The sequence below is a fragment of the Colias eurytheme genome, chromosome 26 (assembly GCF_061535395.1).
Source record: "Colias eurytheme isolate Ceu_HAF_F1 chromosome 26, ilColEury1 Martin Lab GWU primary, whole genome shotgun sequence".
Classification (NCBI taxonomy): Eukaryota; Metazoa; Arthropoda; class Insecta; order Lepidoptera; family Pieridae; genus Colias; species Colias eurytheme.
In genome coordinates this window covers 1648067-1720155 of record NC_143005.1, presented here as the reverse complement: position 1 = coordinate 1720155, position 72089 = coordinate 1648067, and the positions used below count along the sequence as shown (strand labels likewise).

The 72089-nt window shown below is 33.2% G+C and overlaps 1 protein-coding gene across 1 annotated transcript; it reads right to left on the bottom strand.

Moving 5' to 3' along the window:
* Positions 1 to 36304: 36304 nt before the first annotated feature.
* On the bottom strand, positions 36305 to 62032 carry LOC149897029 (leucine-rich repeat, immunoglobulin-like domain and transmembrane domain-containing protein 2). Its single transcript, XM_090116914.1, has 2 exons — positions 61911 to 62032; positions 36305 to 38311 (listed from the first exon to the last, which is right to left on the bottom strand). Exon 2 carries the CDS (start codon positions 38282 to 38284, stop codon positions 36545 to 36547), a length of 1740 nt encoding a protein of 579 aa, XP_089973040.1. The 5' UTR covers positions 38285 to 38311; positions 61911 to 62032; the 3' UTR covers positions 36305 to 36544.
* Positions 62033 to 72089: the final 10057 nt, after the last annotated feature.

Here is a 72089-nt window from a genome sequence, read left to right as displayed (position 1 = left end):
AAGGATTTTGCAATACCTGCAGTAAGGACAAGGAATATTGGACACGTTCCCCTGACTAAATGGATAAAAATAAAAAAAAAATATTGGAAAAGATGAATAATATAAATTGCATTTACTGCGGAATATCAACAAAAATAAAATTTTGTTTTCTTCAACTGCAAACACGGAACAAATTCGCTAAAACCTCATTTCGTATTCGCTTTTAAAATAAGAAATTAAAAACATAAATTCATTCATCTCCCCTCATAAACAGAAGCGATTTAATAAGATTTGCCGCCCGTGCACTTAATTAGGGGTAATTCTACATAATTTGTTCGCTAAGGCAAAATAATTATAAGGAAATTATGTAAAAACTGTATTGGTAATCTTATTAAACGCCTTTGAGTTTTCAATTCAAATATTCTGGTGCATTTCAGGCGATTTCATTTGAATTCGTTTGATGTTTTGCTGCTGATAGAGCGCTTGGATTCCTTTTAGTAGGTAATTCTGTATTTTATGATAAAATTGCTGATAGATTTAAAATTATAATATTAAACAAATAACTTATTTTACGAGTATTTGCTTGAGTTATTAATAATTATTATAAAACTAATGAGCTACTATAATGTGCTTTATAAATTTCAGGATTAAATTTTACAATAGTGTAAGTAGGTATTATTATATTACTGGTTATTATTATATTATTATATTATATTATATTACTGGTTTATTCGAATGGTATAAACAAGACTTTGAGTTGAATTTTGTCACAACTTTCATGACGTGCCCGAGGCTAAAATAGAGGGAATACAAGCATGCATGCAACTTATAATATTCTTCTATTACTTAATTAATATTATAAATTTGAAGAGTTTGTAGGTTTGAACGCTAATCTCAGGAGCTACTGGTCCGATTTGAAAAATTCTTTCGGCGTTAGATAGCTCATTTATCCAGGAAGGCTTTATATCATCACGATAAGACCAACAAGAGCGGCGCCACGTGGGTGAAACCGCGGAGTGCAGCTAGTATTTTATAAACCAGTAGTGCGCGTTGACCCCCAGAGTTAGCTCGACTGGAACTTTTTATTACAATCACTCTATCTACCTTGGCAAATGTATTCATTAAAGTTAACTATGCAGCCTTATCTAAGGGCTTGATTGCACACGTGTTTATTTGTTATTTTACGTGTAAATGGTTTTTTCTCTATCTGTGTACATTATATTATTGAAAATGTTAAGTTGGTTTGCGTAAGCTTAAAAATACTCTTACATTGATTTATAAAATATCAGAAGAAATAGCTTAATTCAATCATTTTCCAAGATAATACCGTGTTTGAATTTGTAAAGGACATAAAGGGATAATTTAGGGTATCATACTCGTTATTCCATAATTTTCTTTTAGTATTTAGTATTTACTCTAAAGAAAGTACCAGGAACTTACGTTATATTTATTTAATACGTGGTTGAAATACTTATTTTAACGAAGAAAGAAAGAAAATAAATTTATTGCAAAAAACACAGCCAACAACATTACAAAATTTATCTTAAGATTAGGCAAACGGATACAGCAAAATGCTGCACAAGAACAGCGCTGATTTTCAGGCTGCACCGGCGCGGCGGATAAGGTCCGTCTTAATATTATCATTATTTAAAATTATCAAATTCAATATTACTTCCACATAATATTAGATTAAACCCAATTATTTTGAAAATAAAGACATGATTTATACAAAATTCATATTCATATTATTAACTATTATTGAAACATTCCAACTTTATTGCAATGAATACAGCAGTACAGTTATAATGATAGTCGGATGGATAAATCGTGTATTTCATAATATATTTACTGGAGTGAAATTCATTAAAAGATAAATACTGATGTAACTAGATAAAATAAATGAGGTCTCCCACACCCTCACACACACACAAAAAATCGAGTCCTCCTTTTTTATAGAGATATCGCTATTTTATATATTATAAACTTTTTTTACTTACCAGTGGTTATGTCCTGGTCAAGGTTTCCAACATGAATCGAACGTGGCTTCGAGACAAGAACGTGCCAAAATGTTTAAATGTAGCAGCATTTTTCACATCGTTATCAAAAAACCTTTCTAGGAAATCGGAATTTAATAAGACACACTTGACCGACGATGTCTCTTTACCTATGTCACTCAACCTGTGAACCAAAATAGGTTGATGTTTATTGTAAACTACATTTCCGCCAGCGGCTTCTCCCGCATTTTCAAAGAAAACCCCGCGTTTCTCGTTCCTGTGGGATTTCCGGGATTAAAAGTAGCCTTTGTCTTATTTTGGGCCTTCAGCTACCTACATACCAAATTTCGTTGTAATCGGTTTAGCAGTATTTGCGTGACAGAGTAACAAACATAGGATGCCATATTTTCATTAAAGTTAAAATTGAAGAAAACATCTAGTTCATTTCTGCATTGCACTCTAGGAGACATTTAAATTGTAATTTATTATAATGTTCCGTCTCTTCTAATTAAATTATAAATATACTAATGTTTATTATAGCAGAGTGCATTTAGTTCGTGCTTTTCATACTAAATGAATGAGTCTCACAGCTCGTAAGTTGGGGGTGAAAATAACAAGTCAACTCGAACTGGATTCGCAAACGTATCAAGTTTAAATGGTTTTTGAAGTGTAATTAGTTAAACGACAGTCGCAGAGGTGAGCGACCTTGATTATTGCTCTAGAGGGAGCATATTTACACGTAGAAGAAATTTTATCAGGAAAAAGATGTTTTAATGCAGTAAAAAGTAGCCTATGTCACTCTATAGCCTCCTGCGTATCTCCAAAAAATATATATCTTGAAATTGATCCGTTGTGATGATAAAGAAAGACAAAAACAAACACACTTTTACATTTATTTAATATTTGTAATTATTTAATGGCTGGTCAACGCATAAGGTATCTCAAAAGAGGTATAGGGACCTACCTATTAGGGTTTTTTCCCCCAATTAAAGGGCATATTATACCCGGAAATATGTTTAAAAATCCTGTCTTCTTTCACCTAATATTAATGACGTTTATGTAAAATTGAATACCATCATGGCCTAAAAACGGTATACCTACAGTAGAAGATTCAGTTAAGTTTATATGATACAGCTCTCTTTAGCTCCAAAAATACAAATTCAGCCCACATTCCTTCAACCGCAGAGTTGCAAAAACCAATTACTCCAATGTATAGACCAAACTCAATAACAAACCAAAGACCAAACAATCCATAGCATCTCAGAACAAGCAAGTTTCATGCATCGCTTGTTCTCTTATAAGTTAACCTTAGCGACGAGCGGAGCGATAAGCGGATTTATTTATTTTAATACACAATGTTCTATTGATAGTCTGCCAATATATCTGTTTAGTTTTTCACCTTATATTGATTTCTTCTCTCTCTCTTCCTCTTTGATTTCTTGAGACAATACTATCACGATCATGATCAAAAATTGGTTCATAAATTCATGTCGTCGATCATCTTGTTCTTTTTATTATATCGATGAAACGACCCTTTGTTTAATCAACATTGTAATACAAAAATCCTCGAAAATCTATGCGACATTTTACAAAAATTTCAGTAGAAACAAATGCAAAGAAATTATTTAATTTACACATTGCATCTTTCTCTATCGTTCCCGCTTCGCTTATCATCCTAAACTCAGCCGTAAACTTAGTTAAAACTGAGATATTTCACGCTCAACTTACTTGAATAGTTTAGTTGCGGTGTTTTAGTGAGTTAGGTAGGTACGTTATATGCACCTATATTATGCTATTATTTATACATTGTTGGAGGTAGTTATTACAAAGGTTATGCAGTCGCATTTCTGAACTAGAATCTTGTATATTAATATTGATATAGATGACGTTATTATAATAAATCGCGTTTAAAATCCGTTATAATTTTTAATTTCTAACTGGATTCATCTTCAATTCGTAATTTACGATAGTAAAAATCAATATATGAGCAAACGACGTATAAAATCAATTACGATTATCAAATAGGCAAATAAAAAAGCAGCCTATAAGCTTCCAAGCAACTCTACAATACAATACAACCAATAAACCTCTGTTTAAAAATAAACTAACAATTTTAAAACACTCATAAATCAAGACGTAACAAAACAATATAGGTTCACAAAAACAATTTCTTTGCACAAAGTCCTATTGAAGTTGGTAACAAATTATTATCATTATTGGGCGCAAGGCGATGGCCACGGGACAAGAATGAGGAAAGTTTTGCGAGAAACGAGCGCACCTGTATCATTATAAATGTTATAACTTGACCGAAATGAGAACGCCGAACTATCTGAACTACCCTTAAATGACCTTTATTTTGGCGGTATTAACACTTTAAGGTACGCTGGAGCTTCGTAATACTTCAATGATAACTTGCAAATGTAAGAAGTCTAATTCCACAAAAAATCACTAGGTACATAGTATAAAACAAAGTCGCTTTCTCTGTCCCTATGTCCCTTTATATGCTTAAATCTTTAAAACTACGCAACTGATTTTGATGCGGTTTTTTTAAATAGATAGAGTGATTCAAGAGGAAGGTTTTAGTATATAATTTATTAGATTTAAGACAAAGCGGGCGAAGCCGCGGTTGGTAAGCTAGTTAGATATATAACCAAGCTGGGGAGAGGAAAAGTAGCGGTAAGGCATAAATTATATCTTCTTAATTGCTTCAATGATTCCGGATTTCTGTAATACGATGGCGTTCAAAAATATTCTTCTTATTTCATTTATTTGCATAATACCTCTAATATGATTAAATAATTTATACAGTACATTACCAACTATGAGGACTGTTGAGTTTAAGTTTCAATCGCACCAACAATAAACGTAGCCTTTTATGAGCTTGCAAACGACCCATAAAATAATATTTATATTGAGTCAGATTGACCATCCAGATCCCTACAAACAATATTATGAATAATTCATAACTGTCGTAACCTTCGCTATTTCATCTTATTTTAGCTCATATTGAAACAACAATCACGTACAAAATTAAGGTTCCATTTTAATATTTCAATTGCATTACGAAACAAAATCTGCAGCGCGGCCACAAAGAAACTTTTCTATTTGCTGAACGAAAAACCGCATCTGACAATAGTTCATACAAAAAAGCTAACAAAATATTCATAAAGAAAGCCAGCGGATACAACGAGTGCCAAGAGCGGTCTTCAAGGAAATTCCTTTCATTAGTAAAACACAAAAGACTGTGTAAAGCTGTATTTTTTCCGCAAATTGCCTATAAATTTTTATTACGACCACTCCCATTTGAGGTACTGAGGTTTTCTGAAAAATAAGCTCTTTTATTATGTAATTGTTTATGATTTGTCGAGATTATCTGTTTGAGTAGGCGGGTTTTCGTGTAAGTAGGTTTTGAAAGAACTACTTTTTCTTAATTAACATAATGTGATCGTTTGCAGGCAGTACAGAATTAGATTTGTGTGTATTCTGTTCCAGTGAAATAACATAATCTATATACATATATAAAAGAAAGTCGTGTTAGTTACTCCACTTATAAGTCAAGAACGGCTGAACCGATTCAGCTGAAAATTGGCAGGAAGGTAGGTTTAGAGCCAGGAGAAGGACATAGGATACTAAATATGTATCACGGGAGAAGCCGGGGTGGACCACTAGTATTATCATAAATTATGATTACGACACTTCAGAAAAAGACAGTCGAACAAACAAATTTTAAAACTTTAATACACAAGATAAGCTGTGATAACTGGTGACAACTCTCGAGTATATTATTTTTCTCTTTTTCTTTTGTTAATTCGGGTTTAATCCAATTTATACGACGGTTTCATTAAAATTAATGTATTTATTCATTCTGATTCAACAAAGGCAATGCAGAGAGAGCTCGTTCAATCAACTAGTTAAGTTTAATTAACGGCAGAATCACGAACGACATACTCAAACAAGCTGTGTTTTTTTCTTTATTGGCTGGATCCTGTATGGATACAAAAAGGCATATTGTTTCCTTGCACGGTAATTATGGCTTTGCCAGATAGCACACTTTTAAGCGCGCGTCAGAGCGCTTACATGACTCCGTGCTATGACGAGAGCTGTATAATTATTCATAATATTAACTGTGATTGTACTAAGCGATCTTGGCTTTGACAAATAGAACAATAGAATGCGTACCTAGCGCGCGTCAGATCGCTAATCTGACGCGTGCGTCATATCGTTAGCACTCAGTACGGTACCGCGTTAGAACACAATTCGGCGTCATAGCGCGGCGTAAGGTAAGTTCTCGGACGCGCGCTTATTTCGCTTTCTATCTGGTAAAGCCTTTACAAATAAAAAGCGACGCAGACAAATTGTTTGGTCTCTACTGCTGCGAAAGAGGTCTTTTGTCGCCTCAAGTTGACGTCACGTGGTAATGAGAAATTGCGGACCTTGTTTTGTAACTAGTTTATGTGTGATAATAGTAGTTAAACAATTGAGAAAAAATAAACAGTTTTGTTGGAAGTTATTTTGTGACTTAGACTCTTAATAATGTCTGATTACGCATATCTATATTTTAGAACATTCGTTGAGACGAATTTTGGAAATCCAATTGTCAATTCACGATGTCCTAAAACTCATAGGTAATTAATTAATCAAACATAAAACAAAGCAAAGTTAATTAAAATGATCGTTTACAAGACCGCAGTGCGTCATGCGTTCCTTAAAACTCTACTCTTTTATTATATCCCCAAATCGAGAACTATTTACAAAAACCTATATTATTAACTAAAACAATCTTGATTGCAATAGAAATATTTCAAGCCTCTACGGAAGCTACATTTTAACCCCAACATATCTACTGTACTTTGTATGGCCGATAAATCGTGTGATTTTTACGATTCCACGTAACCCATTGTGACGTTCGGAAGGGGATTTTATTGGTCCATTATGACGGTATTTGTGTTGAATGACCCATTACGTGTAATAAGAATGGGTCAGTATTGTATACAGTGTCGTTGGACAGTTTTGAAATGCCTCCAAGTGGGTTACCGTGATAAAGCAATATTAATTCCAGTGTGGAAGTGACAGAGCTGTATACATAATATTATATAGGTCGTCTAGCGCCATCCCTTTCCCACTCTGGAATGATAACTGCTTAAAGACATCATGATAACTCTCCTGTTATGAAATACTAAATAGCGCTGCGTTTAACAGTTTAAATGAAGTAGACTTGGCAAGGTCTACGTAGATAAGGGTTTCCGTACTTTTATGTTTTTTGAAATAAACATTATTTGTCTAAATATTTGTGGTTTAAATAACCATTCAAACGGTTATCGGATATTCTTCATTTCATTATTTTCATTTTGTTATTACATCGGGCACAGGGCTTGTTCTAAGAATAAAAAATCCTGTCGCATGATAAAATATGATATGCAGCGACGCGATATAAAAAAATGAGTAGCCACAAAATCTTTTACAAGTCAAGCAATCTAGGAAACACAGGCTTCGCAATATGTTACAAGATTGATATTAGATCAGCGCTTTTATTACTTAAACAACTATAATTTGACTCAGATTATTTTCATAAATGCTTACAGGCGAGTTCACACAGAGCAGGCAGCCTCGCGCAGAATTTCCCCTGCGTGTGCTGCCGTTTTCCTCGACCGAGGAATATAGAGATGGCTTAGTCACATAGATAGTTAGCCATAAGGCTACTTGTGTATTTAATGTATATCTATTTTTACGTTTTCATTCATTCCTTCATCCATAGACGTGCCATATAGACTCAGCAGCTTCGTGCGGCAATTGCTTCGCGAGGCTAGTCGCTCTGTGTGGACCCGCCTTAAGTCGTAAAAATGTCCTTTAACATATTTTAGAAATTTGATCATCTCCGTAAGTAAATTTCTACAGGAGTCGTCTGCAAGCTACAAAGGAGAGGTCACTTAAAATATATAATACATAAACAATAATATTACGCTTAAATCTTCACTATACGGCTCCATTAAGTGCATTTGCATATGCGACCTCATGCAATATTCATGAATAACTTTCTGGATGAGTTGATATTGCTCTTAGGTCGCAAATTATTGCCTTAATTACGTGGATAGTAATTAATAACAGTGGCTTAATATTGTGATAACGTTAAAACAAAGACGCAAGGCGAGTGGCTTGTTTAGTTCATGCTGTGGCTTGAGTGGTGAGCTTTATTTTTTAATGTAATTCGTGGGATTGTATAAAGATTTTTGGGAATAAGGTTTTGCAGATGGTAATTAGGGAGTGGACTACGTATGGTTTCATTTTACATTTTTACTCATCTTTTAAGTAAGCTCTTTCATACATTTGCTCTCTCTTGGAATATTTAAAACTATACTAAGTGTGTATATGCATTAAGTCTTCCACATCTAACTTTGTTATGTTTTTTTGGCAAATAAATTAATTTGAATTTGAATTTTGAATTTTTGAGATTTGTAACGATATGTGCGTAGATAGTTTGGTCATAAGTTTGTTGATAAAATATTAATGTAAATAAATAAAAAATATTGTCTGATAACCTAGAGAAGACTAAGATCAGCTTTTAAAAATGGATATTAAAAAGATAAAAGAATATACTAGGTACCTATATGACATACTTATATACTCCATCGTAATTAAAGTATATTTTATTTATTTTGTATAAAACATTATTAAAACATAAACCACAACGAATCATTGTCCTCTCGTGTATGCAGAATATGATTCACAAATATTTGACTTTTATACCGTGACCAAATTATAGTGACCACTCTATGTTATTTAGTATTCAATTATTCATAATTTTGAGTTTGTTTCATAAAATGTGTCTAATAATTATTACTTGAATTATCGTTGCTTTAAAAAATATCCTTTACACGCAGATAAATTACGTAACAGTACGTTTGTCATTTAAATTATGAATTTACAAATAACTTCTCATAAGCCATAAAAACGCTATACTATATCATATTATTTACATTTATACTATATTATTTTAATATTATAAATCTGAAGAGTTTGTATGTTTATTTGTTTGATCGCGCTAATTTCAGGAACTACTATTATTTGGTCCGATTTGAAAAATTATTCCCGTGTTAGATAGCTAATTTATCGAGGAAGGCTATACTATTATATATGTCAATATAAATGTAAGACAAACAGGAGCGGAGTTAAGCGGGTGAAGCCGTGAGGCGCAGCTAGTCTACACTTCTACACTAATATTATAAAGAGGAAAACTTTGTTTGTTTGTTTGATTGTAATGAATAGGCTCATAAACTACTGGACCGATTTTAAAAATTCTTTCACCATTCGAAAGCTACATTATCCACGAGTAATATAGGCTAGGTTTTATCCCGGAAATCCCACGGGAACGGGAACTATGCGGGTTTTTCTTTGAAAACGCGGGCGAAGCTGCAGGCGGAAAGCTAGTCAAAGATATGCATAAAACTGTCTCATTTCTTTACAAACGTGGACACAAGCGAATAAAGCTAACATGCGCCAGACAATTTTCATGTAAGTGGCACTACACATGGCAGAAACAAATGTTATCTAAATATGAAATGCATAAAATAAATCCTGGAGCAAAGTAGCAATTTTTAGGTGTCTCGCCTTGTATTTGAAAGGGACAATATACAAGAGATATTTAATATCGAAACAAATGAGTATTGGAATACTTTGTTTATGATCATCTTAAATTAAAATTTAATAGGTAGCAGGTAGCAGTTTAATAGTAGCAGGCAGTACATTACATCACATGTCACTTTCCAAGATATTATGTACTATTTATTGTATCATTGTTTTTGGGTGGGTATCGGACATCGGTATGTTTTCATGTGTTTAATTTCCTTATTAATGATTTTGCTTGTGTAATGAAACAATAAAATGATATTTCGTTTCATTTCGCTGAAACTTCAAATTTTAATAAATATAAAAAAAATCGATTCAAGAATGATTCGAAACTATATTTACTTACAGTTAAGAATTAAATTTAATCTGTATGTTAATCACTAAATAGTGTAAAACAAAATCGCTTTCTCTGTCCCTATGTCTCTATGTCCCTATGTATGCTTAAATCTAACTACGCAACGGATTTTGATGCGGTTTTTTTAATAGATAGAGTGATTCAAGAGGAAGGTTTTAGTATATAATTTATTATGTTTTAGACAAAGCGGGGAAAGCTAGTATTGTAATAAGAAGGCTTAAAAATACGCTTTCTATTCCAAATTGCCTAGAACTCATAATACAGAGCATAATTTTCCAATACCTACAAATTATCACACATATGCGTATAAAAACCATTCCCAATCAAACGAATAAACAATTTTTATCGAAAAAAATAGAATCCGCATTACAATAAACGATGGAATTATGCAAAAATATCTCAACTCAAATAAAACAAAGCGAAGTATAGAATTGTTTTTAATTCGGCCCATTACCAGCGCAGTACAAAGGGGTGTATTTTACAAAATGGACTAAAGTTACAATTTTTTATAGCGGCAACACTGGCCAAATGTACATGTATTGCGTTTAAAATATACGTTTTAAATGCACTAGTTTAAGGATGTTTTGCAAATCCTTTTTGCTGAGATTTGCATTTGTATCTTATTAATATTGTTCTTTGTTTTATCGAATTTTGAGTCTTGTAAATATTGTTCTTTTTTTTTTGTGACGAACTTCTGTTGTTGTATGCTTAAAATAATGGGATAGGAATTAAAGATATGTATTGTTTTAGAATTTAAATAAGCTGGTGTGAAATTTAATCAACCGAATACCTACATTCCATCACCTTCATAATTGAGTTCATAAACGTATAAATTGAAGCAATTATTGTGGTGTGTTTTGGTTTGAAATATGAATATAATTATTAATTATAATATAGTAAATCTATTTAAATTACCTATGTGTTTAATAATATTATCTATGTATGTACATACCTATTTAGAATATAGTGTGTAATAATACAGTTATAGGTATCTACATAACTACTATCTTATATATAAAAATGAATCGCAAAATGTGTTGGTAAGCGCATAACTCGAGAACGGCTGAACCGATTTCGATAATTCTTTTTTTAATATATTCCTTGAAGTACGAGGATGGTTTTTATGTAGAGAAAACGTAAGTACCACGGGCGAAGCCGGGGCGGACCGCTAGTTTACAATAAAGATTAAACTATATAGTTATACAGAATATAAACAAATAAAATATACCTTTATTAAAACCAACAATGGCAGACATAAAGTTTTTACAGTTATGCCGAATCAATAATATTCCTTCTGCAAACCGCGGAGGAAGTTTTCGCCGCTGTTAGTTTTGAAAGTCGTTTTTATTGTTTCACTCATTATGAGTTGGAGCTGTGGTTTTGATTAATATATATTTAAATAACTATTTATGCAAACGACTATATTAATATTTATTTTAGTTCAAAATATAGAGAGAAAAGTTTATAAATATATGACAATGGTGAATGGACGATCGGTTTCAAATAGATAGTTTAAATTACTGTAAAATGAATAATATGTTAGCAACTTTAGTTCATTCAATTATAATAATTAATTAAATCAGATACCTATACACGTTGTTCTTTATATAACAACTAGCTTTCCGCCCGCGGCTTCGCCCGCGTTTTCAAAGAAAAACCCGTTCCCGTAGGATTTCCGGGATAAAACCTATCCTATATCCTTTCTCGGGTATCAAAATATCTCTATACCGAATTTCATGCAAATTGGTTCAGTTGTTAAGGCGTGATTGAGTAACAGACAGACAGAGTTACTTTCGCATTTATAATATTAGTATGGAAATAGCCTTTGTTACTAATTGGTAAGCATATAGCTTTTTAATAGCAAAGTATTTTTAGAATATAAATGCAACAACCAAAAATAAAACAAAATTTTCCTTCTTTAAAATAATTTACATAGTCGCGGCAGGCTTTGTTCTTTACTTAGAAGGACTTGCGTCAGAAATCTAAAATACAATCCTAAATATATCCGAACTCGAGTATCAAAATAAGCCAATAGTTCAATTATTTAATATCAACATATCAACATTTTGCGTCATCAATAAACTAACTGGATGCAGGAAATATTTCCATGACAACAAACATCAAATTATGGATCCGAATGGGCTGCAAATTAATACGAATGTACTAACATAATTTATAATGCTAATACGAAATACGATATCATCTAGTTCAAAGATTGATATAGTTAATCAGACAAAACTAATTTATTTATACCTATGTGCACAATTATTTATTCATCATAATAAAATATTACATCATTTACACAATTCAATATTACAACATTCATTTAATTTAAATTTATTAATATGTTTATCGGAATTACGAAGGTATCTCTAGGTACTTCATATTATGTTATTGTATATGAAACTAAAAAAATAAATATGACCTCCGTATTGACTTTTGAGTTGAAAAAAATGCATTTGTCCCATAATGTTCAAAACTCTTACAAATCACATAAACGATATGTACGCTTCTAAAAATAGTTGCCTCACGTGAAAACTTAGCGAAACCTATTGATACATATTGGAGAATATTCATAACGACATATAAAATTGAACCCGGCAAGAGTAGCTTTGTTGAAAAACTCATATCGAAAGTGAAAATGGATTAGGCAAGTATCGATTGCATGAAGAAATTGCCTTTGACGTAATATATTGTAACTCCATTCGTATAAGTCAATGTTTTCGATGAAATGTATTTTTATGAATAAATTTAATAGAATATCGAAAATTCTCTAAAATATTATTAATTAGAATTGCCTTTGTAGACTGGGGCCTTTGAAAATAATGAAAAGATAAAAAAAATCGCAGTCGGATGAAACCCATTAGAAAAGGAGGGGAATATGATAAAAATGTAAGGAAAAATAAATTACGGTCAATCCGATTTCGGGAAGCGGGAGGGGGGAGCTTTAAAGAGAAAAAAATGGTTTCTCTTGATTTCCAACAAAACTACAAGTCCTATAGAAAAAAGTTCAATGGCAAAGTTGTAAGTAATTAAAAGTTCTACAACTTTTGTATTCACAATTTTTTCACATAACCTAAAAATTTAGGAGAAAAATTCAAAAAAACCAAGTTTTTGGTCTTTTATTTCTATCTACTTCAAAATTTATTTTTTTTCTACGAAATTTGGTGGAAACTTACTTTATTATGTCCCAAATACACTGTAATTTATTTGATTGAAAATATTTATTTTTTCGCCTTATTTTGAATTAATACCAAAAAAACAACCTAATTTTCAATCGAAAAGTCACCCGTCAAAATATCAGCTTTTTTCAAAAACTTGGGGTGCCTTTTATTTATTGAAATCTCTACTTTCATATGGTGTAAAAAAATAAACACCACCATAGTAAATGTTCTCAGGAAATGCATACAAACAGTCTGAAAATTAGCTTTTGCTAAATCAGGCACACTTCTTGAACTCTATATCTTCTCTTGTATCGGCTTTTCGGTAATATTTCAAAAGAAAAATAATTATCTGTTCTAAGTTTAATATTTTACAGCATATTCAAAAGCAAAATGATGTCGATAAAAACATTTCAGGTAGCTCCTTTTCTAATGGGTTTCATCCGACTGCGATTTTTTTTTGTTTCAAAAATTATCTACTCTAGTCTATTGGTGAATATGCAAAATACATATCTAAACATTTTTGATGGACTTTTAGGAACTGTCCTTTTATGAGGTACTGAGAAGATTTTTATATGCGTAAAGTATATGAAGATGGATAATGTTTATTATTATTTCATGAGATTATATTTCTGGATTAGTAGATAAACATAGGTGGGTAAAGACGTGGGTGTGTTAAGTGTTTATTATTATTCTTAAAATAACTTAGTTTAGTCTTAGAAAGTCATATTTTCTGATACTGTACCTATGTGCAGAGTATAGAGAAAGCATAGAGTTTAGAGCCTAATGTATATTAGCAAGCTAGTATAGAGTCATTAGACTCATAAAATGTATCAATAAAATTTGTGTTTCTTAAACATAGTTGAAGTTTAGTAGTAACATCAAGTGTAGGTAATTTTAATCATGAGTTAATGGTATTTATTAAACGACGCCATTCAACTTACGGCCAAAATGATTTCTAGAAGAATAACAATTTAAAAGGCGGGCAACATCGTGAAGCAGCTCGATCAGCGTGGACGTGCCTTTGCCGCAGAAAGTTTGCCGCGTCTGCCATAATTTTCCATCCTATTTTCATATGACACAATTAAATAAGCCCACGTATCAAATCGAACAAAAGAACAATGGTCTCTCAACCTGACACATTTCCTGACAATGGAATTGAAACAGCATCCTTGTGTGATCTATTTTCACTTGTAGGTCTAGATAAGTTCTATTATTTATGCTTTTTATTAGCGTGTACCTATATCTTAACACAATTACGTATATGAATCAAACTAAAACTCAAATTCAAACATTTATTTATTCAATTAGACTTCTTCTTCTAGAAGTACTTTTGAATCGTAACAATATATTTGTAACATTTACCACCGATTCCGGAAAGCAGTGTCTTTGGAGAAGAACCGGCAAGAAAGTCCATAGTTGTTTTTTAAAAATCATGTCAATATTACAATTTAATTTTACAAAATATGTAAGTACATATTATATCAAGACTAGCTTTCCGCCCGCGGCTTCGCCCGCTTTGTCTAAAACACAATAAATTATATACTAAAACTTTCCTCTTGAATTACTCTATCTATAAAACCGCATCAAAATCCGTTGCGTAGTTTTAAAGATAAGCATACATAGGGAAAGCGTCTTTGTTTTATACTAAGTATATGTACTGCTTGTACTGATAATAATTTACTAACATAAAATACTATTCAGCGGTGTAATTATATTCCTCTATCCTATTAGATGAGGCTGCCAATCAGCTATTCTTACTGATCATTATTCTTTTGTGCTCTTTTTGAGGGAAATAGCGTCTATAGAAAAATATATTGAAGCGATAATAAGCCGAATAATGCGGTAATTGGGACCATGTTCGCTTGGATGTTTTGTGAATTCTTTTTCATATTTTCTACAGTTTTGCGAACTTGAATGTAGTCTTTGTAGATTCAGGTTAATTAGAAAATATGAGGATTTTTTATGGCAATAGTTCTCTATAAAATATAAGAACAAGTACTTTGTTTTTTTTTTCTGTAAAGAAACTGCCAATTCGTGCAATTTTAGCCTGTATTTAGATAATATACGTCACATAAATGCAAAGCAAATAATATTTCGCTGTTACATAGAAATATCGAAACGCCAAATTCTATTTCTTTCTCGACTCATACCATAGAGAATTGCAATGCTGAAATATGACATAGTGCGGCCTTATTTCAGGCTTCACTCTAAATCAACGAAAACCAGTAAATTTCAGATGCTGTCACGTTGTGTGTATTCTAATACTATGAATAATGTCTAAGGATGTGTATATTATTATCAAAAAAGTTACTCTAATGAATCTAACACAAAAGGTATTTATCTCATTTTTCGGAGTTAATTATTATAGTGTTGCTCAATTATTGTTTTGCGATTAGCTAGTTGTTTTCAAGCCTTGAATAAACTTTGTTTTACATTCGTTTTAATAACATTTAGCCTAAGAATTTAGCAAATTTAATCAGTGTATAAGAAACAGGGTTTTAGTTATTTAAATTATATGTCATTTTAGAACAAATGAATGATTGTAACCATTCGGAAGCGTCCAAAAGAAACCTTGTTAAATGATAAAGGTCTGCGCTTGAGTACCAAGCTTGCCAAGCGCTATTATTGCAAAAACGATTTTATGATATTAAGTCGTAGCCGATAAAATTCGAGATTTTCAAACAAAACCCCTAAAACCCGCCAAACAATGTCATGAAAATTTTACGCGACGTAAGATTTAGTTTATTTGTCCCGTAACCGAATTTAAAGGTCCTATCTGCTTTACGAGGAAACTTTAAGGTTTATGGCCTTAATTGGGTGAATCTTTTTTGTTTCATATTGTGTCATTTCGATTTTATTACCTGCGTTAAGGTGCGACACATGTGCTTTTTATAGATTACTAGCGGTCCGCCCTGGTTTCGCCCGTGGTACATATTTACGTTTTCTCTACATAAAAACCATCCTCGTACTTCAAGGAATATAATAAAAAAAGAATTATCGAAATTGGTTCAGCCGTTCTCGAGTTATGCGCTTACCAACACATTTTGCGATTCATTTTTATATATAAGAAGATATCTTTGCTGCATTTTTTACTAAATTGAAATTTCTTAAAATTCTAGTTGGTTTATATCACAGTTTACTTACAGAGCTCTAAAACAAATCGAAGTTATTACCTACTACTAGCTTTCCACCCGCGGCATCGCCCGCGCAGTTAAAGAAAAACCCGCATAGTTCCCGTTCCCGTGGGATTTCCGGGATAAACCTATCCTATGTCCTTTCTCGGGTATCAAAATATCTTTATACCAAATTTCATGCAAATTGGTTCAGTAGTTAAGGCGTGATTGAGTAACAGACAGACAGAGTTACTTTCGCATTTATAATATTAGTATGGATAGTATGGATTTTTAGGTTTCCGCTCGCACCTAACCTTATAGCGCGAGTTACTATATTATTACTTATAGCCAATCCAAATTTCAATTATTTATTCTACACATATAATATATTTAAAAAAAATCGTATCCGTTCTGCCCCCCTAATCAAGTGGCTTTCTGTTAGCGTAGCGTTCAATAGAATCGTCTATTCTATTGAACGCTACGCTAACAGAAAGCCACTTGACTAGGGGGGCAGCAGTTTAAATATGAAAACTTACACTTACACAGACGTCATTCTCGAATTTCTAGCTCTAGTACCTATTTATTTTGACACCTTGCGTTGTAAAATGCTTTCAAGACTTAAAAACATTACCATAACACCATAGTAGGTTAAAAATAGAATCTTCAGTGCATAATAAGGAAGTGACTGCATTTGCGGAAGCAGTTGAAAGTTAAATTGGTTTTGTTACTTCTTGTTTTAGACTCGATATTCTAAGCAATGTGCTTTGAATATGTAATTGTGCTGATAAATATGATGATTTAAAGTTTATTTTGTTATCGATTGAACTATGGATAGAGTTAGTTTTGATTAAGAACTTATTGATGGTAGTAATACGCGATGTATGAATTTAAAATGATTTGAACTATTTATTTTTGTGATACAGCAAGCAAATTAGCTGTTGAGTCGTCCCGTGAGCGAACTTTACAGTAACTTAGCCACTGAAAATGACTTGCCAGCTTTTTTAAAGAAATAAATAAAAAATAATGGATTGATGAGAAAATAAGGGGAAAGAATTGGAATGCGTAACAAAATACGAGCCTCCTTGTAGGGTATATTTTATGTAATACATATACAGATAGTTCTTATATTGTAATGATATGTCTACCTCATACATATTACATGTGTATGTATGACGCTGTCCACGCATAACTACAGAACAGATTTGGTAGAAATTTGGTATGCAGATAGAATATGAACTTAATTAACATAGATACTATTTATTTCAAACTCAAACTCAAACTCAAACATTTATTTATTCAATTAGACTTCTTCTAGAAGCACTTTTGAAACGTCATTAGGTACATATTTTTAACATTTACCACCGATTCGGAAAGCAGTATCTACGGAGAAGAATCGGCAAGAAACTCCATAGTTGCTCTTTTTAATCATATCAGTTTTACAATTTTACAAATTACATATGTAACATCATAATAATTATATTAACATAATATGCCAAAGAACTGTCCTGTGGTTTTTACGCGACAACCCTCCATGGGTTTTTATCGTCCATATATTCCTTGATACTGTAATAGGCTCTCTGAACTAGTACATTTTTTATATAAGTTTTAAATTTAGAACAACTAAACTCTTTAATATTATGAGGAATTCTGTTGTAAAAGCGTATACCTTGACCCATAAATGAATTTTTAACTTTAGCTAGCCGGAAAAATGGCATTTCAATTTTATTTCTGTTTCTTGTGTCATAACAATGTCTATCTCCGACTTTTGTGTGTAAGTAAGCGTTATTGTGTACATATAAAATATTATTAAATATATACTGCGACGGTACAGTAAGGATACCAGTATTCTTAAAGAGATCTCTTAGTGAGTCTCGAGCACGCAAATTATATATAGAGCGTATGGCTCTTTTCTGTAATATAAATATAGTTTCTATATCTGCAGCCCTGCCCCATAGCAGAATTCCATAGGACATTATGCTATGAAAGTAGCTAAAGTAAACCAATCTAGCCGTTTCTTCATCGGTGAGATGCCTTATTCTTCTAACTGCATATGCAGCTGAGCTGAGCTTAGCAGCGGTGGTGGTAACATGGGCCCCCCATTGAAGCTTCTCATCTAATGTCAAACCAAGAAAAACAGTCGATTCCACAGGGTATAATACCTCCCCGTTTAAAATAATATTCCTTTTCACCTTTTTTACATTTGGGAGGATAAATTCTACACAATTTGTTTTTTTTGTATTTAATAGTAAATTATTAGTATTTTTTAAACCAATTGGATATGCGTAAAAGAGCAGAGTTTACTTCGTCAACATTTGTGTCATGTCTATCCACATTAAAAATTAATGAGGTGTCATCTGCAAACAGTACTATTTCACACATATCCTCCAAATAATAAGGTAGGTCATTAATATACACTAAGAACAAAAACGGTCCTAAGATAGATCCCTGCGGAACACCTATGTTAATCGGCGCACCGCGAGATTTCTCTCCATTAACGACAACGGTTTGTACCCTGTTCTGAAGATATGAAGCTATGAGATCCTGAGCTAAACCTTTGATACCATAAAAATTTAGTTTCCGTAATAGAGTGGAATGTTCTACACAGTCAAAAGCCTTAGAAAGGTCACAGAATATCCCCAAAGCATTCTTTGAATTTTCCCATGCTTTGTATATATGTGACAAAAGAGCTACTCCGGCATCAGTGGTAGAGCGCCCCTTTGTGAAACCATACTGTTTGGCGTGCAGTAAACCATTTGATGCAAAATGACTACTTAATTGGTTTAAAATTAGTTTCTCGAAGACTTTGCTCAAAGTTGGTAATATGGAAATTGGCCTATAGTTATTACTGTCTTCTTGGTCACCACTTTTAAATAAAGGAATAACTTTGCTAAATTTTAGTAAATCAGGGAATATACCACAGTCACAACACTGATTAAATATAAACGCCAGTTGATTGGCAATGTTTTCTATGATATTATTTACTAAATTTACAGACATACCCCAGAGATCACATGTTTTTTTTAAATTTAATGTTTTAAAAGTTTTAACAATTTCATCAGCAGTCACGTGTCGCAATTCAAATAATTTGTTACACTCAGCAACATGATCCCTCAATAAAGACTCTGCAAGCGCTGAAGACGAATTTAAATTCTTAGTTATACTAGCAGGGATATTACTAAAGAAATCTTCAAAAGCAAGCGCAACATCAGCACTTTTGTCAATGACCCTACCAGAATTGACAAGTTTTATGGTACTATCATTCGATTGGCTTTTGCCCAATTCACCATTAATAATTGTCCAAACCGTTTTAACTTTATTGTCAGAGTTGCGTATTTTATCTCTGACATACAAACTCTTGGCAGTGAGACAAACTTTTTTAAATGTTTTTGAATAATTTCTTTTTTGTGTTTTTGAATAATTTGAATTCAACGTAAGCGAACCTGACGGTATAAACTCGAATGAGCTTTTAGAAGTAAAATAGAGTATATTCTAAATAATAATATGTATAAGAAAAAATAAATAGTACGAGAAATTAATAGACGATTGTATTATTGGTTCGATGTAAAGAAATCAATTATAAAATTATTAGGTAGGTATTGAAAAGTACTTGTAGTACCTATATAGAGGCAGGCGATAGGCAAAATATTGTTTAATTTTACCTACACAATGCTCTTTCTAAATCTACAAAGATAATAAAAACATGATAAATTTAATGCATAGGTAAAATATAGTAGGTACATTTCGTAAACAAAATAAAAAAAATGCACATGATAAAATACCTTAGGCGGCTTTATTTAGAAGCAATAAGCAGAAGGATATAGAAACAAGAGACGTAACATAAATAATTTAAATTATCGTTATAACAAACATAAAATTGATGAAATACAACACAATACATGTATCAAAAACAAAAAAATCAAATACAAATTCAAATAAAAGTTCGTTTATTATATAATCAAATGATTAACCGTAGAGCTAAATACATTGTTGGTAATCAACACAACAGTATTAACTGTGATATATTTATTAGTTACATACAGTTGAAGCGGCTTTCTAACATAATTTCTTTAATTTTAATTTCTCATTTCAATCTGCTAGTTGCATAATCTGGTACACAAATTCACTAGTGCAGTCTACACCGTACATCATCTTAAGCGTTCCTACTGGTACCGTTCCCGACTTATGATAAAATGGCTCTTTGAAACCGTTTCAAAGTTCATCCCCCAAGGAGGGATATTTTTACAAGGATGAAATAGCAAAGGTAAATTCAAAACGGGGTTACGTTCAAAATTATGCAAGCGTAGGGTTGTCGAAAATGAAATTACTTTATTTTTTTTTGTATATTTTATATCACATTAATACAATACAAAAAATGTTATTTTAAAGAGATGCGAGTTAACTTTTTTATTTCATCGTTTCTTCTGTACACACTACACAACAGGTAGCATTGATAAAATTATATGATAAACTTCTAATTCTTCTTCTTGCTTGAACTTTGAAGTCATTTGGATCGCGCTATTTTTATGTATTTGTATACTGCAAGAATAGATATCTATATATATAATAAAACTAAGTCGATAAAATGTGCGTGCCGATAAAACTTAAAAAGGAGTCCCGACACGATAAAGGGACTTATGTGGTGTGATAGCCCTTTATCCCCCCTCGAACAAGAAAGTTCCCGTTTTAATCTAAAGGGCATGTTTTTAAAGATATAAGGGACTTTCCGACCCTTCAACTTGGAAATTAAGTGCAGTGGCGCCATCTGTTATCGAATATTTGAACTTCGGAGACTATATTACACTCCAATAGACATAGTGTGTAGTCTCCATAGTTGTGAGCCATTGCAGCATGTGTAGTAGTGGCGCGAAATTTAAAATTCCAATTTCAATAAAATCTTAAATTTAAATTTTGTGTATTTATACGTCATTATTTAACGTATATTTTGGAGTTAAAGCGACATAATTTTAGTTATCCAAATTAATTCTCAAAATATTAAAAAATTTAGGTTTTTAAATTTCGCGCCTTTACTACATACGCTACCGCTACAGAAGCTAGAAAGTTCCCGTTTTAATCTAAGGGCGTGTTTCTAAAGATATAAGGAACTTTCCAACCCTACATAGTGGCGCCATCTGTTATCGAATATTTGAACTTCATTCAGGACAACGATTGTTTGGGTTGCATTTCCAAAAGCGTTGCGAGCAAATTTCAATAAAGTCTTAAATTTAATTTGTTGCTATAATAAAGTTATTAAATTTTGTGTATTTGTACGTCATTAGCTAACTTATATTTTGGAGTTAAAGCGACATAATTTTAGTTATCCAAATTAGTTCTCAAAACCTTAAAAAATTTAGGTTTTAAAATTTCGCGCTTTTAGTACAAATGCTACCGCTATAGAACCTTTTCTTATGGCGGACGATAGTGACCAGAATACTCTAGAAGGTGTGAGAGAGAAAATATTTTCAAATTTTCTCGAATATTCTAGAGCCTAGCTCTCTGAATATATAAGAGCCCGGTGTCGCTCACCAGAGTTAGTTTAATTTGAACAGCGAAACGAGCGATTTCAAAACGAAAATAAGAGAAGTTATCTGTGAGCCTTTATTTAGAAGTATCACGTGTGAGTATTTTTAATAGTGTGTTTAATTAACTCTCGATTTTGAAACGAAATAGAAATAAGTTATTTGTGGGTTTTTTTCGTGAAATTTCCCTATAATATTAACAACATGTAACCCATCAAACCCAAAACAGCTATGGGACTCTTTCAAAAGGAGTATGAGTGATGATATACTGTACCAAGTCCGACAAGCTAATCCTGAACTGACTATAGAATTCAATGACGAGATCTTCAATGAAACACGCATTCGCTTAGAAGATAAATGTTTAGCAATAAATAATCAAGCCTAAGTAGAACTTGGAATGCCAGCACCACAAAGAAATGCTTTTAGTGTGCTAAACTACGAAATTATGAAGGAAAAAAGTTACAACATCAATCAACTACTTGAATACAATGCTCACAACTCTCAATGACAATAAAAAAAAAGTTTACGACGTTATAATGAGCCGGATAAATAACGATATTGGTGGAATTATTTACTTGGACGCACCAGGAGGCACCGGTAAAACGTTTCTCATAAATCTAATACTGGCGGAAATACGTGCTAAAAAACTCATCGCACTGGCACTAGCATCATCTGGCATTGCAGCCACACTTATGGAAGGAGGACGATCTGCCCATTCTGCCTTACAACTACCATTGAATATAGCCGAACAACAATTCCCGGTATGTAAAATTTCAGGAAAATCTGGACGTGGTAAATTCTAAACCAAGCTAAAATTTTCATCTGGGATGAATGCACCATGGCCCATAAAAAATTTATAGAAGCCATGGACAGAACATTACAAGAATTGCGAAAAAACTCTGAAATAATGGGAGGAGCTCTACTCATACTCTCAGGAGATTTTCGACAAACACTTCCAGTTATTCCCAAGAAAACATCAGAAGACGATATCAATGCATGCTTGAAAAAATCACATCTCTGGCTACAAGTCCAAATACTGCAATTAACAAAAAACATGAGAGTTGAATTATCAAGAGATGAAACAACAGCACAATTTGCTAAAATACTTTTACAAATCGGCGAAGGTACATATCCTACTGACCAAACGACCGGCCTCATTGAACTTAACAGTGATTTCTGTAATATAGCCACTACTGAAGACGAACTAATCGACAAAATTTATCCAAATATTATTCAGAACTATACTAATGCAGAGTGGTTATTTCAAAGAGCAATTTTGGCCACTAAAAATAATATTGTTGACGATATCAATTTTAATATTCTGAAGAAAATACCTGATGAAGAGAAAATATATAAATCGATCGACACGATGGTATCTATTGAAGAAAGTGTCAACTTCCTCACTGAATTTCTAAACTCTTTACAAGTACCAGGAATGCCATTACACTGCCTTCGTCTGAAAATTGGAACTCCAATCATACTACTCAGAAATCTCAACTCCCCAAAATTATGTAATGGAACTAGAATGATCGTAAAACAGCTATCGAATAATATCATTGAAGCTGAACTTATTTCTGGAAAGACCAAAGGACAGACAGTATTTATACCTAGAATACCACTGATCTCTTCGGAATTGCCATTTCAATTTAAAAGACTGTAGTTTCCAATAAAATTAACCTTTAGTTTTACAATTAACAAAGCGCAAGGACAAACTTTAAAATATTGTGGCATTAACCTCAAAGAATCCTGCTTCTCTCACGGTCAGCTATATGTAGCTTGCTTCAAGAGTAGGAAATCCGAAAAATTTATGTATATATACTCCGGACAATAAAATGAAAAATGTTGTTTATAAACAAGTATTGTAAATAATGAGAAAACGTTTTCAATAAATTTTTTTTTTACTTTTTACGTCATAGTTTATTTTTTTATTTCGACTCTACCACGTCATCTCATATCAACTCCCGGGCGAAGCCGGGTTTTTTAGCTAGTTATATATAAATAGAATTCAATCAGACTGTAGGTTATTTTCTATGTACAATGTTTAAAATCAATAATTCAATACATGAATATTATCCACATCCATTAAATAGATAGTCTCGTAAAATAAATAAGAAAAAAAATATTATAAAAGGCGTAGCATCCCTACGACCAAGTTTAATCCTCTTACGGATATTTCACGGATATTTATATCTAATGCGGACGAAGACAATTTTATTTTCAATCCACTGAATCTGCTATTCAAAACCGTTTGAAAATTTTAAATCTTTTTGTCGCTTAACCTTTTGTAAGCTTTGGAAATAAGACTCTGTTAAGATTCCTTTACCGGGGCTATCTACTTACTTGATGTGCGACGGAAAATATTTGAGTTGAAGATCGTAAGCCGATTCGCAAGACGTGCTTTTTGTTACCGTGCATTTAGATCAAACGAACATAGAGCAAGAGCAATCTTTCGTGATTTTACATAGTTTCAGTGACGATAAATTAAGAGCAAGGAGCTATTATTGTTTATAACGAATATTATGTACCTACTACAGAATTCTAATTTTTTTGTTTATAAGTTTAAGTAGTAAATACGACGTAGCTTTGGAAAATTGCTATACATGTTAAGTATTATAAATTCAGAGGTCGCTTTAAAAGTATATCATTACAAAATCCGAAATACAGGTAAATACATGTATTTATGAAGATATTTAATAATTTAAATACGTACACTAGTTTTGTCAGTCCGTATACCAAGTGTTTGTTACCTGTAATATATTATTATTTATATGTAATTGTATCGTTAAAGTGTCGCCTGCTCTGTCATCTATATGATCAGATTGTTTCTAACCATATTACGTATTTCTAATTAAATTAAATACTCTGACCCAGTTTTTAACTGTACCTATTTTAAATAGGAAAATATTTTTTCTTCTAACGATTCTTGTTAAAGATTTAAATGATATTATTATTCCATAATAAGCCAGTAAAAGTATTGTAGGATTTGATTCAATAGATATGCTTGCTAAAAATATTTTAATAAACATAAAAATATTCGAATATCTATATTTTGTCTAGTTCAACAGTATTTGCTTGAGTTTCTTCTTTTTCATCATCATTATCAGCCAGTACATATTCCTACTGCTGGGACCTCCTATGAGGGTTCAGGACATAATCCACCACGCTGGCCACACGCTGGCCAAGTGTGGGTTGGCGGATGTCACATGTCGAATTTTTTTTCTTGGACATGTCGCTTCCTCACGATCTTTTCCTTCGCTTTTAAGCTATTGCATAGCTTCTATCGCGGTCCTTGAGCGCGGGGACCGAATCCAGAAATTCCGTAATGAAAAAACCTCACGCTCCCCACTCCGACGGGCGCGGAGGTATGGCTTGAAGGCATAGCATGCTTTACCGCGGCAGTCCCCGAGTTCCACACGTCTTTTATTTTTTAATTGAAGTCTAAAAATACATCAATTAATAATTTAAATGACTTACCTAAACGTTAAGTTTATCCCATCTGTAACCAAAACCGCAGGACTGACGCTGTATGTTTGTCTTTTCAGTGAATGTTATTATAGTTTAATTTGGATAATAATAACGTTGTGGTCGCATGTGTTGTTTTATGAGAGGAAGTTTGTGGTTAACATTGTTTGATATTTTGTTAATAGGCTGCTATAATATCTAATTGTTAATTTCTTAGTTAGATAATTGGTTGCTTGAAAGTTATGAAATAGAATGGAGAAAATTTTTGCCATAACCATCAGCTTATATAATAGATTTATATTATTATATTTGATATAGATATATTATTTGTTCCCACAGTGGGAACAAATAATATCTTTCAAACTCTCAAACTCAAACTCAAACATTTATTCATTCAATTAGACTTCTTATAGAAGCACTTTTGAAACGTCATTACATATTTTAAAATTTACCACCGATTCGGAAAGCAGTATCTACGGAGAAGAAGACATGCAGATCTTTATTATCTGCATGTCTTCAACGAGAGTAATAAAGAAAAATAATGCTATAAACCAAGTGTTTTTATTTATATTATCGTTTGTATGAATGATAAATAACTGAATTTCCCACATAAAATATCATTGCAGAAATACATTATTATTTGATCACGTAAAAGACTCAACGGATTTTGTATCCATATTCCTATTATATTTTTATAGATTCACAAGTATGCAATGGAGTGGTCGTTAACACAATATAAAACTCAAACAAGACAACGAAAACATTCCAATAAAGTTGTTCTTGAATCGAATTTTTCAGGCGATAACTTAAATTACGAGCAAGCTATTATCGTATCTAAATTGCAGAAGACTCGAAGTATCAAAAGGCAGTGATTATGTCGTTCGTTATTCGTGCAAGGTGAATGGAGCGCTGAGAGCGGCTCATTATCATTCTCTGTCCGTTGCATCTCTCATTCGTGGGCTCCGAGATAAGCGGGAGCGGTTTTGGGTGTTTTTCGGTGTTATGACGTTGTTCTTTGTAAGTTTTAAAAGAATAAAAATAAATACTTTACTTATCAAACTGTTTTAAGTGAAAACTAAAGCCCTTCAATAAGAAAAAATAAAATCAGGTTGACAGTTCTGTAGTGCTCAAAACAAGTAACATATTATCTATGTGGCCTGAATTAAATGAATTTTATTTATTTATTTATTTAATATCGAGCAGTTTATACGCAAGTAGATGATGAGTCTTTATGTATAGGTGTTCGGAGACACTGGTTTCAGTTCCAAGGGAAGATAACAAGATCGATTGCCATTGTTGGGGCATATTTATTTCTATATTAAATTTAGGAAAAAAAATAGAGTCACATAATAAAGTTACCCCTTATTTACAAAGCAATTCTATGATAATAAATGACTTGACAAATCAAAAATAGTAATTTAAAATTAATGGACATCATATTTGCACATAAATTTATACTTTTTTTTTCTACTGTATTGGGATCTATAAGTGTTGTGCGATAATATAATATTGTATAATGTAGTTTATAATATACTAGCGGTCCGCACCGGCTTCGCCGGTTGCACATATTTCGCAATAAAAGGCAGCCTATGTTCTTTCTCAGGGTCTCAAGATTATCTGTGCCAAATTTCATCAAAATCGGTCCAGTAGTTTATGCGTGAAAACCATACATACATACATGCAAACCTTTCCTCTTTATAATATTAGTATAGATTTGCACGCTCAACTACGAGCAGAATGTTTAAGGATCTATATTATCTGTACCTACAAACATCTTTGTAATTCTACATTCTGCAAATAAAGCAATTTGAATTTGAATTTTGTTCTAAATCCTGAAACCAATCAATTACTTCAAACTTTGTCGCATTTCCATATTTTTCGTAGCCACACAGATTATTCGCTTCGTTCATTCATTTTTAAGCTGTGCCCTCAGCTTAGTACCCATCGGCTCCAATGAAAGTGATGTAATACTTTAATCAATGATACGAGTACGTGTTTCATGCATTATTGCACGCCTCATAAGCGAAGCGTTGAGGTGGGTACTACTGTCACTTCGCGCAAAACATCTGATTTTTCAAACTTAAAATGTCTTTATGTATCATACATTGCACTTGTAAGATAATACATACACACACATATTAAGAAAAAACACTATTTTTAACGTTCATGATATTTTTGATGTCATTTTTGTTATTTAAACTAGTTAAAAAACAGTTTAAAAAAGTTCTGTCTTGGACGTCCGTGTGTCTGTATGTGCGGATCCTTTTTCTTGTTAACACGATAGCGACCGAAATACTTTACTAATCGAGTCTTTTTTTTTCTCTTACGCTTGAGTATGCTCAGGAATAGAACCCTTTCATTTTTCAGGGTCTGATTCGATGTGGTTTAATTGTTATTAAATAAACAAAAATAATAATTAATAAATATTTATTAAAAAAAAATTATGAGGCGTGCACTTTTGGATTTTCCAAATTATTTATTATCTCTACACGTTCGATACTTTTCGAAATAGTTTTTCATGCGATAAATTTGCGCGGGTTTTTGGAATAGTTCCCTGTGAATAGTTGCTTCTTTTAATGTATATTTTGTTTTCATCTGTGTTGTTTGCTTGTTTGTTGCGAATATTTGTGTGTGGTAGGATAGTGAAGTTAATATTATATTTGTTATACATATTTCAGGGTTTTGAATTTTACTGAATTTTACGTTTGGTGATAAAATCATGTATATAGAATTACTTTTGATTGAATATTTAACTGCTATTTATTATCTCCAATAACAATTTAACCATTTTTTGTCGTTTTCTACATTTAAAACTTGCAAAAAATGTAAGTTCATGATTAAAATATTCTTTCAATTAGAACATAAATACAATGGTAAAAGCAGAGTTCTGCTTTCAAGGATCGACATCATTCGATCATATATTACATTAATGTTCACCAAGCCGGTAAAGTGCGTATAATCTAGGTAATCTGCAGATTACCTGTGCAGATAACTCGGTAATTCCCGCGATGCCAAATAAGCCTTTAGGAATGTTAACACCATGAAATCATTCAAATGTTTTTCATTGCATACGGTTTTATTATTTACTAGCGGTCCGCCCCGGCTTCGCCCGTGGTACATATTTACGTTTTCTCTACATAAAAACCATCCTCGTACTTCAAGGAATATAATAAAAAAAGAATTATCGAAATCGGTTCAGCCGTTCTCGAGTTATGACCAACACATTTTGCGATTCATTTTTATATATAAGATTAAAAAACAATACATATTAATGGAAAAAGGTTGGTTTATTGCTAATTAGCTTACCGACCACTTGATATCCCCTTTAACAAGGGTTTGTTCTTCAATACATTTCTGCTGATGTTTACTATATTATGTAGACTCTATAGCCTCTAAGTAGTCTAAATTATTTATTATACTATTCATAGGTATGAATTTATAGACTACTAGCGGTCTGCCCCGGCTTCGCCCGTGGTACATAATATTTACGATTTCTCTACATAAGAACCATCTTCGTACTTCAAGGAATATAATAAAAAAAGAATTATCGAAATCGGTTCAGCCGTTCTCGAGCTATGCGCTTACCAACACATTTTGCGATTCATTTTTATATATAAGAAATAAGATATGTATATATCTACCAATCACAAACGTAGCTATATCTTCATCGACGGACGACGCGCCGCGTCTAAAATTTTCATACAAATTTTTATTTCCTTTATCAATGAAGGCAATCGAGCAGGCGTATCTACAAATTGTGAGCGAACGTAGTCTGTCAGTATCGAAAAGGATTTGTAGGCAATATTTTCCTAGGTTTACAAAATATTAAAGATTGAATGGTGTATATTGATCTCTATCCTACTATAATATTATAAACGCGAAAGTTTGTGAGGATGTGTGTGTTTGTTACTCTTTCACGCAAATACTACTGAACCGATTACAATGAAATTTAGCACACATATAGAGGGTAACTTGGATTAACACATAAGATAAGTTTTATCCCGGAAATACTATGGGAACGGGAACTACGCGGATTTTTCTTTGAAAACGCGGTCGAAGCCGCGAGCAGAAAGCTATACCAAGGTACATTAAACTCAAATATAATGCTTTCAATACTTAATTTATATATGTAATACTAGCGGTCCGCCCCGGCTTGCCCGTGCCCGTGATACATATTTCGCAATAAAAGGTTAGCCTATGTTCTTTCTCAGGGTCTAAAGATTGTCTGTGCCAAATTTAATCAAAATCGGTTGATAGAATTAAGCAGGAAAGCGTAACAGACAGACAGACAGAATTACTTTCGCATTTATAATATTAGTAGGGATTATCATTTTAACTCAAACTCAAACACACAGTCTCGAATCCGCAACCTATTTATTCAAGTCGTAGGTTCTAGTTACCTCTACGTATATAATAGATATACATTAGTATTATTGTATAGTTTAGCATAAATCATGCGAATGTAGCCTTCGTGTATCACGCGAGAAGCGTGAAAGTGGAGTATTTATCTTCTGTGAAAGTCATATCAAAGGGCAACGTTCTACGCGTATAATACTAGATGTTTTGTAAGCGAGGATATAATATGTATTTAAAACTAGCTGCTCCGCGCGGTTTCACCCCCGTGGCTCCACTCCTGTTGGTCTTAGCGTGATGTTATATAGCCTATAGCCTTCCTCGATAATTGACCTATCTAACACCGAAAGAATTTTTCAAATCGGACCAGTGGTTTCCGAGATTAGCGCGTTCATACAAACAAACAAACAAACTCTTCAGCTTTATAATATTAGTATAGATGAACGATATCGTTGTATTTTTATGCGTTTGATTTTACGCGAGTATTATATGTTTATAAATCAAAGACTTTAACGGATTTTAAACACGATTTATTTGATTGCGATTGCATAAATCGCGTTTAAAATTCGCTTTTATTTCCAAACTATATCGTATTTGACTCAAATTATAGAACATGCATTACATTGTCATAATTGTTATTATTCTGTGGTCATACTGCTCGCTGGTATAACATTTTATTAGTGGGCGTAATGAGAAAATCCTACTTTTATTTTTAAGCTATTGCATAGCTTCTATCGCGGGCCTTGAGTGCGGGGACCGAATCGAGAAATTCCGTAACGAAAAAACCTCACGCTCCCCACTCCGACGGGTTCGGAGGTGTGGCTTGAAGGCATGCTATGCAACAGCATTACCGCGGCAGTCCCCGAGTGCCACACGTCTTTTTATTAATATTTATGTTGGTTATTAATTAATGTTAGTTATAATTCGATTGTTATCATATATTTATTTTTGTAATTTTATGTATTTTTTGATGGTGTCTTAGAATGTATAAGCTTATCATTGTGTTGTTTGGTTGCAATAAATCTTTTTTTGTATTGTATTGTATTGTATTGTATTACTGAAATATACGCTGTAATATCCTACCTAAGTTAGGAATACTAGTAAATATTATGATAATTATTGAAACTAAATCACACAACTTAAACGTTTGTATCTACTAAAACCTAAAAGCATGTCTTTCCTTCCTTTAAAATCTCACATCAAGAAAGGTTACAAACAGTTCAGTTCAAATGTGTTTAAGCCAATTTTACGCTCAGTGTGTTAGTTTGATTGCTTGTACTTAAACGGAACTCAATTTAAGACTCCCTAACATGTCACCCTGTCCTTGTCAATTTACGAAGCCCTAAAAAGGTTTGAATAAGAAACATTTCTAACACAAATCCAAGTAAGAAAAGGACATAAACTTAGAAATAAAAGTGCGGTAGGAAAGCGAAAATCAGCTTTTTGTTTCTAGGTATGAATATTTTGTTCAAAATGTTTGGATACTGCTGTATACGATTTTTGTTATATTCAATTTGATTGTTTATTGAATTTGCAAGCTTACTGTCCATTGTGAGCGTAGTCTGTTTATGGAAAATATTCTTCAAAATAAAACCCATACTCTTTGATTTGATTTTGTCTCTTTGTTTGGATTTTGTTCAAATTTATTTTTATATCATAGGATATTGTAGAATAAGAATATTTGCTTTTAATTAAATTACTAAAAATTAAGACAAAACAGCACTAACTAATAATAATATACCTACATGTGATGTTATTCATTTTGCTTTCCATAACAGCACACGCAAATCGAGATACCAGTTCATAATAAACGTACCATATCGATGTTTTTAGTTTTTTTTTTTTTTTTAAACCATTTATTGATAGAAAAATAAACATACATTAAGCATACAGAAGAAACACCACATAAATCGACACGATTTGATCGTGGTGCACATGCATTCTAGACGCCAAACAAATACTAGACAGATTAATATAAATTTTGCTGCATTACATTTGAAAATTACATTAACATTATGAAATTACATTGAAAAATACATTAAGATGGCAAGTAAATTACACAACAGAAAAAATATGACGTACAATAGGGTACTTGTGGAAAAAATTATTTGCGATCACCTACTGTGCTGGCCGAGTCTTTATAAACGTGATATATAGTATGATTTTAATTGACGGTTAACATTTTTACAGTTTATTTTATTTTTAATGTTATTATCTAATTTGTTGATTAAACGTGGAATTATGTATGAGCATCTTCTTTCGCCATAGCGGTTATTGGCTCTGATAGTACATAATTTATTTTGTGTTACTTTTCGTGTGCCAAGGTTGTGAGATGTAACTTTTTCAGTAAGTGTTTTATTAAAAAGTTGTTCTTTTAAGAGATGTACTTCTACTTTTTCAAAAATTGGTAACACATTGCAGTGCTTAAAAAGTTTGCTTATATCGTTTTCGTATTTCTTTTTTATTCTAGTTGGGACTATTTGTTTTAAGATGCGAATTTGGAGGTTGAGTATATTTTGTAAATATGTTTTATACGTTCTGCCATAGCTACTAAGGCCGTAGGATATAATCGAATCGACTAAAGTGTTGTATAGTAATAATTTTACCTTGTATGTTAGTCTGTTCCCTATTGCATATATTTTAGCTGCGAATGCGCGGAGTTTGTCACATACGGCTTCAATTTGTTTGCCCCAGTTGAAATTATGATCTATGATTAGTCCCAAATATTTGTAATGATTCACAAGTTCGATCTGACTACAGTTAGAGCACGATAGTGAGCATTGAGTTGATGTTGATGTTGATGAGAGAGTTCATTCGTTATCAAGACTATGACCTAAATTTCAAACATTTATCTATTCAATAAGACTTTTTCTAAGCACTTTTGAACCGTCATAACAGTTTTAACACTTACCATCGATTCGGAAAACAGTATACCTAAGGTTTAAAGACATACCTGTACATACCTACCGACGTAGTTCCACTGCGTATAAATTCCACAAACGAAAGCCTATAAATTCACTTCATTAACTTACAAATGTAGCGAAAAACTAAATAAAACATCGCGTTCTCTGTTATTTGCTAGCAAATCCCTTAAAACCGTAGAAATGCATTCACAAATTTGACAATTAGCAGTTCCCAGAGGTTTTGTGGAGTCCATTAAGCGAGAACGTTATTTATGAGTGGAATACATTCCAAATGGGAAAGAATTTACCCGGGAAAACGCCTAATGAAATGTACTGTCCCGGGAAATCAATGATTTGAAGTTGTTCCTGTTTGGAGCAATTACGAAAGTTCTGTGGCTCTTGGTATTTAATTGTAGGTTCAGGATTAGAGGAGGTTAGAATTATGTTTATGCATCTTAATGGTATGTGCTATAAATAGCTGGACTGATTTTGATAAGAATTTTCCAAGGTGTAAATTGAGGCTATGATTAATTTTCTGGTTGACAGTGTAAGAAATTTGAAAATTAACAAAATATAAATAATAACAAGGTCTATAATAATCCATCTTCCAAAATTATTCAGAGACCCTTTTATATTAGAATATCTATCGGTCTAATTTAGGCGGAATTTACATGGTACTTGTTACTGGTTTGAATTTTCGTGGAAAACATAATTTATCAAGTCTTTCTCAGAATATTAGAAGATATGTACTTGTAATACTCTGATAAAGCGACTTCTTTAATAATTTTTCCCTCAATTAGTATCTATATTAATTAAATTATCTTGGAAATTCAGCTTCATACTATATAAACAGTAATTTTCTAATACTATTCCTCAATGACACTCAATGACATCATCAATACCCAATACACATACAATTATACACACACACATGCAAACAATATGTAGGTATGCCTAACAAATTTATTTTATTCTTATTCACACACATTCCACAACGTAATGCTCAAACATGCAAACTTTACAAGAAAAACAAAGGTATAAAAAGGGCCATAGGATGAGAAAATTGGCATGTATTCGATACACGTAAATCCCCAGGCGCTGTTTGCAAAATTCAGTTACATTATATACTTTATATGCGAATCACAGCCCGAGCGTACGGAACGTACGAGGCCTTACAATGACGTCATTATTTCAAAATTGAAATGCTCCTAAACGATTCTGTTCCGATGTGTTGAGCCCCTAACGAAGGCTGAAAGGGAATTTGGCGGGAGATCACGATACGTTGATGGTGTTCCGCGTATTGGTGTAGTGAGAACTTTGTTTACAAGAGAGATATCTTTAAGCAGTAATTGTTTACAAGAGAGATAACTTTTAGTAAAAATAAAAATTGTTATTGTAATCATCTAATACATATTATAAAGGCGAAAGTTTGTAAGGATGTATGGATGTATGGATGTATGGATGTATGGATGTTTGTTACTCTTTCACGTAAAAACTACTGAACCGATTACAATGAAATTTAGCACACATATAGAGGGTAACTTGGATTAACACATAGGATAGTTTTTATCCCGGAAATCCCACGGGAACGGGAACTATGCGGGTTTTCCTTTGCAAACGCGGGCGAAGCCGCGGGCGGAAATCTAGTTATTGATAGTTGTTTACGATAGTGAACTAATTTAGGTCAAGTTTTTAACAGTATCAATCCATTTTTCATGTGTAATTGATAATAAAAGGTAATTGTTTGTGGAAATTATGTTAGGTCAAGCATTCAACAGTATCAATACTTACTTTTCTGGTATATTTCATACTCTTACCTTTATATTATTTTATTGCTTAACATGTATGAGTATGGTGAAGCTGTTTCTGTAAAATGGCAGAACTAAGCAAAGAAGAGCCAAGTAAAGTTTCACATTTGAAAGAAAGAAGAAAGAAAAGACATTTAACACACAACACACATGAAATACTTAAAAATAAAAACAGAAATTAAAAAGAAAAACACATGGAAATTGAGATATAAAATAGAGACATTAATATTAATTAAGTGTGATTCTGTGTTGAACAGGGACACCACTCAGGAATTCTGCGGCTTAAGAGCTGCAGCACTGATTGCAGCATTTCAAATCAATCCATTTAAATCTTAAATTTACTGTTATATCACATTTTCTAGTACCTACTATATAAAACAAACATAAGTCGGGATTACAGTCCATCAAAGTCCAATATCAAGTGAATGTTATCTCGACTCCAAACTTGATGCGGCAAGAGGTAACTCCTTGGAACTTTTTGTGATATAACAGAACTTTGGGTTGAGTTAATATCGGCTATTCACGTTGCTGGGAAGTTGGATAAAAAATAATATTAAATGTGGATGTGTTGTAAGATATTCAATCCAATTTTCCTAATATTACAAATTGAAATTTTGTAATGATGTTTTTTTTCTATTTCAGACTAAATCAGCTGATGCGACCTGCTTGTCTTTTGATACAGAGATAAACTACAGTCTGGATTAGTACAAAGGCTTTATTTTTATGATACAAATGAAGCTGCGGGATCCAGGTAGTTGCAATATAAAAATGTACTAGTTCAGAGAGCGTACTGCAGTATTCAGGAATATATAGACGATAAAGACCCATGGAGGGTTATCGCGTAAAAACCACAGGACAGTTCTTTGGCATATTATGATATATTATTATGTAGTTAGATATAAGTTACATATTATGTAATATTGACATGATTTAAAAGAGCAACTATGGAGTTTCTTGCCGATACTTCTCCATAGATACTGCTTTCCGAATCGGTGGTAAATGTTAAAAATACTTATGTAATGACGATTCGAAAGTGCTACTAAATAGTAGTCTAATTGAATAAATGAATGTTTGAGTTTGAGTGGTAACGCAGACAGCGTCGTTGCTGACTCAGAATGATTATTAAACTTGGCTTGTCACTCTGCCGCGTGTCTAAATTACTTTTAAATAGTTGTACAAAATAGGAAACCTTAGAGCTACTTACAGAACAGAGTACAACTATTTTGACGGCTTTATAACTTAATAGTGATCTCTTCCAGGCAACCACGGTATAACAAGCAAAAAGATCACTATAATTAGCGGGATAGAAAACGAATACGAATACGATTTATACAGTATTTGAAACATTTTACCACAAAAACTATTATTTCATTTGTTCTATTATGTGTTATTAACAAGACAAAGACACAATAGATCAATTTTTAGTATAGAAGTATCAATACAAGCTGTATCATCTATCAATGTAAATCTCCAACAACTTTTAAGCTTTTTTTGGCGATAAATGCACTCAGACATAAAAATTTACTCACCGTTTTGATGTCAATAATTATACATAGTTCATAGATCATGTTAAAAAAAACAGCAAATGATTCAGTACTTCATATTTATTTCAAAAATGTAAAGCATTTTTTTTATTCTATCCTATTTAATCTCATCTATATACAACTATTATTCAGGTTGGGATTTTTCAATTCCATTTGTAAAATGTGTATTTGTTTTATCTGTGTACTAAGTCGGGGAAAAACATTTTATTTATTGTATAAATGTTTTTTTTAATAGTGGAAGTTTATTTCTCTACATGTATTTTAAAAATGGATAATCTGTGGTACATTTTGCATAAATTTTAACAAGTTCATTAAATACACAATGGTTCAATGTAATGTTTTAAAATAAAATATAAATATTAAATACTCAATTTAACTAACACAATATGCTCAACAATAATAGGAAAATTTTACTTAATTTCGTTACTAACAAATTCAAACAACACAATAATTAGATATAGTAACTAATGTTAAAAAATTACCAACACGGATATTATAGATCAATCAAAATCAGATTGGCATCAAAACAAATAAAAACAATTCGTCAATAATTTGAAACCTTCTTTCAATGAAAGGCTGCGTTAATATTTAAACGGGATCCTTACAGGATAAATTTGATGTCCCTCTGTCCGTACATTTATCTGTTAAGGTCCTATTTCACGAATAATACAATATTCACAAGGGTAAAAATAATTACGGGATTTGTCATGATTTGTAATACAATAATAAATTATAAAGCTGTAAACTCCGTAGAAAAAGTGGGTAGAGGTACTGAAAATTTGGCATCATCATTTTTATCAGGTTTTGCTCCTGGAAGTGACCAAGTGGAACTGCCGGTTGCTGTCACTCTTGGCCCCATGTTATCATACGTGGGTCGTAATAAACATGTTCTACTCCGCCTTGGTAGTGTAGAGCCACCTCCCAATAAATCTGGATACTTTTCATTATGACCAGTTACGTGTACCGATATAAAAATATTACCATAAGGCGCTGGCAACGCAAACTCTGCCGGAGGAGGCGGAAAGCCTCCAGAAGGACCTTCGATCGTAATCTGTACGGGGTCCATACAACGCTGGTTATCACTCTCCATCGATATCGATCGATCGAACATTTCAAATCCATATGAGGAACCCATCTCTGTACTGGTTCTATCACAACTAGCCGCTAAGGATGTATCTAAAAGCTTCTTTTCTTGGTCCGTAAAACTTCTACTAGGTGGTACTCTTCGTCGCCGAGTTTTCCAACACACGCAAGTGGCGATAAAACCGGCTCCCGCCATAGCAACCATGGACCCAGCAGCGATAAAGAAGTTAGAATAGTCTGGCGCGCTTCTGGCAGTTGCCATTCTTGCTTTAGGTAAGAAAATAGTCAAATACCCACTAGCTTCCCCTACCCTACTCGATGCAGTACACTTCCACTCTCCAGAAAATTCACTCGTGATATTATTAATAGTAATATTTATCCATTGAGCACTTTTATTTATAAAATCGTCTCTATATTCATTAAATTGTCCTACACTATGATTGTATATTAATATTTGGCTATCACTATCTGTATTATTCCTAATTTGTTTCTGATTAAATGTCCAAGAGATATGGGGTATTGGTTCACCTCTAACAAAACAACCGAAACTAATTTCTGCACCTATTTCAGTTCTTATTACCGAGGGACTAGTTATAGCGGAAGGCGGACACACTAAATCTTCACTCTTGAATTCCCTCCAAGACAGCTGACTCTTATCACTTGGTCCTCGACACACTACTTCTTCATTACCTAAATTACTAGTTAAAAACCACTCGTGAAAGTTTCTTAATCTGCAGTCACAGAACCAGGGATTATCTGACAAGGTGAGCGTCTTTAAAACTGGCAAGTTAAACGTATCTTGGTGTAAGTAAGATAAAAGATTTTGATGGACTTTTATAGTTTCAAGCGCCCGCAGATTCACGAATGCAAACGGGTGCACTTTCTTCAGATGGCAACGTACGAGTTCTAACTTCTTTAAATGCAGTAGAGGTGGGAATTGCTCGGCAACTAATCGGCTCAAAGGATTGTCGTTTAGGACTAGAAGCCTCAAACGTTCGTTCCCTTTGAACGTGTCAGGAGAGAGTTGTGTAAGATCGTTTCCGGAAAGGTCTAACTCTATCAAAATACGGAGCTCTCTGAAAGCGTTCGGATGCAAATAATGCAAATGTGTGGCACTTAAGTTTAACCGTTGCAAGTTTAATAATTCTATAGTGGCGAAAGCGTCTTCGTGTAATTCTCTTAAAGGATTGCCGTGAAGATCGAGAACTTGTATGTCTGAGGCTAAATGCGGTATTTCTGTAAGAGCGGCTGTTACACATGATGCAGTTTTTTTGCCTGATGACCATTTGCAGTGGCATTCTATGATGTGAGCACAGTTCAGCCAGTCGCCTCCTGACGTATTGATTAGAAGAGTCAGTAATAAGCACCATAGTGCTCGAATGCCCATTTCATATCCCCTTCTTGTGTTATGTACCTGGAACAAAGAAATGTATGTTAATTAAGTGTATTTTATATGAGATTTTTTCTCATAAAAATGCTGGCATTCGTCTTGTAAATCACTTCGTGTAAAGCACAAAAATATCTTGGAATAATACAAATAACATCATAATTTAAAACCATATAAATTAGTAAGTTCACTATACATCAAAACGAATCTCAAAAATCTATCGCTTTTATAGCCATTCATATTAAAAATTCTACTTTGTAATTTTCGTCTCTAAAATTAAATGAAAAACTGAAAATTTCCTAGGTATTTTCAATAATAATACAATAATAACAATATTATTGTAGGTATATTCACGTATACTAATTATTATTATAGGTATATTCACGTATACTTTTTCATCATTTACATCAAGCAGCTAGTTCTAATAATAGCAATTTATTAATTTCAATAATACAAGCACTTCATTGTTGAGTACTAATTTGTTTCAAGATGATCAGTCAAAGTTACAAGTTCAGGCGTAACGGGTATACAAATTAATTGGCTCTAGAGATCCCCTGTTAATGGTCTGACGGAAACTGTATCAATTACTGGCTACAACTAAGGAATATAATTGTTACATCATGTTTGGCGAAAACGAGAGTCATGGTTAGGTTGTGTAAGTTAAATAGTTACTTGCGTATTAGTATTATCACGAGGTGGGATTCGAACACGCTTATTTTTGTCAAAAACGAGACGCTGACAATACATTTAAATCAAACTTTAAAATCGTGAAATTTTCAAAACCTCTTTTTTCAGGTCAGACGTGTCGATGAAAATAGTTGTTCCAAAAAGGAACACACATACATGCAATGTAATATACATACAAAGAATGCAGATGCAACGGTATAAATACATTTTCACCAAATACAACCCTTCCTGTCTCCACCACATTCACACATCAAAAGTTCCCCTGAAATCAGTTCGACAAACTGCTATCATGTTAAAATTTTGTATCACGAACATTCTATAAGCAGTTCTGCATAATCCCCTATGCATTCCCACACTATTGGAGTGGAAAGCTAAACTTTATGGAAGCTTCGCCAACTCGGAATTTCCCAGGAGTGTGAAAATATTTTCTTCTGAAGATTTATTGCGGGCGGATTATTGGTGAGCCGTTCTTTATATGCTTAAATGGTGTAGATTTGCGCTACAAAACATCAATTGGCTTACATAGAATAGGAACTGTTAGGCCGGGAGATACTGACAGAAAATTATTATTTTTATTTTTTTGAATTAAGTATCAGTTATAGAAAGTACGATTGTATTTATTTATATTCCTATGTACATTCACCCAATCCGTTGTTAAACTAACATTTTCTTAATAAGTGAACAAATAGTAAGAAAAGGTTGGCTTTGACATGTTTTTATAACAATTAACAGTAATATAAGTATTCCTGTTTTGTACAGTATAATATATTAAAGTATTCTTACTGGGCAATACGTGGCGTATCCATTTCACGTAGGAATTATATCATTTAATGACCTGTACGTTATGGAAGGAATAATTATTTACTTGCCTGTAAAATGTAAATCACTACATAGTATAAAAGCAAGTTGCTCTTTCTTTCCCTACGTCCCTTTGTACGCTTAAATCTTTAAAACTACGCAACAGAATTTGATGAGGTTTTTTTTAATAGATAAAGTGATTCACTAGGAAGGTTTTGGTATATAATTTATTAGGTTTTAGACAACGCGGGCGAAGCCGCGGGCGGAAAGCTAGTATATCTATAATTTAATTTTCTAGGTTGCATAGGTTTCATAAACTCTTAGCATATAAAATTTTAATAACTACGAAGCAAGTGCCGCTAATTATACAGCTCTGACCATACATAGCCTAAAACGTAAACCTGTATGAACTTATGAAATTAGTTTGCACGGTTTAGGCTGATTATCAACGTGCGGAACTATCCAGTGGGTTGTTTTTATTTGAATTTTGGAGTTGTAAGTAGTGATAGATTTGCAAAAGGTAGAAGGAGGAGATTTGTTTGTCTTCTTCTAATGGAAGGAGTAAAACAGAAACAACAAACAGTAGCGGTGGTCTTCTACAAAAATGTGATCGCAATTATTGAGCGTTTCATATGTTGAAGAGATTAAAAGTTATTTTTAAAATCTAAAAAACTCGCCTAATTCGACCGTTACCTACTGATAGTAGTTTTTTCTGTACGATGTTAATAAAGAATGAATTATAAACATTTAGTCATTTTACATACAAAAGTGTTTTATTATTTATACAAAGGAGAGGTATAAAAGTCGCGTTTATATTACTCGAGAATAAACAGCCTTACTCGTCCACAGTATACGAAATTAGTTTACGTAGAAGGTCTGGTGTTTCGCTGAAACTGAATAGCTTTTAAGAGTCGTCTGCATAAATTTTGAAATATTCAATTTAATATGTTCGCTACTTATATCTTTATGAAGTGAGATAGTAAGTATAGTGAAGTCGTGACATTGAGTTATATATGCAATAATTAATTTAATAAATTTCTAAGTATGCACGTATTATTTATAGAATAACTTTTGTAGCAGTATTTTTACATAATATAAGATATGGATATTGTAATTGTCATTTTTATGTACCTACGTAGTACGTACATACCTATACGTTTATAAATTTGCTATTAATTAGTTTCTGCTGTAATACCAATATAGTAACGAGTAACTTTTAATAAGTATTATCATCATCATCAATTCATCATCATCATTAACAGCCCATGTTTGTCCACTGCTGGACATAGGCCTCAGTCATGGCACGCCATAGAGCTCGGTCATCCGCTCGTTGTCGTTTTACTAAGTATAAATTCCTTTAAATCTATGTTCAAATTAGCGTTGAATATAATATGTTTGCCTTTACTCCTATGTCCAAATAAATGTATGCTCTAAAGAAAATTAAATTTTTTGAAGTGAAAACTTCTTTAGCGGCGTTGAGCACTTTTTCTGCAGTAATGGGTATAAAATCTTAAGCTCGCGTCAGGACACGTGACCTGATCGAAAAAGCGTTAGACGAATATCAAACATGCTCAACGTTAATAATCAAGTTTTCACTTCGGCCGGCACTCCCGGAGTGCAACCCGCCTTTTTTTTATGTACTGTCTTTAGTAAATCAAGTAAGCACTAGTAAGTCCAATCAATCTATGAAAATCTGTAACAAGGAGAAATAAAAACGCCCTTATCTATGTGATAATACCTGTTGAACCTAACCCAAGATCGAAGAAATATGTCAGAGCAATAAAATCTAACGTCTAGATCATTCCAATGTGAGTCTCAAGTGACAAAGTGAACGTACGATTTAATTCAAGCGTTGAATGCTGGAAAATATTCTTGCTTTTTGAATTATGTAAGAAATGAGCTTTTCGCATATGCAGTGAATGTTTTAATTTAATTTGAATGTAAGTATTTATATGTTTAAATTATAAATGCTCATGGTCTTCTTTTCAACAACTACAGAAATGACTACTTATTTATCTATACATAAACTAGCAGCTGCTTGTCCCAGCTTCACCCTGGTAGGATATATTTTAACATTTTAACAATTATTATCTCAATTAACGCGGTGTGTCCATTAGACACAATATAAAACTGAAGGAATAGAATGAATTCGATCGCTCTGACGGGTCACGGGTGGCCGAGTTGGTTAGGCATCCGCCCCGGATTGGCGCGAAAGAATGCGGGTTCGAGTCCCGCCTCGCGATCGAATTTTTTTTATTCTTTATAAATTTATAATTATCATCTGCATTGAAATGCCGAGGCAAATCCAACAGACCAAAATTCATTAAAGTCGGTTCAGTCGTTCTTGAGTAAATAATAATTTATTACTGTTTGGACCGTTGTGTAATCACTGGTTCAACGGTTATGTGACTAACAAGTCTTTCTTTTAAATTAAATAGTTAGATCAATTCACAAACAACACACACACGTAATCAGCTTCTATCTGACCTTATCTATAATTAAAGAGCTCTATTAATTGACTTAGATTTTAATTTTAATTGAATCTTGTTAGCGTTTTTGCTTCTACAGTCTTTCTTAATTTTTATCCAATAAAGTAAACGAAAGGCTTCTTGAGAAAACAATTACAAGGCTGAGCAAGGTTCTTAATGTTCGAATCCCGGTGGATGTAATTAAAATAAAGAGCCTAGGTCTGGTAGTGAATAGGTAATCCTACTCTAATATTATTTTACTTTTTCAATAAAGATATTCTTATTCTTATTCTTATTATCCTACTTCATACTAATATTACAGTATTACAATATTATTTAAATATGGTAATACTGTGCTAATATTATAAATGCGAAAGTTTGTGAGGATGTGCATGTGTGTGTTTGTTACTATTTCACGCAAATACTACTGAACCGATTACAGAGAAATTTTGAACACGTATAGAGGGTAACTTGAATTAACACATAGGATAGGTTTTATCCCGAAAATCCCACGGGAACGGGAACTATGCGGGTTTTTCTTTGAAAACGCGGGCGGAAAGCTAGTAATATATAAATTGATTATCTATAAGCTAAATTATCTTATATATAAAAATGAATCGCAAAATGTGTTGGTAAGCGCATAACTCGAGAATGGCTGAACCGATTCCGATAATTCTTTTTTTATTATATTCCTTGAAGTACGAGGATGGTTTTTATGTAGAGAAAACGTAAATATGTACCACGGGCGAAGCCGGGGCGGACCGCTAGTAAAGAATAAAAACAATTATCTGTTACTAATTAATATGTTTAACTTTTTGATGCTCCGTGGCATTTAACTATTGCCGTACATGTCCTTTATTTTCATGGTTGCCTGCAACTTTCCAATTTATGTACTGATTTCATTTCGATTCCTGGTAAATGTACAATAAAGTATCATAAATAAATAATAATTAAAATAAATTATAAATCGTAAAATGTATTAACTAGCTAATATAGTAATTATCTAAATTAGCCACCATTCAAAGATACAGATAAGTTCGCTAAAAGTCAAACGTATCGCTAAGGGCTGATTTTTCCATCCTTGGTAAAACTTATTCGTCAAATAATGTATAAAACTACCATTTTAAAAACGTATTCTAATTGCCCGTGTTTGACAGTTTACGTGACATTTTAATATTATCGTGTAATAATTTATTGGACGGATAAGTTTTATCCAAGCATTGAAAAATCGGCCCTAAATGTAATTCACACAATACAATAGATATCACATTACTCTCCACTATACCAATAATTACACCAATAAATAACGGTCAGTCATTGACATTATTAAGTTACGAAAGTGACAACTGTCCCTTCGTTGGACAAAGTAAACTTATTTCACATTAACCTTACGTTACGTACGAAAATTAACTTTGGATTAAATGGTTATTTGAATATATCATAGTCTATGTGTTTTATTTATATGTGGACAATACAATAAGCAGTTATTCATTTAAGGACCGATTTTTCAATGCTTGTATAAAACTTATCCGTCCAATAAAGTATTACACGATAATATTAAAATGTCACGTAAACTGTCAAATACGGGCAATTAGAATACGTTTTTAAAATGGTAGATTTATACATTATTCGACGAATAAGTTTTATCCAAGCATTGAAAAATCGGTCCTTAATATTATAAATGTGAGTTTGTTTTTTCATCCTTCTTGCACTTCACATGAATGACAATTGTTCATTTTCTTCGAACACGCGAGCGAAGCCACTATTATAGCCATTATTAAAACTATTGATTCTATGATAATGTCTTACATTTGATAGTAAGAAGCATCCTTATTACATTTAATATCCAATCCAGACAGCAATTCATATACTGTGTAAAAGAAAATATTATTCTCAGTAAAACCTAAATTAAAACAACTGCATACATACGTAGGACTATAGTCACGTGTAAGCCTACTTGCATCGCAAGCACAACTAACCATAACTTATGCACTAACAAGTAACGCACTAAATAAGCTCATTTACTTGTCTGTAAATTATCTGAGCCAGACAGGCTTTGTAGAGCCAACTGCGACCGTTAAATATGCGGCACAAACTAGCTATTGATTTGCTTAGAAGTTATTTTCAAAGCAAAAGTTAAATAAAAATATTTATTTAATTAATAAATATTCTATTATCTAGTTATATTAAATGTAATCTATACTAATATTATAAAGCTGAAGAGTTTGTTTGTATGTTTAAACGCGCTAATCTCAAGAACCACTGGTCCATTTTGAAAAATTATTTCGGTGTTGGATAGCCCATTCATCGAGGAAGGCTATTAAGGGTGCGTATATAGCAAAATTACCAATCTTCTATTAGATGATACGTGTAATATTCAAAGCCAAATCTAAAAAATAAAATATATATCAAACTAGATGATATGTTCAACGATTCTGTTTAATCAAAAACATAAAATATTAAAATTTACTCGATAAAAAAAAATCACCAAGTTAGCTCTAATTTTCACACTTTTACGTTTTCTACTTGACATGGTAATACTTATTATGATTTTTTTTTCATAAACAATTATATTAAAACATTTGCAAGATATTTGTCAGAGCATTTTGTGTAATTACTTTTAGTTTTATCTGCGATAAACCACTTTTATCGTGACAAAACCAAACGTTTATCTCGAGAAAAAAAGAGCGCCAAAAGTGGTTTATCGCAGATAAAACCAAAACTAAAAGTAATTACACAAAATGCTCTGACAAATATCTTGCAAATGTTTTAATATAATTGTTTATGAAAAAAAAATCATAATAAGTATTACCATGTCAAGTAGAAAACGTAAAAGTGTGAAAATTAGAGCTAACTTGGTGATTTTTTTTTATCGGGTCAATTTTAATATTTTATGTTTTTGATTGAACAGAATCGTTGAACATATCATCTAGTTTGATATATATTTTATTTTTTAGATTTGGTCTTGAATATTACACGTATCATCTAATAGAAGATTGGTAATTTTGCTTTATACGCACCCTTAAGTAAAGACTATATAATTATCATCACGCTAAAACCAACAGAAGCGGAGCCACACGGGTGAAACCACGGAACGTAGCTAGTAATTAATAACACTTCAATAAAACGCCGTTACTATAGTATGTTATCTCTATATTGGATTTATTTATTTATTCGTATAGCATTAAATTACATTCATATACAACAATACAATAAATAACATTTCTCAATATATTAATACGAAGTTATGAGGCTTAAATATAATTAATTGTGTTTGATGCAAGAAACTTTGAAAGATGATAGGTATCATTTATTTGTCGCGGAAGAATTCCAACCAATACCCGCGGCCCCATCATTAAAGCGGCTCGACGGAACACAGTGGGGTTTTAGCCGGTAAGAATCCGACATAGCCCACGGCTCCTTCCCCGGGGGCCGTGGGTATCTTTGGAAGATTTCCCCACTATAAAAAAAAGGTAGGTATTATTTATTTCAACAATTTATTAAAGAACGTGACGATTGTTAATCAAGAAAAGATAAAAAAAATTGTAATGCCGTTCATTTTTATTATTTAAGCGAGTCCATGTAAAAATTAATAGTAAAAGCAAGCAAAAATATGAATGGTAGAAGAATATTGGATAGTATAATTATAAATTTATCAAATTAAAATCAACATGGAAAATGCACATTTCTCCTTCATTTGCAACCCTTCCAACATTCACAAGCAAAATTAATAGTGCCAGTTAGTACAAATACTTATTTACTTAGTTCAAAGTTTACCGGGCTTTTAAAATAAATGAGTCTTTGAAAAACATCTCTATTTTATACGAAATACCTTGGTTTAAATTTCGCACATACAACATTTTTGCTTTTATTCTCGTCTTTATAATGGACTAGGTTGAAATGTTTTTCTTGTGAACTTTATTATGCTGTAATGAGAAAATTTTTCTAACTCCTGTTTGTTTTTATAAAGTAAGTTATGTAATTAAGTCATTGTCTGTTTATCTATCTGTCTCTCAACACTAAAGAAATATTTTGCCGGATAACGACTAGTTATATAAACTATTTTTGTATTGGTTTAATATTAATATGCGCTACATGTCTCAATAATAAAATATTCTATTCAACGTTGGTGTTAATTATCTATAGTATAAATAAGTATTTATTTGTTAAGTTAGCGATGTTAAGCGAAAGCTTAGTATGGGATCGTATCGTGTGTGAAAATTGTCCTGAAATATTTCTATTTCATTTCTAAAACGTGTGAAAAAAATGGTGTAGTGCGACGTCAACAAATAAAATTTTGATTTGCAAAACTATCTTTCCTGTTATTTCTATAAGTTTAGCCTATGACGATTTTTATATTATTTTATCGTTAAATTATTAATTATTCCTTGAGATTAGCGATTTCTTTATATGTCTATTTACTGCATTAATAAATATCCATTTCCTTATTACAATAACCACACAATAATTACAATACGTCATAGTGATTTTTAGTAAGTTCAACGACCCGCTGAGCAATATAAATGCTGGTTGGCGGCGCGCCAGCCGCACTGCCATACTTGACGTAATTCAACCTTAGTTAATCACTGTCTCGGGATAATTACGATTTTTATAATTAATTACACATTGGCGATTCATTAAGGAACATTTTTTAGCTAGCTGTTGCGCGCAGCTTCGCGTACCTAGTGAAGGAAAGCTCGTATAGTTCCGGATACCGTGATTTCCCGAATACCTAACCTAAGTTCTTTCTCGGGTCCCCAAATTTATTTTCCCAAATTTCAACTAAATCGATTCTGTGGTTTAGGCATGAAGAAGAGATGGAAAAAGAAAGTTACTTTCACCTTTTTAATATTCGCATGGATTAAGTCAAATTGTGTTAAGAGTTAAGACGTTACCGTATTACGATTCTATCTATCTATGTGCCAAAATCTCACCCATATCTCTTTAGCGGTTCAATCATGAAATCATAACATAGATTTACAACATTTTTTTACAACTAATTAATACTGAATAAACAGTTGAGTATTTAAATTAGTCTTTTAAATTTCAGTTCGAAATAAACCAAAAACACATTTCAATATAAACTATAATAATTAAAAATAAGTAGAGCTATCAAAACATAATGTATTTAAAAATTCGTATTTCGTTCGCTATAATTACAAAGCGTAGAATTTTAATTTTTGTCTAAAACACAGACAGATTATTATTGCATTATTTTAAAGTCTAATTTATACAGAAATAGAATTTTTCGTAAAAACAAACCTAAAATCTAAATTTAAATATTTTTTTACTATAGGTGTACTCAAAATTATAAGATATATATTATATTTTCTCAAGAAACATGAAAATTATCTTTGAAATTACGATTCAAATATTAATACATATAATTGGTTGAAATTGAGAAAATATTATGTTTACACGGCAAAAATATTAACTACTAGATATCCGCCCGCGGCTTCGCCTGCGTTTTCAAAGGAAAACCCGCAAAGTTCCCGTTCCCGTGGGATTTCCGGGATAAAACCTATCATATGTGTTAATCCAAGTTACCCTCTGTATGTGTGCTAAATTTCATTGTAATAGGTTAAAATATTTATATTTATACTGTAGCATCTCAATCTACATACAGCAAACTATCAAATATAGTCCAGCAGATGCAATGGTTTGTTTCCACAAAAATAATATTATGCATTGCTTATCATAAGATAATATTAATTTGGTATAATTATTACAAATAGGATAGGTATGGTTAATTAGTTCCGAGTCCATTTATTAGTAAATGGGTATTATTAAGGTAAATAAGATTTGCTAACGTCCATAAAGGCTAGTCATTTTATACGTCGTGTCATCATCACTACATAGTATAAAACAAAGTCGCTTTCTCTGTCCCTATTTCCCTTTGTATGCTTAAATCTTTTAAACTACGCAACGGATTTTGATGCGGTTTTTTTTAATAGATAGACTGATTCAAGAGGAAGGTTTTAATATATAATTTATTAGGTTTTAGACAAAGCGGGCGAAGCCGCGGGCGGTAAGCTAGTTTTTATATAAAGTAGGTTTTATTAGTCACCTCGTACAATCAAATAAAACCATATTATAAGGATAAGTAATTAGTAGTTATCACTACATAGGTAGTATAGAGCAAATTCGCTTCCCGTGTCTGTCTGTATATATGCTTAGATCTTTAACACAACTGATTTTGATGTAGTTTTTTACATAGAGTGATTCAAGAGGAAGGTTTTAGTATATACATATATGTAATTTATTAAGCTTTAGACAAAGCGGGCGTTGCCGTGGGCGGAATGCTAGTTTTAAATTTCGAATAGTTAACTAAGTAGTTTAATAATATTTACAAGTAGTTACTTCGTAATATCAAATTGAAAAATATGCTATAAAGCAGCTAACGCCGCGGCGAACACCTAGTCTCCAATACGTGTAAAGCCAATGCCCGATTCCCACTTGGCTGTCTGCCTACGGATTAACCTCGAAAACTAGCAAGTGTAAGAAACTGCTGAACTTTTCTTTATAGCAGTCGAATTTATTGCGTGCCCGTCGCCAGGTAAGTTAGGAAGCTGGTTTGGTATGTTTCGAGGTTAGGTCTACGATTGACCGATGATCGTAAAAAGCGTTGATAAGAGAGACTGAATTGAAGAGGCTTTTGACCGCTAAGAAGCAATTTCTTAAAGGGAACTTAGTTTACAGGATAACTAGCTTTCCGCCCGCGGCTTCGCCCGCGTTTTCAAAGAAAAACCCGTTCCCGTAGGATTTCCGGGATAAAACCTATCCTATATCCTTTCTCGGGTATCAAAATATCTCTGTACCAAATTTCATGCAAATTGGTTTAGTAGTTAAGGCGTGATTGAGTAACAGACAGACAGACAGAGTTACTTTCGCATTTATAATATTAGTATGGATTAAAATATTGAAAAGGTTAGTCATTTAGATAATACACTAGACATTAGATAGGACACTGACTAAACAATGCAACGCGCTAACCGTAGACTTTACAAATATATGAATGCCAATTTTAACGAATATCTGAGGAAAAACACATGATTACTCTAAAGTAAGAACAGAATATTCAAAAGAACGTACTTATTTTGATCAAATAATACTTACATTATCTACAATACTATAGAATTTCAGTATAAAAACCCATAATACCAAATATTCCCAGTAAAAACAGTTCGTTCGAATTGAATTGCCGATATTCCAAATATATCGATACAGATTCAGATCCCAACACTAAATAGGCTTAGGTTTATCCAGAAATTGAACGAAGTCTATTCGGAGGAAATTCCGTTCTCTATTATTATTGGGGTTTATTTTGTTATATAATAATAATAATAATAAGCCCCTCACAAATCTAACTCCACGTCCGGTACGAACACCTGTTACCACGTGAGGGGCGGAAATTGGCAGCTTTCTTAAGCTACACACTAACCAATGACCAACGGAGCGCTAGTAAAGTAGGGTTATGCGATGCGTTTAAGAAGTACACGTATACTACCCCAGGCGGGTACCGAAGCTAATAGTGGAGGAGAATCCCGCCCTGAGCCATCTGGCTCAGGCAGAGCCCTTCGTACTCTGGGGGAGGGCAACGAATCGCAGCTTACCCAGTCACAAACTGTTGTAAGCTATAGTCATGTCAGTCAAACGACAAGTGAACCATCTTATTTATCACGTTCATCTTCCACCAATGACCTCATACATTCACCCAGTCCATCTTCTATCAGTATAAACTCATCTACATCATCGACTCATACAACTATCCCCCCGACGCTGGCAGATGTTGAGCAGGAGGCAGTAGCCACTAATCCTGCTCCCACTGCAACCATCAATAAACGTACGCGGATATACTGGACTAAAGAAATGAATATGTTCATTTGGCGTACATATCTACAAATAACAAACTTAGAACAAAACACAAAACAATATCTTGACCCGTTATACAAAGCATTCACTGATAAATTCCCTCACATTATAGTTACAAAACAAAGAATTGGAGACCAAAAACGAGCCATTATTAACAACAAAATGCTACCACTTGACGTTTTAGAACAAATTAAACAGGAAGTTTTAAAATCTAAAGGAATTCGGACTCAGAATAACGCGGAAATATCAACATCATGCTTGACTCAAAATCAATCAAATCAAAATTCAAATAAAACTACTGCAACCAATACTACATCTAGAAATGTTCTAAACAATATGAGACCGTTAGTAACAAAAGCAGGCAAACAACGTCAAAGACTACAATGGACTGATGAAATTAATAAAGAGCTACTTAGATGCTACTATATAGTCACAATGAATGAAACTAACAAGTCAGGATATAGACCACTATTATATTCCAAATTTATTGAGTCATTCCCAGAATTAAATTTCTTAAACGAACAGCGTTTATCGGATCAAATTAGAGTAATACTCAATGGTAATAGAATATCTGTAACTGAAAGAGAGGCTATTAAAAATACAATAGAAACTCAGGACCTTAATCGCCAACCAACGGAATTGTCAAATGAAACAACACAGGAAGAATATACAGATAATTATAATACCAATCCTTTAATTTCCACGAGTTCTCTCACACCAACACATACGAACATTAACCATTCATGCACACTCTCACCCCAGGAACCAGAACATTCAGAAGACAACTTAGAAATAGATGATTTGGCACAAAATGACATTTATGTATTAAAATTGATAAGAGAAATGGAGATTATGTATGCATTTTATTATGATACAGATCCAACTACCCGCCCAAAACTTCCACGCCTTAAAGCAAATAAAAAACTATTCGAATTGATTTATATTTTTAACCACTATATTCTCAATAAATTTTATAACCTAGATTCTGATTTAAGCCACATACACACAATTATCTACTGCACCGCATTAATTATCAGCAGAGAATTGGGATACAAAATTAATATGGATATGTCCGATGTACAACTCAGAAATCCTGTTAAGAAAAAACCGGCTTGGCAAAATAGATTGGAACTAGATATACAACAGTTGAGAGCTGACATAGGGAGGTTAACAAGGTATATTAGAGGGGACAGAAGCCCGAACCTAACAAATAAAGTCAATAAAATTTTCGAAAACGCTAAAGTACACTCCACACATGAAAGAAATAATGTAACCCCGGATGAATATTTAGATACCCTAAAGCAAAAACTATCTCTAAAAGCACATAGACTAAGTAGATATAAAAAATCATTAATGCGAAAACAAGACAATCGACTATTTAACACAAACGAGAAAATATTTTACCGAACTTTGCACAGTGCGAATGAAGATAATGCTAGTGATCTTGCTCCACCTGAAAATGAGCTCAGAAACTACTGGAATGATATTTGGGGAATCAGCAAGAATTTTAACGAAAGCGCCGAATGGATTAAAGAAGAAACGGAACGGTGGAGTGAAGTAGAAGAAATGGATTTTTCAGAAATAACGACTCAAGACATTCAAATAATAACCCAGAATATGAAAAACTGGAAAGCTGCAGGTATTGATTGTATACATAACTTTTGGTACAAAAAGTTAACATCTCTCCATACAATTTTAGCAAAAATAATAACAGATTTAATTAAAAATACAACAACTCTGCCTGAATTTATAACTACTGGAATTACCTACATGATACCCAAAAGCAAACAAACTGCAGATCCATCACAATACAGACCAATTACCTGTTTACCGACCATTTACAAATTAATTACATCTTGTATCACAAATAAACTAGTAACACACTTAGAATCTCATAATATAATAGCAGAAGAACAGAAGGGATGCAGACGGAATCACAGAGGATGCAAAGAGCAATTAGTGATAGACTCCACAATTCTTAAGCACGCTAGTAATCATAATAGAAATCTAAATATTACCTACATAGATTATAAAAAAGCATTTGATAGTGTACCTCATTCATGGTTAATACATATCCTCCAAATTTATAAAGTAAATTCATCTATAATAACATTTTTACAAAACTGCATGGTCAACTGGAAAACATCTCTTAGGTTAAAAACAAAAACCACTCATATAACTACTGAACAAATTCAAATTAAAAATGGTATATTTCAAGGAGACTCACTCAGCCCCCTGTGGTTCTGTATGGCATTGAATCCATTATCAAACCTTCTCTCTAGAAAAGGAATAGGATATCAACTCACAAATGATACTGCAGTTACTCACTTGATGTACATGGATGATATTAAATTATTTGGAAAATCTCAAAAAGAAATTAAAACCTTACTTGAAATTACTACTGAATTTAGCTCTGATATAAATATGTCATTTGGCATTGATAAGTGTAAAGCAATACATATAAAGAAGGGTAAAATAAGCAATAAAGAGGATATAATATTAAATTCAGATACAATTATAACTGCCATGGGGGATAACGATTTATATAAATATTTGGGAATTTTACAGGCAAATACGATACATCATACACAACTTAAGAAAGATTTCAGCAGGGAATACGTTAAGAGAGTAACTGTTCTATGCAAAAGGAAACTAAATTCTAAAAATCTTATTAAATCTATTAATACATATGCAGTCCCAGTTTTAACTTATTCATTTGGACTTATTAAATGGTCTAAAACCGATATTCGACGTCTTGAAATAAAAACCAGGGCTATCCTATCAAAGTATAATTACCATCACCCAAAGTCTGCCATAGAAAGATTAACGGTTAATAGAGAAAAAGGGGGACGTGGATTAATTGATCTAAATAGACTATGGCAAAGTCAAATCGAAAACATTCGGAATTTCTTTTATAAAAAAGCTGAAACAAGCAAATTACATGCAGCTACAATTGAGGAAGACAACAACTTTACTCCGCTTAACCTAAAACATAAAGAAATTCATTTTAAAACTAGACAAGAACAAGAAAAACAGAAAATAGATACATGGAGACAAAAAGAATTACATGGAAGACACCTAAAAGAACTAGAAAAATCCTTCATAGATATACAAGCGTCCAACGAATGGTTGAAAAAAGGCTACTTGTTCCCAGAAACCGAAGGCTTTGCAATAGCAATACAAGATCAAGTCATCAATACCAGAAACTACAAAAAATACATACTTAAAGAAAATATACCAACAGATAGATGCCGCAAATGCCAGAGACAGCCCGAAACCATACAGCACATTACGGGAGCATGCTCTAGTTTAGCACAAAACGATTACACACATCGACACAACCAGGTAGTTCATTATCTTCATCAAAAGTTAGCTGTAAAATATAATTTCAATAAAGGAAAGCTCATACCATATTACAATTATAAACCAAAACCCGTATTAGATAGCCCAACATCTAAAATCTATTTCGACCGCGCTATTCTTACCGATAAAACTATTCATTTTAATAGACCAGATATAACCCTCGTAAATAAAATCACAAAAACTGCTTATCTCATTGACGTCACTGTACCCAACACACACAACATACAAAAATCAATTAGCGAAAAGCTCCACAAATACACCGAACTAAAAGAAGAAATCCTCCGAATTTGGAACCTTAGGACTGTTTACATTATTCCAATAGTTCTGTCATGTACTGGAGTTATCCCAACTAATTTACATCGTAGCCTGAAACTTCTAGATCTACCAAAAAATACATACATTACAATGCAAAAGGCAGCTATATTAAATACCTGTCGTATTGTGCGAAAATTTCTTAGTGACAGCGAAACTACTGTAACCGATATTTAAATCAAACCGTAAGTTACCTAGGGTCTCTTGGCTAAATAGCCCGCGCCCCTAGCAAACAAACCCCTGAAAAGGGAGAAATAAAAGAAAAGAAGAGAAAAATAATAATAATAATAAAGCTCATTTATTCCGTGAAAAAATCAAAATTTACATTTCAAATGTTTTGTTAGTTGTTAGTTTAACTTAATCTATTTTAGTATCTAATGTTAGTTTTATTTTTCTTATTTCCACGGACCCCTTATTGGGTAAAAGCCTCCTCTCTCCTCTTCCATGTAATCCTATCCTGTGAAATTTTCATCCAGTTTTTGCCCACCGTTTCTATTAAATCATCAGCCCATCGCTTTCTTGGTTTACCTTTTTTCCTTTTTCCTGTTGGTCCTGCCCATTTAGTTGTCAGTAATGTCCATCTGTTATCTGTATATCTCGATATGTGACCCGCCCATTGCCATTTGAGATGTAGAGCTTGGCGGAGAGCATCTGTTAGTTTAGTTTTATTTCTTATGTCTTTGCTTCTAATCTTCTGTATTTTTTTTATTTTTAATATACTTCGTTCCATTGAACGTTGGCATGTGGTAATTTTGTTTTTAATTTTCTTTGTATATGTCCATGTCTGGCTCCCCTGGCTGTTATATGATACAACAAAATTAATTTCATGGTATAGGTATATTTAGGTACTTTAAACTAAATTATATTATGTTATACAAGACATTAATTTCCTTGTTAAAATAAACATTTGAAACTGTAATGTGTATGTATTTTTTATACAGATAAATTAAGAAATTGAAAAAAAATGCACATACATTTTATATTATAAGATATTGTAGCGAAAACATTAACGAGAAAGTCAACAAAAAAAGAGCGTGTGTGCTTAGCACACGACGTGTCAGAAGTGAAACTTCTTTGGCAAGATTCAAAGATACCAAAATCGTCGCCTAACTCCATGACGTGACGATATTGCCATGACGTGACCTTGAAATTTTACTCTCAACGCGCCTAAAGATTTTCACTTCAATATTTTTCTCGTGAAAATACCCGGGAGCAGAATCACGGAAAAGATAAATAATATTATATCATCATATAATTATAAAATCTACATCAAACGTAAAGTTAAATAAAGAGGTTTCAACAAATTCAATTTTAAACATCTTAACAGAAATAAACAACAAACATTGATTCAATCCAAAAGTTTTTTGATTATGAAAATAATTTGATCGATCCATAACAGCAATATTGGCAATTCATATAAAACATTTCTATTGAGATCATCTGTTTACAGAACGTAAATTCAATTAATAAAATGGAGGCTTTAGCTAAAATTCCAATAAAGTTAATTACACGAAGATAAACATTTTGTCATGGCGTCAAATCGAGTGAACAGCTTTGTTGGTACTAAAATACCGAAGTGTTTTGATTATAATATAGTGAAGTCCCGTGTCCCCGTAGTGGGGTAAGGGGCAGATGCATTATTCATACATCTGTTTCACTGATCGATTTTCTTTAGGGACAAGTAGGTGATCAGCATTCTGTGTCCTGCCAGACCGAGACATTTTTTTTTCTTCGTCTCCACCGGGAATCGAACCCAGGACCCCTCGGTTCTACGCTCACGCGTCAACCACTGTACCAAGGAGGCGGTCGATTATATAGTAGGTTATTATAAAAAAATATATAAACTCAGTATTGGTTAGGTAGACTGGTTATTAGAAAGAAAACTTTGTCCTAACACCGCAAATTAATAAACAAAAAGATAAAATATGTGCTCTAAAAGGAAAACTATTCAGTGTGTGTAGAATGAGATGCAGGTTTAAATTTCAGTATTGTATATCAATCAATTAATAATTAAACTATAAATAAATATAAAAAAATTACTTTAGTGAAAAGAGTCTAATTAAATGCTTCGAACTAAAATGGTTTCAATCGATATGTCATAATATCTTTAAATAAATAGATAAAAATGTTTAGTTTGCGCAGACTTGTATTAAAGTCCTATCTACCACATACGTGAGGCTCACAAAACACCCTTATTCTGGTAAAGAACGAGATAAAGTAAAACGTTTTAAAAACGTCATGTCTTGAGTGCTTTCAGCGCGAGTGTTCTCGTAAACATATTGTCAGGTGTTTAACTGTCACGCCCGGGAACGTTTATATCAACTTGTAAACGTCTGTAAACAATTTTAACCTAGTTTGAAGGTTTGATGTTTTTTAAGAAAAAAAAGACGGGTTGCACTCCGGGAGTGCCGGCAGAAGTGAAAACTTGATTAACGTTCAGCATGTTTGATATTTTGGAATGGTATCCGTCTTACGCATGGAATATAAGGGCAAAAAAAAAACATCCGTCTTACGCTTTTTCGATCAGGCCACGTGTCCTGACGCGAGTTTAAGATTTTATACCCAACGCCGCTAAAGAAGTTTTCACTTCAAAAATAAAAAGGAAAGAAGAAGACGCATATATTCATCATTCCGCCTTCGCTATTTATAGAATTGTTATCTCTAACAAGTACACAATGATTGTCGTATTAATATGTAGGTAAACTCTTTCGTTATTTATTAAAACTCAAACTCATTTTTTCAAGAAACGATAAAAGAGTCGCTCAATATTATTTTATTTGAGTATTGCATTGTAAAGTTAACCGTTACAAAGTAGAGATTGGTTAACGCAACATATTAATATAATTATATTTGTTTTGTTAATTTTACACTTTGATACAATAAATTTCTGAAAATGCATATGCAAATGATATTATGCATTTAGACATTAAATTATTTGCTACGGAAACTCCTCGAAATTTATGTAGTCACGAAATAGACAAATCTATATTATAAAGCTGAAAAGCTATATATCATCACGCTGACCAACAGGAGCGGAGCAATGCGGGTGAAACCGCGGGGCACAGCAAGTAATTAATATCCATTAAAAGGAATATCTACTTATATTTTCTTATTTCAAATTATGTCTTGTTCAAAACACAATAATATCTATAGTCTACATTGTGTTTCAAAATGAAATGCCACAGACTTAGGAACAATTAGACGGTACTGTGATAAACGAAATGACGTGTCTACGAAGTTTTATTGCTCTGTAAAACTTTTCATTAATCGTATCCGTTTGTCTGTAGATTTTAATTTGGAAGGAAACATTTAAAATTGGATAACTTCTTTTTGCTTATTTATTGGCACATGGGAATGTACATTTTATTTTTCTTAGGTTGAGATTGCGAGATTTACATTCATATACATTATACAGGCTGTCCCACTATTGGTATACTAAGCGCGAAGGGACTTGTAGTTTTGCATACCCTGATCACGTAAAAAATACTTAAACAACAAAATTACGTCAAAAATTGTTTACTTAATTTTTCCTAAAAAAAAAACAAGTTTTCTTCTCTAGATTCGCGCAGCCGGCATATACCGCTTCTCTAATGTGAACACATAATCTTAAACGATAGCTCACGTGCTGGTGGCAAAGTTGGGCGGTTGCTTGTTATGGGTGGACACTTGGAGTTTTAAGAATTCATCTATTTGAAAAAAAATGTGTCTGGAGTGTATGGAATTTATAAGTATTTTTTACGTATTCAGCGTATGCACAACTATAACCTCCTTTGATCTTAGTATACCGATGGTGGGACATCCTGTACTTTTGGTGTCCTTATTTCGGATAATTAGGTGAGTTTCGTTAGAAGAATAATTTTATCATTATTTACACATAAAATTCCAATCTAGAGCCTTGTTGTAACGAACTAAAACTGAAATAAAGTTTAAGCTAAACTCGAACTAAAGATGGATTTCCCTTAATATCATTATAAAAATGTAATGAAAGACACAATTTGAACATTCAATTCTGTACTCAAAACGAAGAATACACGTTCCTCAAAATTAAAAATAAAAATTTAACCAATTAAAAGTTTCTAAAACATTTACTGATTTATGAACTACAAAGATACAAGCATGTTTCGATTCAATTATATAGTAAATATATTATAGAAAACAGAATGTATTTCGAAACTAGAGCTTCAATATACATATTTTGATTTGATAAAATAGCTTAAATTTATTGCACAAGCCGGGTTGCAAGTGCGATGCAATTTAGGTCATGTCATGTGAAAAATATGTAGATACAAGACACTGCAACTATGTAGGCTTGTTTTGGTTGTTTACAGATTTTGGAAAGTCCTTGTTTTTCTTGAGGATATAAATGAAAATTTATTGTATTATCTTCTTTATTGTATCATGCTAGAAATAGAATGATGCAAGAGATAAAGAAAAATTGGTTGTCTGTAAAGTCGGTTTACTGACGATAGTTGAACGTGACAACGTCCGATTGTGCTTCTTTGTCGCTCGTTCGGCGCTCTCTCTTGCACTTGAAGCCTTACATGGAACGCCTCAGAGCGAGGTAACGCCGCATGAGTCATGTTTTTTCGTGCGTGCAGCCGGCTCTATCGAATTATAAGACGTTGTCACGTCAAAAATCTCTACTGATATTATACTCTACTTAAACTATTGCCATTGCTAATCCTAATATGGACGTTTTTTTAACTTAATCGATAAAATATAACAAAGAAATGAGTACCTACTGCTTAGCTCTTAACAAAATATTGTCCTAATGTATGTGATTTTCTTTAAATTATACCCATTTGGTTTGTTTGAAATTTAATTAGGGAATGCGTAAGTCGTAATTAAAGGGTCTTTATTTCACCCTCTGTTGCTTGATCTAAAGGCCCACAAAACCCTTTAGCCAGCTGTATATGACAAAGTAATTAGGTCTAGTATTACGCTGTTTTATTGTCAGACTAAAGGGCTAAGAGCTTGTGAGTTTTAAACTGTATATTTAACAATAGAATAGCTATAAAACAGTGAGCATCACCGATCACGCAAGCGAAGTCGGTCATAATCGAGTATTGATTGCTTCTTATTCTTTTAAATATTAAAAGTATTAATATTTAATAGCTCTTTGGTTTACATACATGAGTATGAAAAATTAAATGAGTTTTCCGTGTATCTATAAAGTTCGCACCAATTTCCTGGAATTCCTGGTACAGAATATTGTACGGTACGTCCTTTCTTTTAATATTATAATTACAAAAATTATGAAGCTATCCGATTACTACTTTAATCTTATAAGTCAAATCCGTATCCCTTATATAATATTATGTTCATATTATAAACATTGTATTTGAATCATTTTAATATAATATGGCGTGGGTTTAAACATCTAATCATACATAGCAGACTGCCATCTTGACTTCCGAAACGTGTAAAAAATATGTTAATTATGCAGTGATATACTAATAGTATTAGGTCTATCAATTCTAGATAGTATTTAGAAGACTTCACAGTTTATGCCCTCAACTTACAAGGCCTAGAACTTTTCTAGGTCACTTTAGGAAATAGTAGTAAAGTTGAACATTTGCTACACATCTGTCGAAGTCGCGTTCAGAATGTAAATTATCTAGACAGGGTTTAGCATATTTATAGAGCTAAGAATATAGACGTGACATTTTCTTTATGTTTGGGTCTAGCCTAAATATGATTAGACTATATTTCAGATCTTCGGAAAGTTGATCTCACTTTATCGTAGCGTGTATCATATAGGATTAGTATTAACTCAACATATTTACCCACTGTATTTCAAAATACGCAATATGCTTTATATGAAAAGGCAGTGTAAAATACACATAAAATAACAAAGTTACTTTCCATTGCACTTTGAAATTTTAGTATAAACTAGCTTCCGCCCGCGACTTTGTACATGCATCCCGTTTTTTCCCGTTCCCTTAAGAATTTCGGGAAATCCTTTTTAGCGGACGCCTAGTGCCTACGTCTTAACATCTGCATGCCAAATTTCAGCCCGATCCGTCCAGTGGTTTGGGCTGTGCGTTCATAGATCACTATGTCCGTCAGTCAGCCACCTTTCGGTTATATATATTTAGATATTACATCCTAAGAATGCGTTACAGATACTACATACTAAAATTATAAACCGGAATGATATTATGAATCTTTAATTCTACTCACTACAACGTATCATACTATGAGCGTAATAGAAACGTGTCAGGATCGGGAAGCTACACGATATGCTCTACCATTGCTCTACTATGCCCACAAGAATCTATAAGAATGTATCAAAGCTGTATGGACAATAATTGTTGACGTTCCGTGCATGCCACGTGACGGTCCTGTACCTCTACCATGAGTTGACATAGTTAAATCGTCTGACGTAACTACAATAGTAAACGTATAGTTCACTTAACTTTCACGAGATTATTAACCGTGAATGACGTATCTATCGTCGAATATATAAAGTATGACATATTATGTATAATTGTATGGTTACTACAGTGAGTGTAGAATAGTTTACTATACGTTATCTACTGTTATAAATAGTATTGCACCTCATGGTAGGCTTTTTAGTTCCGCTACGGCACACTAGGGGCGCTGTACGAATTTTTATACAAACCGCTTACTACAATCGCTAGCGAGTATCGTGTGCGTAAGCTCATGTAGAGCTACTGATCGCTGACATATAGACTCATACTTTTGAATAAGTAAGTAAATAAGTTTTTTTCTAATCTTGTTGTTACGGTCATAGTATGATACGTTGTAGAAGGTAGAGTTTTTTAATGTTCGTAAAGAATAATATCAAAAATTACTTGACTATTGAAACTATTTGATACAATTTCAGTATTACAGCTAGACATATTTAAGCCCAGGTAAAGCCAGGACGAGAAGATAGTCTGCTTAAAGAGCACCTGTTATTTCCTTGATACATTTGCTTGAACGCGTAGCAGTACGACGTCTTCACTTTAGTTTCCGATGTAAAATAAATCTCGAAATATCATAGCCTAGCAATGTTTTTATTTTCGTTACCTTTATTGAATTTAATGTAATTTATAAATATCTGATGAATTTGAAAATAAAAGGATAAAAATATTTCCCGCTTTAATCACATTTCTCTCTTTCGTTTCTATTTTTCAGATATTTAAGTATTTATGCCTGACTATAGAAACACGGACCTCTACTAGATGATAATCATTCAAAATAATTAAAAGAAATCCAAAAAAAAATGCATAAATTTAAAAATATACAATTTAAACTCTACAAAAAGCAGCTATCAAAACGATCCTACCGAAAAATGGCGAGCGTTATGAATCTTTTTCAAGACTCAACTGTTAATTGAGTTTTGAAGCTAAATCATGAAAATAAATAAAATTAATTTTGTTCTAAATGTGAATACAAACTGAACCAAAATCATGAAATTAATTTCCAATCGTGAGAAAGCTGAATGGGTATTTAATTATTAATATATTGTATGTAAACCTCATTAGCTCTTGATTCTTGTCAAATACAGATCATACACAATAATTGACATGTTAATTGTTCTGGATTTAATTTAAAGTAATTTATAATGACAATTGAAATTTACAGTTATTTTAAAACATAATATTCCTCTGAAGACTGTAACGATTTGAACGATCTCAATCTATTTTTTTCTATCCAATAAAAACAACGAAAATACCAGTTAATATCAGAATAATTACTGTGATCTAATTATTGAAACTCGTTATGTTACGACGGTTACGTTTACTCCAAATGCACAAGCAATAAAAATACTTTGACAGAAAGAAATATTTAGAATTAAAGAAAAAATATTCAAAGTCTTAAAAAACGAGGCTCTATTTCTCTATAACTACAAAGTAATTACATAAGCAATGAAAACGAACCAACTCATTAATTAAATTACTCGAAACAATTAGTATTAACACAATCAAAATCAATATTATTTATACGTATTTTAACACAATATATCCTTGAAACAAAATGCTTACATTATTTAAAAAAAACACTATTTACACGAATCTTTTTTAACAATTAAAAAGGTTTCAAAGGTAAATAGGTTAATGACACAAGTAATTGATTCAATTAAGAGCTATCACTACATACAGGTGTGAAATACTTACGTTTTCTTACACACTCACACACACACACAAACATGTATCACATTTCGGCAATTAATCGGCCGATTTGTTGACAACGTGTTGACGTGCTAACGGTACGCCCGTCCGCGCCTGTCTGAGCTCACCCCTCTTTGTAGGTTAGCGTTATGAATCTTTTTCAAGACTCAACTGTTAATTGAGTTTTGAAGCTATGGTGTTCGCAATTGAATCGTGGTTGCGTTTGGAATTGTTTTAGATGATGTAGTAATGCTTCGATGGGAGAAATTTGGATATATTGAAATTATAATAGGAAATAAAATTACATGCCCATAGCATGATGAGAATAAAATGCATTTTAAAATAGTTTTAAACACTGTATAATACATAAAGCCTCTACACACATAATAATAAAATAATAATAATAATACGGGCATTTCTCCGCAACTCGACGTCAAGCGCCTATTTTGCGTGAGAGAGGGAGGTGGGGGAAACCAGCTAAAATTGAAACCACCCGAGCTCCTCCATGAAGCCAAGCAGCTTGTGAGGGCTGCCAAAGGCTTCGGGGAGGGACCCGGGAGACCCCAGGTGTCTTGCCCTGTACTCCGCAACCCCCTTACATTCCATGATGACGTGGGCTGCCGTTTCCTCGGTCTCCATGCATGCTCTGCATAGCGGACTGTCTGTGATCCCTAGATTGAAGAGATGTTTGTTAAAGGGGCCGTGCCCTGTGAGGGTCCCTGTTATTACGCGTAGTTGCACTCTACGTAGGTTGAGAAGCCGACGTGCAAGTCTCGAGTCAATGTCCGGTAGGGCTTCTCTGGCTTGCTTGCAATCAGATCTGCATGACCATTCCGCTCTCTGAGCAGTGCTAGTGAGCTGGGTAATCATCATCCGGGTCCAGCTAGCAGGTAGCGGTATAATGGGAAAAGGTCCCATGACCGGTGTTTCAGATGCCCTTCTGGCTAGTATATCAGCAGCATCGTTTCCACGTGAGCTACTGTGTCCTTTTATCCATTGTAATACTAGGGAATTTCCCAGGTCACATACCTTAGTGAGGGCTAAGTGACACTCAAGGGTCAACCCTGAAGTGAATTCATGGCTTTTGATTGCCATGAGTGCTGCTTTACTATCCGATAAGATCCGAATCGAATAGTTTGTTACATTTCTTTTAATTATGGCCGAAGCTGCAAGTAGAAGTCCTAGGCATTCAGCCTGAAAGACTGTATTATGGGGTCCCAAGGGGTGCGAGATGTTAATGTTTAGGTCCTCAGAGAAAACCCCAGCACCCGTGCCATTTCCAGTCTTAGACCCGTCCGTGAAGATTAGTAGGTCTTCAACGCTGTTGTGTTCTGACGTGTATTCACGTAGCTGTATCTTATATTTCTTGTCAAAGATGAATTGTTTTGGGATCTTATCACTTATGGCAAGGAGTGAGGACTCCTTCTCAGCTGCCATAGTTAAGATCTTACTGTGTGCTGTAGGCACCATTCTCCATAGGTTTTGTGTCTTTAACCTTACAGCTGTCGCTAGAGCTTCTTGTCTTACAAAAAGATGTAGGGGTGGCAGGTCGAGCATTGCCTCAATCGCAGCAGTCGGTGTTGTGCTCATGCTGCCAGTGATTGCCAGACAGGCGAGTCTTTGAAATCTCTGCAGTTTGCTTATAGCCGCCGATTGTTGTGTCTTTGGCCACCAAACCACAGAGCCGTAAGTTAGCATTGGTCTTATGACAGTTTTGTAGAGCCACATTGTGACTTTCGGGGAGAGCCCCCATCTATTACCAATCATTTTGTGGCACTGCCAGAAAGAAATGCTTGTTTTTTCGATCTTATTCTCAAGGTGTTTGTTCCAGTTGAGTTTATCGTCTAAGGTAATCCCGAGGTACTTAACCTCTTTCGATAACTGAAGTACGGAGCCAAATAGCTTTGGTAGCTGGTAGCTTCCTAGAAGGCGTCGGTTAGTGAATAGAACAAGTTCCGTCTTGCGCGGGTTCACTGAAAGGTCATATTTGTTGCACCAGCGCTCAACTATTGATAGAGCTCTCTGTGTAATTTCACAGACAACACTCGTGAACTTACCAGAGATAAGTATTACTAGGTCATCTGCATATCCAATGGTATGGAATTTGTTTTTGTTTAGTGTGCTGATCAAGTCGTTCACAACTAGGTTCCACAGGAGCGGTGAGAGAACTCCCCCTTGTGGGCAGCCTCTGGTGACCAGCACTTTCTTTGTTTTATCCTTGCTAAGTTGTATCTCTCTACTGCCTAGCATGTTTATAATCCATGAGACTACTGTGGGGTTAACCTCATGCTGTGATAGGGCATTTTGTATACTTGAGTAGTGTGTCTTATCGAAAGCTCCCTCAATGTCTACGAAAGTGCCCAAGCACATTGATTTTTCTTGTAGGGCTTCTTCTATTTTGGACACTACACAGTGTAAGGCCGAATCGGTAGATTTACCGTGGCTGTAAGCATGTTGGTTCCGATGTAATGGAATACGCACGAGGGCAGTATCCCTAATGTGTCTGTCACAGAGCCGTTCTAATGTTTTGAGTAAAAAGGATGTGAGGCTGATAGGTCTGTGGGCTTTCGCATCCGTGTAGTCTGTTTTCCCTGGTTTAGGAATGAAAATAACATCAACAGTCCTCCAGCTGGTCGGTATATAGCCGTGAGCGAGGCTGGATGTCAGAATGGCAGATAGGTGAGACGTGAGTATCGGCCCCCCCCATTGTAGTAAAGCCGGGTATATACCATCTGGACCAGGTGCCTTGTATGCTTGAAAGCTGTCGATTGCCCATTGTACTTTTTCCTTACTGACTATGAGCTCAGCAGTACTCCAGTTTTCCTCACTTGGTGTGTGGGTTGCTGTGTCTTTCCTTTCATGTCGTTGTATGAATTTGCAGCCGGGGAAGTGTGTCTGCATCAGAACAGCTTCCGTCTCAGCTGGTGTTTTTGTAAGAGTGTTGTCGCATTTTTTGATCGATCCCAGCTTGGACGTATTGCAGCAGGAGATGACTTTGCGCACTCTGTTTGCTTGATTACAGGATTCAATGCCATCACAGAATTTCTTCCATCCTGCACTGCTTCTGAATCTTATTTGTCTTTTGTATTCAGCTTTGTTTACTTTGTAAGTGTTCCAATCGTGGTCGCAGTTAGTGTTCATTGCACGGTTCAGTGATCTTCACACATATAACGTCATTAATAAATAAATAAAAATTGCCACGAGCTTCCAGAAAATGAGTCGCCTGCTCTATTGCTGGTGAACTTACATACAATAAAAAAATGTGTTGCAAAGACATGCAGGTGTCTTACCATCATATAGCAGTATTATTTCCAGCATAGGAAAGTGATGGCCCTAGACGCACTATATGTATAAAAAGTGAAGTCCCATGTCCCCTAGTGGGGTAAGGGGCATTGTACATCTGTTTCACTGATCGATTTTCTTTAGGGACAAGAAGGTGATCAGCCTTCTGTGTCCTGCCACACTGAGACATTTTATTTTTCTTTGTCTCCACCGGGAATCGAACCATATATTATATGTACTAGTGGTCCGCCCCGGCTTCGCCCGTGGTACCTACATGTTTAAACTATCCTATCTCTCAAGTTGGATCGAACTGCACATGGTGTGCAAATTTTATTATAATCGGTTAAGTATGGTTTAGGAGTCCATTGAGGACAAACATTGTGACACGAGATTTATATATATTAAGATAGCGATGTAATTTTATCCACACTGGAAATAATACGGTGATAATACTGCTTTAAGACATCATGGTACAGGGTCAGGTCAAACACCAAACCTGTCACGTTTCAACAATTGTGGAACATTCATACATCGTGTATTTTGCCAGCTATTCAAGCCACGTAATATGTTAATATTATAATAACAAGAGAGAATAATGAAATATTATTGTATGAAAGAAACGGTGTGTTTGTGGTTTATTGAAAAATATAGCGAGATATCGTTTTTGTCAAACGATTTATATTGTATGAGCCTTTTTGTTGATATTATTATTTAATATCATAAATGATAGGCTTATTTAGTACTTAATTTCGGCATTTAATGAGGTCTAGAATACAGTTCATGAAATTTTGAGAAACATGTTATTTCGCAGAAATAATTCATTTTTATACGTAACTAGCGGTCCGCCCCGGCTTCGCCCGTGGTACGTGTTTACGTTTTCTCTACATAAGAACCATCCTCGTACTTCAAGGAATATAATAAAAAAAGAATTATCGAAATCGGTTCAGCCGTTCTCGAGTTATGCGCTTACCAACACATTTTGCGATTCATTTTTATATATAAGATTTAATTTTATCTTCTTTAACATTCCTAACTTACAAATTACTTTTGCATTTTAGAATAGCAGAGAATTAGCTAGCGTTTTTATTATAATGAAATTCCTTTACACTTTATTAAGAATACAGGGAATTTTTTAATTTACTGTATGTCTGTTTTTGTCAGTTTATAATATAAGCTTACGAGGGTGCGATTAATTTTTCTTTAGAAACAATAAAAATATAACACCAATTAGAAAAAGCTAATGCACTTAAAAGCTAGCAGGTCTATTACGTTTAAATAACTATTTGGAAATATTTTTCATTTGAAAATACATTGTAAAAAAAGCGTGTTGTCAGAAGTTATGCTTCTTTGGCAAGATTTAAGGATACCAAAATCGTCGACTAACTCCATGACGTGACGGTATTGCCATGACGTGAACTTGAAATTTTACTCTCATTGCGCCTGAAGAAGTTTCACTTCACTAAATAAACAAATGAGCATGAAATTGCATGAGATTTTATTAAAACGTATGATTTATTTTCGACACCATAGTTGAAAACTAGGTGATAAAGTTGTATCTAAATTGCTCAGTTATTAAGGCACCAAATTATATTGCCTGTTAATGTAACTTTCGCTCTCAAGTTGTTACTTTGACAACTTCTATAATTCGCTACTTACTTACTTACTTTACTTACTTTCTTTACTTATTTCGCTTCTTCTACTTAGGTTTTGTGAATAAGCAATTAGGTTACAGTTCATTCCGATAATTTTTATATTTAATGTCAACAGGCGGGTACACGGTGCGAACGAGCGGCCATGTCACTTATGAGTGATCTCATCCAGACGACCACCTGAAATAATGATATCTAATTTCTTCTGTATGTCAAATAAAAGAATTTGTATGCTGTCACTTTCCACAGCCGAGCCACGTCCACATAGACGAAGCTGCTTCACGCAGCAATTGCATCGCGAGGCTGCTCGCTCTGTAGAACCCACTTTACTGCGTCACGACGTGACACAAAAGTTGAAATATGCAATTTTTTATGACACCTGAAAACTAAAAGTTACCTTTTATAGTGCGTTCGTAGCTCGACACGCAAACAAAACATCAAATGTAACCTACATAGAGCGTACTCGAAATTTTATGTTCTCATGCACCTGCCACTTCTAAAGCGATTTTGGTTTATAGCTCTATGGACCTGTACAGTGTAGTTAACAGACTCTCTGTTTACGTGTCTGGGCTTTGAGTGCTCTGTGCAGTTAATTGTTACGTACTTGGGGAGTTGAAAATTGAAGTATTTTATTGTTTAGATTTTTTGAGTGGAGATGAGAAATGCTTTGTATAATTGGAAACTAAGTTGAGAACTAATTGGATGAGGTTAGTTTTATTCTGTATTTAACCCATTGTGGCATGTGGAGTTTTCTTTTTCTTGCATAATTTTGTAGTATTCATGAATGTCTGTCGTGCTACGTAGCAAACAATTTAATGAATTACCTACAATTTGAAATAAATTAAATTAATTTAAAATAGTTTTGACAGGGATACTGGGCGTAGCTGAATTATTAAAAATAATTTCGGATTACAGTCGAAATATTCTTTTAATTTTTTGTTTATCGAAATAAAAATACAAAGATGAAGACTATGAAAATTCAAAAACTTATTTTTATCATGCAGACAAGCTTTTATTTTAATTATTACTTCTATCTGTACTCTCATATACGTTAAGATTAACGAACCTTTAATATCTTGATTAAAATTGCAAAGGATAATTAACGAAGTTGTGTTATAATTAGCACTTACTTTCAATTAACATTGAACTTTTTGTAAAGTCATGGATTTAAGTAATAATAAATGTATCTAGAAATGAGAAGAATCGAGACTGTAATAAATTAAAATTAAATAAGCTGAATAAATTATGCATAACTAAAAATGAATTACTTAAGAAAATTTGAGAGCAGATTTCTGAAAAAAGAAGTTGTTGCATCGAAGTCTTCAAAACATAAACTTTTGTATCGGAAATATTATCAAAATCGGTTCAGCATTTAAAGCAGTAATATCGCTACAAACACGTCTTTCACTTGTGCATTACATTTCTAGTCCCCTTCAATTAATTCTAACTTCACCTGAAATAAGATATTTTTATATTATAATGCAAAGAACGTAGCATTAAAATTTTCATTCTCTTCTTATATAGCCACAATTCTCATTTCGTTAGCGAACGTGGCTCCCAGAGGCATTTGGAAGCGAGGCTATTTTAGTGAATTTTTAAAACTAACTCATTCTAGACGCAGTTGCAACAAGGAAATAACTATAAGTTAGTTTTGGAATAACATGCAGCGGGATTAGAATTTACTTGAGAGATATTATTTTTAGGTTATTTTTTCAGAAAGGTGGGATCAAGGTGGGATATTAATTTTTGTTCATTTCCGAAGGTGGGAAAATATTATTCGTGATATTTCCATAGAACACTGTAAAGCGGATAGTGGATTTCAGACAATATTTTTCTTAATAATTGTGAAAAATACACTCCATTATCAAGTTCAGTATTTTGTATGTTATAAAATATGTGTGTTTTTGTGCTGTTGCAGTGCTGAAATAAATGGTTCTTTCTTTCTTTTAAAAGAAAATAATTGCCACAAATTCCTGTTAAAAAATCGTTTTAAATTTACCACGTCTTGTAGAGTTTTTATTTTTGCTAATCATGACTTGAGTTTGGCTTTATTTATATTCCTTACTAGACATCCGCCCATTTTTGAAAGAAAAACCCGCATAGTTCCCGTTCCTGTGGGATTTCCGGGATAAAAAGTAGGCTATATCTTATTCTCGATCTTCAGCTACCTACATACCAAATTTCATTGTAATCGGTTCAGTAGTATTTGTGCGAAAGAGTAACCAACATCCATCCATCCGTCCATCCTCACAAACTTTCGCATTTATAATATTAGTACGATACTTCCTTCAATAGCCTCATACAATTCAGCTCACAACAAGTTATTATCCCATACTTAGCTATTATAACTTCAAGTTCAAACAAGAGACTTAACAATTTCCCCCGATACCACTTAACCTTGGGAAGCCCTACAATGGCTTATCGTGATAAAGACTCGATAGATTTTCCATAATCTAGAACGTTTGCGAAGGTTGATAGATACTTGTCTGATTTATGAGCATTAATAGAACGAATGATTAACTCATTGAATAATCAAAAACCATAATTTTTTTTTACATAGTTAGGGTGCAGTTTTTGTTTGGGATATTTTTCTTCACCTATTGTAATAGTACGAAGTACTACTACTACGATACGAAGTACATTATGACTATTTATTCTTTATTCTCAATACTCCTCTTCTTCAGAGCTTTCCCAATAATAGATATTGCTTTTTTATGCTAATTCATTAAAAATAGAGTCATAATAAATGTATCTTCGCCTTTAATTATTATTATTAAGCACAGATAGAGAATACATTAATATTTTAAGGTCAAAATAATATCCTTTCTTTTAATTTTCAGTATCTCTCATATCACTATAATCAAAGAACAATAAAACCATTTTAAACAGAAGATAGTGAAAAGAGCGTTAAATTTGTGCAAAGATAAAATTTCAATTAATGAAATAAAACAAAAACGGGTGAACTTGAACTCGCAGTGAAACTTATATCATTAGCAAAGTTAATTAAGAAGGCTCTTGAAACTCCCGAAGAATGGCCTATGTTCCCTACACTTGGTTATAGTATAAAGAGAACAAGTAGGTAAGTTATCTTTGAAAGGTACATCGCGCCGTTTGTATGTATATACGCGGAGCGCTTGTCCAGTGTCTACGCCCCCCGTTCATGTAAGTACGCAAGCTTGACGCACGCACACAACGACGCTCGGTTACTTCTCATGGACCGTTCTCGTGGCCGCGCCATTGCTGTGAGCGGTCGGTGTTTTTTTGTTTATATACAACTAGCGGTCCGCCCCGGCTTCACCCGTGGTACATATTTACGTTTTCTCTACATAAGAACCATCCTCGTACTTCAAGGAATATAATAAAAAAAGAATTATCGAAATCGGTTCAGCCGTTCTCGAGTTATGCGCTTACCAACACATTTTGCGATTCATTTTTATATATAAGAAAGAAGAAGATTATTTAAAATATCAACGTGACAAGTGACAGCCCCTCACGAGTTTAGTTACCGTGCGCTCCTAAACGCCGGGAGTTGGCCTACTTGTTCTCTTTATACTATGATTTGGTGGCGGCATTATTCAATTAAATTTAAATGATTTACATCCGCATACTTTGTTTGCTGTTTTGATCACAAGCAAAGGGCAAGAGTTGAATGAGTTAAAACTGACTTCGAAAGCATATTTAATTGGTTTTAAATTACCATGATTTATGTACGAAATGAGCAAAAAATAAGAATAAATCAAGGAAGGAAATTATTGTTCCTTTTTGTGAGGAATCACTGTGAGGACTAAAGATAATTACCTAATGAAAAAATAAAGTCAAACAACAAAATGTGTTATTTGCTGCAATAAAATTAGTAAAATAACGATAGCGACACAAATATTATATTATAAAAGCATAGTACCTACTGTCTTTTAGTAGGTATGGATTTAAAAAAAATAGCGTGTGTACCAACTTGATACTACCAAGCATACGTGTCAGAAGTGAATCTTTGGCAAGAGTCAAAGATACTAAAATCGTCGCCTTACTCCATGACGTGACGGCATTGCCTTATTAATCTTATTGTGTAAAAAGTCTGTGAATACCTTGAGAATACTGATTTTACTCATTTCTTTTATATAAAATGCCACACAATATGAACCAGTGAAACACATTTTCACATATTTTACTGATACAAATACGAAAGGCTATGCTGATTACTTTGCCCTTTTCATTACACCGCACTACACATGTGTTACTTATTTGTAATTTTTTCCTGTTTAATGCCAAGTAACTTTTGTTTTTAAGGCCCGGTTTTTCAATCCTTGGTTAAAACTTACCCGTCCAATAAAGTATCGCAATAATATTAATAAATGTCACCTGTGAACTGTCAAATACGGGCAAGAAGAATACATTTTTGAAATGGTAGTTTAATACGTTATTCAACGAATAAGTTTTAACCAACGATTGAAAATCAGCCCTAAATTGTATTTGTTTTCTTTCTTAATTTTGCTTTCCTTTCCACATAAAGCCGTTATCTCATAGGTTTTGTGTTGGTAAGCGCATAATTCGAGAACGGGTGAACCGATTTCGTTAATTCTTTTTTTATTATAATATTTCTTGAAGTATGAGGATGGTTCTGGATAGCAAACGTAAAAAATGTACCACGGGCAAAGCCGGGGCTGGCCGCTAGTATCCTTTAAAATAAAGTTTACAATCTTAATTAGCGAAGCTCTACTATTGTAACCTAAAATAGAATGGACGGCAGGACAGAGCGGTTTTTATAATGCTTCTTTAAAATGCTAATTCCTAGCCTCATTTATACCTCTTAGTAGTAATTAATGGGCAGATAATAAGGCAAGAAACAAAGGCAATTTATGAAGAAAGCTTTTGGTGAAAATTTTAAGGAATTTTAATGCGAGATATAAATATCTCGGCTTTTCTTATCTATCTTCATCCTAATAATAAATTACATGGATTATTTTAATTTGAGTGCCTCATGGTATAATGGTTAATAATTACGCGTTTTAACCGAAAATTTCTGGGTACCAAGAGTACAATAAAATTATAAAAATAAATAGCTCGCCTAATTTTATCTACATATTAAGTATTTATTGAAAATGTAAATTAATAAATGTACATATTTTTTATTGAAGTGAAACTTCTTTATCGGGGTTGGAAAAAAATTTAATGTAACATTTTTTCGTTACGCGTGACATTTTTCCGTTACGCACCATCTTGTTCTTATCCCTACCACGCGTGATTCGACGTATTTCTG

Excerpts from the sequence above, each read along its gene's own strand:
- LOC149897029 (XM_090116914.1), bottom strand. The coding sequence starts at position 38,284 with ATGGGCATTCGAGCACTATGGTGCTTATTACTGACTCTTCTAATCAAT.